This window comes from Pongo abelii, chromosome 22 (assembly GCF_028885655.2).
Source record: "Pongo abelii isolate AG06213 chromosome 22, NHGRI_mPonAbe1-v2.0_pri, whole genome shotgun sequence".
In the NCBI taxonomy this organism is placed as follows: domain Eukaryota; kingdom Metazoa; phylum Chordata; class Mammalia; order Primates; family Hominidae; genus Pongo; species Pongo abelii.
The window spans coordinates 53,805,120-53,866,067 of NC_072007.2; the positions used below are offsets into that span (position 1 = coordinate 53,805,120).

Genomic DNA, 60,948 nt, shown 5'->3' on the forward strand with positions numbered 1-60,948 from the left:
TCCACCCTCAGGGAATAGCCCAGTTGTCCACAGCTTAAGTCAAGAACCCCCGGTGAACAGGTCAAACCAGAGACTGCCCAGTCCCAGCGTCCGCCCCCAGGGCATTGCCTCCTTCGCCTCCTGCACTGAGGCTCCCTGTGGTTCCGTGGCTGCCACAGTTGCGTGGATCCTACCGGGCCCAGGGCCCCTCCCCATCTCAGACAGCACACGCTTCCAGGCTAGGCCTTCCACGGGCTGCTTAAATGGACCACGCAGGCCGGCAAAGCAGCAGAAACGTGCCTGTTCACGGGCCAGTGGGCCCTCCCCGCTCCAGCCCTCTAGGGTTTCTGGTTCCGGTTTCTGTCGCTGCCGTTAGTGAGGAATTATTCATGTGGCCGATGCGTTTTCTTGATATTTAAGCAGGGCTGTGGCCGAGATCAAGGCTGAGGACCCAAGAGGCCTTTGGGTGTCTGTGTCCCTGAGCCATATGCTGAGGTCGGAGGGCAGGGGAGGGGGGTGCAGAAAGGGGCCAGCCCCAGCGAGAGTCAGCCAGGCCCCAAACAGAGCCAGGGGTTCCCCCGGGGGGGAGTGCTCACTTAGGAAGAGCACCATGGACAGCCTGGCCGGGGGTCGCCCTGTGCTGAGCAAGCAGCTCTGGAGTAAACCACCTGCCTCTCTGTAGGAAGAAGGAAACCGCATCCGCAAACGGAGCAAAGGTCCCCAGAGGCAGAGCAGAAGCCTCTGGGATGCTGCAGCTTCGTGCAGACACGGGGGACCAGGACTGGGGCCCAGAGCAGGCTGCAGGTGCTGGCCGTGCCCTTTATCCTGGGCACTCTGCCAGGGCCACACAGAGTGTGGCTCCCGGGAGATGGAGACGTCCGAGTGGCAGCTCAGGTCACGGTGTTTCCAGGTGACATGCTGGCTGCTAGTGTAGAACACGGTAAACCATCTTTTTTTTTTTTTTTTTGGTTACTATTTACTCATGCAAAATAATGTGAGTTTCTGCCATTTGCAAGAAGTGTGCCAGCTGCAATGACTCAGCGGGTGGCCATGGGTGAGCATGGTCAGACTGTGCCAGGACATGGTGGCAGACAGACATGCTTCGAAGTTCACCGTGGGAAGGGACAGGTCCCCAGAGAGAGGTGAGACGGTGCAACGCGAGGGTGAGTTCGGAGTCGTCCTCCAGATGTCCACAAAGGCTCGAGAGGCCCTGCTCTGTGTCAGGCACTACGTGAAGGTTGTGGGCACAGTAGGAGGGACACAAGACACCTTCTCTCGAGGACCGTCGGTTCCAGTTATGGAGACAGTAACAGCATAAGATGATCAGTAAAAAAAGAATGCTGGCAGGAAAGTGGCCAGGGAGGGAACTGCTTCCGGGCCTCTCCGTGGGATTTGCCAGGCATGGACTGAGCGAGGACCTTCCCTGAGAGCACCAACTGCTCCAGGAGAGGGAAGAGGTGGAGGCCCGGCAGGGGGAATGGGGCAGGAGGCACCACCCACACCTTCCCTCTCTGAATGCTGAGCAGAGGCTCTCAGCAGAGGGGAAAGAAGAGCAGAGGCCAAGATTGGGAAGACAGACCCCGTGGGGGTCCTCGGCGCCGTCCACATCCATCTACAACCTGCTGCCCAGCGCCTGCCTGCCTGCCTGCCTGCCTGCCCGGGGTGTGTGCAGAGCAGTGTGGTCTGTCCCGGCTTCACAGCACTGGGCACGGCCAGGCAAGGATGACAGGGAAAGGGAGGCAGGGACTTGGGGCTGTTGGAGCCAAGCTGAGGAGGAAGGAGCTGGGATGGGAAGCGGGTGGCAGGAAGGAGCGTGAGGCCTGTGGGTGGAAGGTCCCTGGCCTTGGAGATTGAAGCATTTCACTTGTGCGTCTCACAGCCCAGAGAGGCCAAGCCCGGACCGTGGGGGAGAGAGGAGGACCCCCGTCGTGGGGCGGGCTGAGGATACGCTCTCTCCACGGCTTCCGGATGGGTCTCCCTCCATTTCAGCTGCATCTGTGGGAAAACGATGAAATGCTCCCTCCACTGCCGGGCCTTCTCTTATAAAGCAGGTTTTTTCTAAGTATAAAAATTAATAGAAAAGGTTCCATAGAAAATCAAGAAAGTAAGTATGTGAAGATGAAAACAAAAAGCACCGAAAATGCTCTTCATAGCTGACGTTTTCTTATTCACTTTTTATTAAAACAGGATGAGGCGTCCTGCCTTTTCCAGCCTTATCTAGGAAGTGTCTTGCCAGGTCACCAAATGGCAAGCTGAAGTTGTCTGCCTAGAATTCCGCTGTTCAGCATCCCGACTGAACAGCTGCGCGGCAGCATCGGGGGCGCGGCAGCATCGGGGGGCGCGGCAGCATCGGGGCGCGCGGCAGCATCGGGGGCGCGGCAGCATCGGGGGCCCGTTTCTCTTCATGCCATTCAAGGCCCCATGGAAACAGACACCACAGCTCAGCATGAGACTGTGGCCCCGCCTGACCCGGCTCATCCAGCCCCAGCCTCTCTCATGTTCCCCGGCCCCATGCCGACATTTGGCACTAGATGAGCCATTTCTCCACATTTCAGGAGTCTTGTTTTGAGACAGCCTGGCTGTCTGAGAGCCATCGGAGTCGAGACTGGATGCCCCTGGTGCCCGTGGGCCAGCACCGCCTGAGGCGGACGGGTCTCCAGAGGCCACAGGCAGAGCCACTGAGAGGGATCTTTAAGCAGAGGGCCCCAGACGCCTCCTAGGACCCACGGGTTTGGCTGCCATGCAGGGTCTGGGAGCTACAGAGAGTCGGCAGCCAAGGGCTGGGCACGGTGACTCACACCTGTAATCCCAGCACTTTGGGAGGCCAAGGCAGGCGGATCACGAGGTCAGGAGATCGAGACCATCCTGGCTCATACGGTGAAACCCCATCTCCACTAAAAATACAAAAAATTAGCTGGGCATGGTGGCAGGCGCCTGTGGTCCTAGCTACTCGGGAGGCTGAGGCAGGAGAATGGCGTGAACCTGGGAGGCGGAGGTTGCAGTGAGCCGAGATCGCACCACCGCACTCCAGCCTGGGCAACAGAGCGAGACTCCATCTCAAAAAAAAAAAAAAAGAAGAAGAAAGAAAGAAAAAAAAAAAGAGAGAGAGTAGGGAGCCGAGTCCCTGGGTTGCCAAGGCAATCCGTGGAAGCCCCTGACTTTGAGCAGGACACAGGGCCCTAAGGACAGCCCCAGCCCCTGCAGTGTGGCCTGCAAGAGTGTCATTCATTTTGACCTTGCTGTTGTGGTTTTGGGTGGTATTGTTATTTGTTTGAAAAGAAAACACATGGGCTGCATGTGGCATGAGCAAGTACAGACGTCATTGGGATCAGCTAATGAAAATGACAGAGCGCTCTAAAGTGACACCTTACAGGGACGCTGTGATGTGGGACCAGGCCCAGTGGCACCAGCACACCACCATCTCACTGGCATTTCCACCATGGTCCCTGTTAAACCAGAAAGAACGAAAGCGTGATGGGGAAAAACAAGTACGTGTTTCTTGTAAAACACAGCTCATTTCAAAACTACTGAGAACAAGGGGACAGTTTGAAATTGGGCAGAGCCCCTTGGGCCCAGCTGGACCAGGAAGAAGGTCCAATCAATCAGCTCTTCCTCAGGGCCAGGAATCTCTCAGTCACTCCGAGGCCTGGAAGAAAGTTTCCAGAACCTTTTTTTGCACAAATGAACTGCAGATCTGAAATCAGCAAGAAGGTCCAAGACCTGGGCCCCCAGGATTGGAACCACGGGAGTCTCAGATCCTCAAACTAGCTGGGTTTGCTTCAGTTTTCTCAGGTGCGACGGGCCACCCTGGGTTTCCCAGGGTGATGTCCCGACAGTGGAGGTCCCCACAGAATGGAGGATGTGATATGATCTGTAACATGGAATCCAGCAGAAGCTCCAGCACTTAAAAGACAGGAAGCAGTGGAGGACCTGGATGTCCCAGCCTTCATTATTCCCTCGCCTGGAGCAGTTGGTGTCCTCAGGGAAGGTTCTCATTCAGTGCATGCCTAGCAGATCCCATGGAGGTGCCCGGGTGATTGTGGCACAAGGGCTGGAAGATTCCTTCTTTGATCACTGCTGGTGGCCGGGGCTGGCTCACAGGCCTGGGGCTGCTCAGCAGCAGGACAGTGGGAGGGGGTGGGCTCTGGGTTCCTCGACCCGGCTCACAGCCCCGCTCCGACTGTCCCTGCTGGGCACCCCTGGCAGTGATGTTATCAGCCTGGGCCCCCGTTTCTTTTTTCTTTTTTTTTCCTGAGACAGAGTCTCACTTTGTCACCCAGGCTGGACTGCAGTGGCACAATCTTGGCTCACTGCAACCTCCACCTCCCAGGTTCAAGTGATTCTCCTGTCTCAGCCTCCCGAGTAGCTGGGACTACAGGCATGCACCACCACGCCCAGCTAATTTTTGTATTTTTAGTAGAGACGGAGTTTCGCCATGTCGGCCAGGCTGGTCTTGAACTCCTAACCTCAGGTGATCCACCCACCTTGGCCTCCCAAAGTGCTGGGATGACAGGCGTGAGCCACTGCGCCTGGCCTCCATTTCTTTATGGACAGTGTGTGGTCCCAGCATCCTGAAGTTGGTGTGAGGTGCAGGTGGGGTGGCTTTGGGGCAGGCCCCAGCGCAGATGGCCCTGCTGCTGCCCCTGCCCCTGCTGCTGCCCCTGCTGTTGCCCCTGCCCCTGCCGTTGCCCCTGCCCCTGCTGCTGCCCCTGCCCCTGCTGCTGCCCCTGCCCCTGCTGCTGCCCCGTCCCTGCTGCTGCCCCTACCCCTGCTGCTGCCTCTGCCCCTGCGTTCCTGAGCGGGCCACCATGCTACTCTTTGGGAGTTCTTTTTCTTCTTTTTAAACCAGGCTTGATTGGCTTAGGGAGAAACAGGAGACACCACGTACCGTGCAGTTAAAAATGAAACTCGGATTAAATCAATATTGAATTCAGTACTGTACGCGCTTCCTAGAGCTGCTGAAATGCAAACTGGGGGCTTAAAACCACGGAGACATATTCCCCCACAGTTCTGGAAAGTAGAAGCTCGAATGCCTGTTGGCAGGGCTGAGCTCCTCTGCAGGCTATGGGGAAGGACCTGTCCCATGCCTCTCCTGGCTCCTGGTGGCTGCTGGCAAGTCTTGGTGTCCTGTGGCTTGTAGACACGTCTCTCCAGGCGCTGTCTCTGCCTCCATCTCCCCGTCTTCCCGCGGCCTCCTTATAACGACAGCAGCCATTGGAATGAGGGTCCACCAAAATCCAGTCTGACTTCGTCTTCATTTAACTGATGATATCTTTAAAGATCCTGTTTCCAAATAAGCTCACATTCTGAGCATCCAGGGGATGTGAGTTTTGGGGAGACTCGATTCCACCAACACCAGCATCGAAGAGGGCAGGGCATAGAGATGAAGCTAAGGCCCAGGGGGCACACACTGATGGGCACCCTTGAAATAACGGCAAGGTTGGCACGGGCACATCTCGATCGCAGAGCCGAGGGGTGAGGGAGGGTGGGGAGGAGACTCCCAGAACAGGAGACACCAGCGAAGCAGTGGGGCTGGGAGAGGGCTCCAGGATAAGGAGCAGCTGGGCGGGGGACGACACGGGAGAGCACACAGTGTGGGGGCAGGGCAGGGGATGATATGGGAGCCACACAGCAGGGGGCGGGGTGGGGGACGACACAGGAGAGCACACAGCAGGGGGTGGGGCAGGGATGACATGGGAGAGCACGCGGCCAGCCCAGGATCCTCACCCTGCCTTCACCTCGCGCCCCAGACCAGACTCATCCTGACGACACCTGCTCCCCATCTGCTGCCTCCAGGGACCCCCTCTGGGTTCCCCCACTCATAAAGAATGCCAAGGAGTTAGGGATAGGACAAGCACGTGTCCCTCAAGGCTGCTGTTGGGATGCCCAGGACCTGTCTGAGCCCTTCTCTAGACCGGCTGCTCACCCACCCGCTGCCTCTAAAACCAGGTAAGAGAAGGGGAGAGAGAGAGTCAGGAGATGCCCTGGCCCAGGAGCAGAAGCTCCCCTGGAGGCCTTGGTCTGTGGGCCTCCTGCAGGCTGCACAGGAGGGGCCACAGCAGTCCTCACCCAGGGGCCACGCCCTCCCAAAAGGAGGCCACCAGAGGCCCCTTGTCCCGCATTTTTGGAGTGTGGACAGCCAAACTGGGTCATTCAGACCCAACCTGGTCACTGTGGAGGGAATGGGCTGTGCCCCACCCCCCACCCAATACCAGGCCGAGGCCAGCAGATCTGAGGGTCCCTGTGGAGCTCTGTCCTGCCCCAGCCCCGGCCAGCTGTCCCACTGGCTCCCCTAGTCCTCTTCTTAGGTAAGGCTGAGAAAGTGGGTCAAAGGCAACAACCCCAGAGCGTCTGGCCGCTCCTACCCGAAGTGCCGGGGCTCTGTGTAGGTGAAGACCGGCAGCTTCCTGGGGTAACCAGAGGGCTGAGCCTCCTCCTCGACTTTTCAGAGTGTTTCTTCGCTGACGGTTTACCTGGGTGTGCATACGGAGGGTGAGCCACTGGAACAGTCAAAGCATCCACCCTTCACTGAGTCAGTCCCTCTCCCGGAAGGGGCCAGGGACAGGGCAGGATGTCCGGGCAGTGCAGGAGATTCTTCCCCTCTGGCCACATTCTCCCCATGCTGGGGAGGTGGGAGTCAGAAGCCCACCAAAGAGACGGGGAAGTAGGGACAGGTGAGTCAGACCGGATGGTGGGGCACCACCCTGTCCCTGGGAACCCCATGACTGCCTCGTCTCCATCCCCTCTAAAATGCCAGGTCCACAAAACCACGGTGAGATGCCACTGCATGCCCACTGGGATGGCTACCATCAAAACACAACAGAAAATTACAAGTGTCTGCAAGGAAGTGGAGAAGGCGGAGCCCTTGTGCACTGCTGACGGGAATGTGAATGGTGCAGTCGCTGTCGGAAATGGTCGGTGATTCCTCAGATGGCATGGTGATCCCACAGGCAGTTCACAGGAGCAGGAGGTGGGACACTCAAGCATCCATCGACAGATGAATGGAGACACAGAATGTTCTGCACAATGGAATATTACTCAGCCTTAAAAAGGAAGGAAATTCTGAGACATGCTATAACACAAAGGAACCTGGAGAACATCATGCTGCGTGAACGAAGCCAGTCCCAAGAGGACAAATGCCATATGGTTCCACATGCACAAGGTCCCTGCAGTACTCAAATCCATAGAGGCAGAAAGTACAGTGAGAGGTGCTGGGGCTGGGGGAGTGAGTGTTTAATGGGTTCAGAGTTTCAGTTTGAGAAGAGGGAAAAGTTCAGAGGTGGATGGTGGTGACGGTTACACAGCAGTGTCAATGCACTTAACGTCACCAAACTGTGTGCTTTCAGATGGTTAAAATAGTAAATTTTATGTTATGGGTATTTTACTGCAATAAAAAAATGTTAAGCCAGGTCCAATAGTTCAGCAAGAACCAAAAGGACCACAGGACCTCCCAGTAGCTCCCTGCCCCGTCCTTAGAAACCCGAGCCCCCTCTGGCACGGAGGGAGGCCTAGCACAAGAGGCTGGCAGTGGAGTGGGCCTTGGCAGCCCACCTGCAGCCTGGCCTGGGCTCCACATCTGCGAGGGCTACACCAGATGCTCCCAGGAGCTCTGAGTTCTCAAGAGATACCTCAGGTTTCTCATCCCCACAACCTCCTTCTCTCCATTCGGAGCGTCTCCCCTGAACCTGACATGCTTCCCCACTGGGAACTATGCTCTCCCCCGCCCCACCCCGGCAGACGGGTCCTGCTGCTGCCCTGACACCCTGGCACTTCAGGCAGCTGCTGGAAGGGCCCAGAACCAGGAGCACAGGTACTCCTGAACCATGCCCAGCCACCCCTCCAGACCAGGCTTGGATCCAGCTCAGCAGCAGAAAGACCACCAGCTGTGGGAGGAGCAGGGCAGGGGTGGGGCTGTGACAGCTGCCCTTTACTTTCTCCTATTCTAATCATACCTGAACAGGAGAGCACATTCTCCCGCCAGATTCCAGCAGCCAGACACAGCCAGAGCCCCTCCAGCCCAGGAACACGCCTCCCTCAGATGCACGCCTGCACTGCCACACACATGGCAGTGGACAGACGTGTGTGCCGGGAGTGGTGTGTGTGTATGTGCACACTAAGAGTGATGTGTGTGTATGTTCAGGCTGGGGTGGTGTGTGTGGGTGTGTCTGTGTGCCACGGGTGGTGTCTGTGTGTGGGTCTGTGTGTGCCAGGGGTGGTGTGTGTGTGTCTGCCTGTGGGTCTGTGTGTGTCTGTGTATGTGCGCTAGGGGTGCTGTGTATGTGTTTGTGTGTCTGTGTGTGTGCTGGGGGTGCTGTGTCTCTGTGTCTGTGTCTGTGTGTGTGTGCACTGGGGGTGCTTGCCGTGTGTCTGTGTATCTGTGTGTGTCTGTGTGCGCTGAGGGTGCTGTGTGTCTGTGTTTCTGTGTGTGTGCACTGGGGTGGTGTATTTGTGTGTGTGTGTGCATGTGTGTATGTGTGCGCCAGATGCAGTGTGTGTGTGCGCACTGAGGGTGATGTGTGTGTGTGTATGCTGGGGTGCTGTGCGTGTATGTGTGTGTGTGTCTGTGCGCCGGGAGCAGTGTGTGTATGTGTGTCTCTGTGTGTGTCTGTATGTGTCTGTGCGTGTGCTGGGGGTGCTGTCTCTGTGTGTCTTATGTCTCTGTGTGTGGGTGTGTGCGCGCACACGGGGGGCAGTGTGTGTGTGGGGGGTGTGTCTGTGTGTGCTGGGAGTGCCGTGTCCGTGTGTGTGTGTGTCTGTGTATGAGGCCTGGGCTGTGGTCAGCTCTGCTCCTCTCCGGTGACTTGCTGAGGACGGAGCCCCAGGGCCTCAGCTGCGGCTGCCGAAGGGGAAACGTCGTTCTTGGGGTCACTGTCAGGGTTCCTGACTGCGCCGCAGGCGCTGATGGGGTCCTGGGGGGACACCGTCCCTCCCTGGAAGGGTGTGGGGTCAGTCAGCGATCACAAGGGGCTGCTGGAAAAGCAATGACCGGCCTTGGAGAGCCTGGGCGGGAGAAGCAGGCCACAGCCGCGCTGCCCGCGAAGGGCTTCCCGGGCCCTAGGTCCTGACCACTGGCAAGTCCATACGGGAGCAAGAGCCTGATTGGCCACAGCGAGTCATGTGACCAGCCTAGCCACACAGGGGGCGGGGTGAGTGGGAGTGAGCACGATCCTGACTGGTCACTGCTAGGCCATGTGACTGCCTGCTGCGAGCCTGATTGGACACGGTGAGGTCAGGGGGCCTGGCTGAGAGGTTGTGGGGCAGGCGGGCGAGCGCCAGGGCTCCTTGCACTGGCCGTGGTCCGTGGCAGTGGCCGTGGTCCGTGGCAGTGGCCGTGGTCCTGCAGGGGACCTCGTCCCAAAGGGCGCAGGCTCCACAGGCCGGCAGACTCCCAGGGGTTCCAGGCGGAGAGAGCCTGGGGGGTCCGAGCTTCTCGCAGCCCCCATGGGAGAAGGGCTGGGCTGCCAGGAACATCCCGGGGCTGCAGGGGAGCTGAGGCCCTGGGCAAAGCCCCGATGTCCTGCCCGGGGGCACCCGCCTTCTTTCCCGGGCTGAGCTCCCCGCCGGGCCCGCGCAGCCAGGCTTCAGGCCCGGGGAGGGCGTTGCGATGCACGCAGGCCTGGCCCGCCACGCCTCGCAGGACCACGGGGCAGGGAGGCCCTGGAGAGCGTGTCTCAAAGCTCGGGGACCTTGGAGGCCTGGCCTGGGCTTCTGCCCTTCCTCTCCTCCAGGAAGGGGCCGCTCCTTGACCCCTGGTCTGCCCCGTGAGCCCTGGGTCCAAGTGTCCCTGGGTTCCCCTGTGTCATCGTCCCTTCACACACACATTCGCACGTGGCAGGGACGGAGGAGAAATGCAGAATGGACGGAGGAGGAGGGGTCTGCAGACAGAAGCATCGCCACTTCCTACGTCCCGGTGAGGGCAAGCTCCGTGGCTGCGCCACGCCCTGGAGGGCTTTAGAAAGCGGCTGTGTTTGCTTTGCCCCTAGATGTCACTTAGAAACAGTGTGTCCCATAATTGTTTTCTGGGGATTTTTTTGGCTTTTTTTTTTTAAGATGGAGTTTCGCTCTTGTTGCCCAGGCTGGAATGCAGTGGCACGATCTCGGCTCACTGCAACCTCTGCCTCCCGAGTTCAAGCGATTCTCCTGCCTCGGCCTCCCAAAGTGCTGGGATTACAGGCGCGCCACCGTGCCCAACAAATTTTTGTATTTTTAGTAGAGACGGGGTTTCCCCATTGTGGCCAGGCTGGTCTCAAACTCCTGACCTCAGGTGATCCACTCGTCTCGGCCTCCTAAAGTACTGGGATACAGGCGTGAGCAACTGCTCCCTGCCATGTCCCATAATTGAATCTGTGCCACCAAATTTATTTTTTATAAATATATATTTTTAAAAATTCCAGTTTGTAGCAAAGATGGTACTATGGTTTGAAAGTGTCCCCCAAAGTTCATGTGTCGGAAGCTCGATCCCCAGCATGGCCGTGTTGGGAGATGCGGTCTCATGGGAGGTGTTTGGGCCGCAGGGGCACGACCCTCACAAGTGGATTAATATTTTATTACAGCAAATATGCACTAAGCTTGTTGGCCTTTGTTGGGCCTGTTTATTACATCTTGGATTTTCAGTGACTTTTTTTCTTCTACCTTAGTTTAAAACAGTGCACATGAAAGGATTTGGAATTTTAAAACATTTTTCTTGATGATAAAATGGAATATACGATTATTATAAAAAATATATATGAAAATAATAATACTAACACATAAATAATTTATAATTCTACTACTCAGATATCATCACTCAGTATTTTGGTGCATTTTTCTCTAGTTGAATAGATGTAAATTTTTAAAAAATAAATTTGGATTGTACCCCATATGAACACTCTTACATCCTCTTTTTCTTTTTGTAGAAAGAGAATTCCATGAATCATATATAATTTAAATACATTATTCTTAATATCTAATATCTTATGTTTAACATGTAACATTCCCATTTAACATTTCTATTTGTAGACGTTGTTTCTACACATTACTATAAACAGTGTTATTGTGAGCATCTTTCCCAAAACTCTTCATTCCTATGTGAAATTTTTCCCTAGGATAAAGCCTTAAAAATGGAATTACCAAGTGAAAGAGGATAAAGTATCTTAAAGCCTTTGATCTATGTTGCCAAACTGCTGGGGCACCCCTGACCTTAAACTGTGCCAACATTTAAGAATTTTCACTTTAAAAATATTTTGCTAAGTTCAGAAGTGGAAAATAATATCTGTATTAGTTTCCTAGGGCAGCCATAACAAAGTATAAAAAACAGGCAGTTCCAAACAACAGAAATGTATCCTCCCATAGTTCTGGAGCCAGATGTCTGAGATCTGTGTGGGCAAGGCCATGTTCCCTCTTCAGCCTCCTGGGGAGATTCCTTTCATGCCTCTTCCAGCTTCTGGAGGTTCTCAGGGACACCTGTCAGTCTTTGGCTTACAGATCCGTCATCCAGTTTCCGCCTCCATCTTCAGATGGGCCGAGTTTTCCTGGGGCCTCCCTCTCTTCTTATAAGGACACCAGGCATTCTGTATTTAGGACCCAGCCTACTCCAGTATGGTCTCACTCTAGTTAATCTGCAACGACCCTATTTCCAAATAAGGCCATGTTCTTAGGTACAGGGGGTGAAGACTAACATACCTTTCAGTAGGGGGACACAGTTCAATCCACAATAGCATGCATTTATTGTAATGGGCAATTCTTGGATTTCCTTATGGAAAGTGATTCTTCTCTTCATGTTCATTAGCCATTTGTGTTTCTTTTGAGTGTCAGTTCTTATTTTCTGCTCCATTTTCTATTAGTGGGTCTCAGTCAAGCTCCCTTTATTGTGAGAGGCAGAAATGCAACTGAAACTGGTTCAAGCTAAAAGGAGAGTTGGTGGTTAACATAACTAAAGGGCCCAGGATACTGCAGGCTTCAGGCTGAGCTCCACCCAGGCTCACACAATGTTTATCTGTTCTCTTCCCTTTTTTCAGCAGCATCCCCCAGTTCTACTTCCTTGCCTTGGCTTTGTACTCAGGCAGGCTCCTTCCAGTTTGTAGCAAAGATGGTGCTGTGGTTTGAAAGTGTCCCCCAAAGTTCATGTGTCAGAAGCTTGATCCCCAACATGGCAATGGTGGGAGGTGGGGCCTAATGGGAGGTGCTTGGGTCACAGGGGTACGACCCTCACAAGTGGATTAATGCCATTATCTCAAGAGTACGTTCCTTATAAAAGGACAAGTTTGGCCCCATCTTGCGCTCTTTCTCTCTCTCCCCCTCTGTGTGTGTGTGTGTGTGTGTGTGCTCTCACTTTCTCACTCTTGCCCTTCTGCCTTTCACCTTGGGATGCCACAGCAAGAATGCCCTAACTAGATGCCAGTGCCATGCTCTTGGACTTCCCAGCCTCCCCAGGACATCTCTGTTCATTATAGATTACCCAGACTGTGATATTTTGTTATAGCTGCACAAAGCAGACTAAGACAGGTAGCTAACATCCTACTAGTTCACCGTCTACAGAGAAAGCATATCTTTTCCCTGATAGTCCCAGCCATGGTCCCAGGCAAGCCCTTCATTGGCCAGGTTTATGTCATGTTTAATCTCTGGAGGTGAAGAATTTAGGTCAGCACACCCAAATAATCTGGACTAAGGGCAGGAAGGGGTGGTTCCTGGGAGCTATTACAAAGGAAGGAGCCACAGATTCCTTTGCATAGGCAAAATCAAAAGATGGGCCCCTAGTAGGGAAATGCTTATTTATTCTGAGAACTCTTTATATATTAAAGGCATGAATCCTTTACATCTTTCTTCCATGTTTTTTTCTTAGTTATTTGTCTCTGTGGGTTTTTTTTACAGGAGGCCAAATGCTGCCTTGTGAGTGTGTCATTCCTGGGGCACATTTGCCATATAGCATCACTGCATAATAACGTCCAACAGGAGCATATTGCCAGGACACATTCTCTGGGTGTGAACAAAAAAAACAAACCTGTGGCTAGTACTTCAGTCAGTGAATTGGCATTCAAAAGCGTGTCGTCATTAGTACAGACGTCAGCGGTGAATGAGAAAGCAAAGAACCCGTGGCTGCACCTAATAAAAGGCCGGCAGGGAGATAAAAGCTACTGTGGTTGTGCAATGATGGGACACAATGCCCAGGGTCACTGGTCCAGGTGCAGGTTTTGAGTCCTCACTCAAAAATGAGATAAGGAATGTGACTTTGAACTCATTAACCTTTTGATCAGGCTATGAACTAAAGGCAAATAGGACAGGTGGCCTGACCCCTGCCAGAGACTGGCACTGCCTGTGAGGGAGGAGCTCCCAGGTGGGCAGGGACCAGAGGTCAGTGGCTTGGTGCACCCTCCACTCATAGGGCCGGGCCAGCAGTTCTCCCTCCCTCCTCTTCTCCTCCCCCTCCACGGGGGAGATTCTGAAACTCCCAGGAGGATGTCCCTGGTAACACTGCTTTTCCCTTTTCACGATTAGGCCCCAAGCCATGTTTAGATCCCAGGGTTACAGCACTGAGCAGTGGAAGAGCCCTTGCTACGTGGCCATCCAGCCGCGGGCCCAGGGAGGACGTGTTCCTTTTTGCACAGCTGGCTGGAGAAGCTGCTGTGCGTCTGGGCCAGGCCTGTGTCTGGGAGAGCAACAAAGTGTAGGGAGGGTCACGGGGTAACTGTGGCCCACGTTACTGCACAGACGGTGCCCCCTGTCCTGGAAGGAGGCGTCCCCTCACAGCCCCTGCCCAGGAGGGAGGTGTCAGGGCTGACAGCCGCACCTGGGAGGTGACTTGGAGGGTCTGGGGTTGAGGGGCTGACAAGAGTGTGAACAGTTGAGAGATGGGCGAATTAGAAAGGGGCAACCAAACAAGTCAAGCATCTTCCCAAATGTTTCAAGGTTTAAGAAGGCGTTGTAACATAGGATGGTGTGTGAGTGTGTGTGTGCACATCCCTCTATGTGCATACATCTCTGTGCACATGTGTGCATCTGTGTGTGATGTACACGCTCACACATGTGCTAGCAGAGGAAGCACAGGGAGAGGCTCAAAGGCCTGAGTGACGTGAGAGACAGTTGTGGCCTGCAGGGTGGCCTGACAGGAGCTGGCCTGGTACCTGCCTGGCTCCCCGGCCTCACCCCCTAACCCAGGGTGCAGGCTCCAGCCGCCCTCTCTCCAGGGCAGGGCGGGACACCCTGAGTGCCCAGTGGGCTTCCAGGCCCTCAGTCCCCAGAAGGTGAGGGTCCCCATCCTCCTGGGTGCCCCCTACCCCAGCTCCTGAGCCACATGGTCATGGACTGGGGAAGCAGAGTCCAGACTCTAAGGAGGGGTTTCTTTGTCATCTTCCAACTCAGGACCCTTGGGCCAATCGGAGCAGCTCAGCCTCAGTTTCTCTCTTCTTCATCTCCTGTGTACTTGAGGGGCCTCCCGAGGGCTGCTCCCTTCCCAGATGAGGCTGAAGTAAACCCTGGCATACAGGTGGGTGGGTCCCTGGAGGGGACAGGCCATGCTAAAGCCACCAAGCCCCCAAAAGTGCGAAAGGATGAACAGGAGGGCGGCAGGGGCATAGGAGGGCGGCAGGGGCATAGCTGGGTGCCTTGGAGTGGGGTGGGGTCTGGATTCGGGGGTGGGAAGAGCAGAGCACCTTCCCTGCATGGGGAGAGCACCCCGTCCTCTGCACAGACCCGCCTGCCCCCTCCACTCCGCGTGGCCCAGGGGAGCCAGGCCTGGAAGGATGTCGTGGGCGACACTAGCTCAGAGTGACTCCTTTTATGGGGAAACTTTGGAACTTCATCTGAGAAAGCCTTGTGCTAACCCAGGGCCCCGCCTCTGGCCAGGGTAAGACAAGGAAGCCATCCATAGTCTTCAAGACTGTTGCTCCCGGGACGGTGCCGTTTCCTGTGGGAGCTTCAGCACTCAGAACTCACCCTGGCGTGCAGAGGCTCACATGACACCCTTGTCAAAGAAGCTGATGGGTGATTTAATTAGTGAACGAATGATTCACAAGCAAAGAACCAAAATCTCTCCGTGTGTGCCTGCATCTGTGCTTGCGTGTGTGTGCGTGTATCTGTGTATCTGTTTTCTTGTGCACGCCTGTGGATTTGGTTATGTGCAGATATTTGCTTTGTACACGTGGGCATGCGTAGGTGTGTGCATGTGGGTTTGCTGTATGCATGTGGGTTTGCTGTGTGCATGTGGGTTTGCTGTCTGCATGTGTGTTTGTATTAGGTGAATGCAGGCTTGTACTCGTGTGTATGAGTTACTGTCTGCACAAGTGTGAGTGCATGTGTGTGATTTTGTGAGTGCTTGTGTTTGTGTATACGAGTTTGTGTGTACATGTGTTTGTGTGTGTGGATCCATGCATATGCACGTGTCTGTGTGGGTGGGTCCGTGTGTGTGCACATGCGTGCTCTCCTTTAAGCTCACCCCTGGCCAAGCGTCTTGGAGCCCCAGGGCTGCGCAGGAACTTTGTGGAGCGTTTAGGGGTGTTTCAGTCAAGTTGGAAACAGGCTGGGGAGGGATGGATTTGTTGGGACCTGGAGGAGCGGGTAGATGACCTCACCCAGTTGCACACAGAGGGTGTGGGTTAGGCACCGTGTACTGAAGTAGAATGGACATTCTGGAAGGAGACCTGACAGGGATTTTCACCCCCACAAACACTCACAAGGGAACTGCCCCCAGGGAGCTGTCCAGATACCCGTCCAACCCTCCAGTCACCCCCACTCCCCCGGAAGCATTATCCACTCCGGGCACTTTGTGTGGCCAGAATGGAGAACCCTGCAGCTTCTTCATGTGGCATTTCCTCTGCCACCTTCCCAGCTCCAGCTGGCCCAGTGCTTCCAGGCACCAGCCCTCAGCAGCACCACGCACTCAAGGGTTCATGACAGGCAGGTCTGAGTAAGGCAAAGTGGCCCCAAGGACTCTGAGCAGGAAGGGATTGAACACAGGGAAGGGGTATCACAGGACCCAGGACGGGCTGCAGACTCCAGATGGGCCTCCTGGAAGACTCAGGCACAGAGTGCCACCCCACCAGGCACTGTCACCACGGCAGCCCCCCCCCGGAACCGTGCCGGGAGCATAAAGCCAACAAGGCCGCTGCATTGCCACTGCCTTGCACCCCCGGGAGCTGGGGAACAGACCCGCACAGCCGTGACCACCGGAAAGCCAGATGAGCCAGGAGAAGCAGCTGCGCCTGCAGCCACCCCCGCTCCAGCACATGGAGAACGCGGCAGGACAAGCAGCTGGTGTCTCCGTGGGGTGCCCCCGTTGTCCCCACGTCTCACACACACTCGCCAGATGGGTGGCCTTCCCCACATCCGGGACCCTGGCTAGAGTCTGGGAGGCGGCCGCCCACGTCCCGGCTGCCCCTGAGCAGGGAGGCCGGCAGGAGATGCACAGCGAGTTCTCTCAGTGGTCGGCTGGGCCCCAGCCCCCTGGGTGCAGCGAGGGGACCCTGCGAGCCTGCTGATGGCCGGTGAGCCGCGGTCCTCTCGTACTAGCCGGCCTCGGGTCTGTGGTCCTCCGGGCAGGAAGTGTCTGGCAGGCCAGAGGCGGCTCCTGTGTGTGCGGAACAGCCGTGTTTACAGGGGCGTCGGCTCATGGTGCTGGCAGGGCTTCTGTCGCACCAGCCCTCGGCCCGCAGCAAATGCCGAATGCCGGTGCTGGGAACGGAAGTGGGAAATGACAAGGGGGGCTGTGGGGGGAGCGGCCCTGACGAGGACTGTACCGGGATGCATGAGGGTGCGGGGACTTGAGGGAGGAAGCAGCAGAGGGAGGTGTGTGGATGTGTGTTTGTGCGTGACTGGGGTGTGAGCGTGCCCACTGCGTGTGTGGCTGTGTGTGTGGCTGAGTGCAGGCGTGAAGTGTGTGGGAGTGGGAGCAGGCACGAGTGTGTGCCATGGGCCTGCTGTTGGGTCCTTGGAGGCCAGGGTTGCCCCTGAAGGGCCTGCAAGCTCTTTTTTGATTTGTAGTTATTTGAGAAGTCTATGCAGGAAGAAAATTCAACCGCATTTACTAAATACAATAACATTACAGGAAGACAGCATTGTCCCCAAATTACAAACATGTGGCCCGAGTTGCTCTACGACAGCTCAGCCCCAGACCATGCAGCGGAGATGGCAGCCCCGAGCCCCGGGCCCATCTCCTGCTCCCCACTGAGGTGACACAGGACCCCCGTAAGGCAGGACCCCAGAGCCCCGCGCAGCAGGGGGGGCTGTGTGGGGGGAGGGACCCCTGCCTGCTGTCCCTGCCCAGCCTGCGGTCCTGCCCCCACCGGGCAGCGGACCCTGGACTGCTCGTGATCATGGCCTCACTTGGAAAGCTGCTATGGGCTGGTCTGAGCCTCTTCCCTCTTTCCGGGAAATCTGAGGCCCACCAGCAGCGGGCGGCAGGTCATGGGTATGGTCAGGTCATGGGTATGGGCAGGTCATGGGTCTCGGACTTGCAGGTCCAGGAAGGCCACCAAGGAGCAGGAAGGCCCGTGTCCTGGGATCAGAGCCCAGGCCAGAGACCCTCCCCAAGGCTGTCACCCAGGAGGGAGATGATGGGAGGTGACAGTGGGGCCCAGGCTGGAAGTGAGAGGGGCCGGGCCTGTGGCAGAGTAAGAGCTGGCACGGAGTGGGCAGAGGCCAAGGCGGCCAGGTGGGCACCAGGCTCGGGAGATGCTCGGCCTCGCACCGAGAAAGGGGGGCGCTGGGGCCAAGTGCCCACTGCCTGGAGAGCAGGGCTGGGTCCTCAAGGGCCCCCTGCCTTTGGATGTTGTGCAGCCACTGAAGCTGAAGCCCAGTCACCCCAGCTCCATGGTCCCTGTCCAGACTCCCAGCAGGTGGCCGCCCCGACCACCTACTGTGAAATCCAGGCACACCCTGGCACCACCCGGCCAAGAGCCCCCATGGCCCCGGGGCATTCATCTCACTGGGCAGGGGCAGCCTCTGACCTCATCCCAGCTCAGTAGGTGCTCGCGGCGCCCTCCTGAACGCCAGCCATGAGCCTGAGCGAATGCCAGTGTGTCGTGAGGCTGAGCACAGCCTGGCCCCTCCACTCCGGCTCCTGGTGGCTGTCTGCTGTGTCCCCTATGGGGGAAGAGGTTTCTCTTTGGCCCAAGCCCACCTGCCCCTGCCTGAGGGCGCCCTTGGCCACTATGCTCAGCCCGTTGGAAACCTGAGAGCTCATGTCCATGACAGGGCCAGCCAGTGGGGAGAGGACCCGGGGTTCCCTTGGAGGCAGGGCACTGCTCGTTCCCGCGGCCGCTCGACCCCGCGTGCTCCCTCCACCCCGCGTGCTCTCTCCACCCCGATTTTCCACTGGGTTTGCAGGCATCACCCGAAATAGACTCCGTCACCCAAGCCGTGCGCCTGGGCCTGCCTTTGGGTGTGGATGGGGGTGCCTGGCAGAGGAGCGCAGGAGCACAGGAGCGGACGCCCAGGCTGCCCGAGGAGGACAGGGCGTAAGGACTGGGACAGCCACGCCCCTGCTGCTTGGCACAACCCAGCGAAGAAATGACGCCCGGAAGGGCCACGTGAGCTGGAGGCGGGCAGTGCCAGTGGAGGGAGAGGCAGAGGCTGTCAGCCTCTCCCCACCCCTGCCTCACCTGGCCACGCCCGACGTCACCATGTCTTTCTTTGTGAGAGCTGAGTCCACCGACCCCACCTTGTTTAGATTAGGTCGGAAGTCACCTGGGCTGAGCTGATGGCTGAGTCCGTCAGCAAAAAGAACCGTGGAACATACTGGCACTTGGCCCGGTGTGAAGCCACCCCCCTGCCATGAAAAATGGATCTTCCCTGGCACAGCTGGCCCAGCGGGAGCTGGGTCAGGGCCTGGAGACCCAGCGCCCCCCACCGGAGCCACTGCCCGGCCCAGCAGCACCCGCGGAGAATCCCGCCAGCACCCACGCCTCCCCCCGCGCCACCGCCCCGGCTTTCTGCAAATCCACCTTACGGAAGCCTGATAAAGTGAAGTCCACACTGAACTAAAAGCGAGTTACTGAGGGTTACTTTCTTTGCAGAGTGGTTCCCCTAGAGGATTCCTTTAAACATGATCCGGTCAGCCAGTGCTCACTTACATTCACCAAGTCACGTCGGTTTGGGGCGGCAGGAGCCCAGCATGCCAGGTGCCTGTGGGAGGGGAAGATGCTGGGTGGGGCCCTGCTTTCGACACTTTGTATCTTAAGCAGGTGAGCAGACAGGCACACATTTGCTCACTCAGTTCCTTGGGGTAGCTCTGATGGGCAGAGAAAACACACCAAGCGCCAATCGTGTGGCACCGACTCGCTGTCTCTCTATTATATTTTATAGAAACGGTCTCACATTCGCCCAGGCTGGAGTGCAGTGGTGCAAGCATAGCTCATTGTAGCCTTGAATTCCTGGGTTCAAGCCATCCTCCCACCTTAGCCTCCCAAAGCGCTGGGATTACAGGCATGAGCCAACACACCTGGCCGGCACCAACTCTCAACCATGCTGTCGCAGAGAGTGGGGCCCCTGCTTGCTGCGGGATGTCACCTCCCAGCCCCGAGAGGCTGAGGATGGGAGCCGGCAGCACTCCTGTGCACAGAGCACCGCAGGAAGCACTGGAATCCGGAAAGAGCAAGGCTGCCGTGAGCAGACTTCCCGGCAGGCGTCAACCTCCTGTGTGGTCAGGAGTGCAGGCGCTGGGGCCGGAACCCTGGGCACTCGACCACAACCTGCCTGGGCAACGTGGCCAAGTGGGCGCGTGTCCTGGGGCTCCTGCAACAACCCAGGTGGCCTCAACAACAGATACTGATTCCCTTACAGCTCTGGGGACCAGAAGCCCCAAATTAAGCTGTGGGCAGGGCTGCGCACCCTCTGGAGGTACTAGAGGGGGATCTTCCTTGTCTCTGGCAGCTTCTGGTGGCCCAGGCGTTCCTTGGCTTGTGGCTGCCTCCCTCCAGTCCCTGCCTGGCCCTGCCATGGCCTCAGCCCCCTCTCCATGTGGCTCTCCCTGGGTTTTCTCTTCTCTTAATGAAGGCGCTTGTCCTTCACATCAGGCGCTGTGGTCCAGCCTGACAGCCCAGGACGATCACGCTGCCAGGTCTTGACCTGATTATATCTGCAAAGACCCTTTTTTCAAATAAGGTCATCTTTACAGGTTCTGGGACACAGACAGATCTTTCTGTGGGGACACCATTCAACAAAGAGGGGAAGCCACAGCCAGACCCCCCTCCGCTCAAAGGCTTGCTGCTTCCTAACTATATTGCCCGCCACACTCCATGTCTATAGAGCTGGGACAGTGGCAGTGCCCACCTCAGAGGTCACCGTGCAGATTAAATTCATCCCTAGACACGAAGTGCTGGGTGCAGGCACAGAGAGCTGGAAGGAATGTGACCTTGTGCTCCTTCTGCCCTCGGCTCGGGGTCTCTGCTGTGCTCGGCGTGGGCGGTGATGAGGATGTCACTGGGTGCACAGCTGGCCCCGCAAGCTGCCCGGACCCCAGGCCTCCCCTCTTTCCAGCCAGGACGTTGTGCACTCACAGCCTCTCAGGGCCACAGGTGCAGTGACTGCTGCTGCTGTGTGCTTATTTGCTGCAGAGACTCCACTGGGGCCAGGCTGAGCAGGACTTCCCAGACATATCCAGAGGTCCCTCGAGAGGGCTGCGTGGCAGGCACAGGGTTGAGGGGCCTGGGTGGCACAGCCATGGCTCACCTGGGAGTGCAGGTGGGAAGCCCCCGCACCTAGCAGAGTGCAGCTGTGTGGGAGCCCACCCCGTAGGGCTCTCAATAAGAAGCGGGGGCTTCCCCTCCTCCAGTCTCACCCTCAGTCTCCGCGTTGTCTCCACCCAGCACCTCCTCCTCTGATGCGTCAGAGTCACAGGTCCTGGTGAGGAGGGAGCCAAGCCAAGCACGGTGGCTGGAACGGGGCAAGTGGGTGTCCACCCCGAAGTGCAGGCAATGAACTTGTGCCGTAGCCCATGGTGAGCTGTGGGGCTATTTGTGACTGCAGTGTAGCCAAGCCCATCCCGCCTGATGCGGCCTCTTCATCCAGAGTGGGGGTGATGTGCCAGCCCCCACCTCACCGGAATGCTGGGAGGAGCGTGTCCAGGGAAGGAGCTCACTTTGTCAGCTGTAATGTGCTGTGACTATCATGTGAGTTCCTGGGTCGCTGTAACAAGTCCCACAGCCTGGGGGCTTCGACAGAGAGAGCCCGAATGGCTCTCTCACCATTCAGTAGGTGGAATCCAGGGTCAGGGTGCGGCACCGCTGGCTCCTGAGGCCTCTCTCCTTGGCTCTGTCTCCTGCTGCTGTCCTCACAAGGCCATCCCTCTGTGTGGGTCTGTGTCCTCATCTCCTCTCCGTATAAGGACACCAGGCAGATTGGGCCAGGGCCACCCCAGCAGCCTCATGTTACCTTAACCACCTTTGTGAGGACCCCATCTCCAAGTAAGGTCCCTTGAGGAGGCATTGGGGCTTAGGGCTGCAGCATACAGATCTGGGGGAGACATGCGGCCCCTAACAGTATCGAGGGTGGGTGGACCCCCATAGGATAGGACAGCCGCCCAGCGGGGAGACATGTGGCTCATAATAGTATGGAGGGTGGGTGGAGCCCGACAGGATAGGACAGCCGCCGGGGGGAGACACACAGTCCATGACAGTCTCGAGGGTGGGTGGACCCCCACAGGACAGCTGCCGGACATTTCCTCCTCTGCTGGTCTGAAAATCACACTGTCTTAGGCAGACAGGGAAGAATCAACATTTCCATGCCAGGCGGAGGCCCCCGGAGCGCACAGGACCAGAGGATCAAAGAGCAAACGTCACCCTCAGGGTCTAACATGCAGGTGGCAGGACCCCAGCCCTTCCTGTGTATCTGGTTGTGGGCTTTGTCTCCACCGCGTGCAGGGATGGGTGCAGACTCTGTCCAAGGCCTTGGCAGGAAGAGAAAACTGCCAATGCAGAGGGGCTGGCTGAGGGGCTGGGATGGGGTCCCCAGGGCGTGGAGCCGCACACCAGCCACTCCCACCTAGGCAGAAGGTCCATTGCCTTCTGCCCCACAGCCTGCCTGTTCCCAGGCCAGCGAGGGCGCTCCCAGGCCCGTCTGCAGCCAGAACACAGCCCGTTCCATGTGCTTGTCCCCAGGACACATTAGGAATGAATCCAGGTCTCAGTCCTGGCCTCCTCCCCGAGGCTTGGGGCTCAGGCGTCCCCTTCAGCCCCTTTCTCTAGACTTTCCGGCTGAACAAACGAAAACATCTCATAGCCCTGCAACAGCTAGGAGCGGCTCGTGGAGCTCCACGCCCGGCTGGAGAGAGAGGAGGCGCCCTGGGCAGCCCGCCAGCACCCGGGCTCTCACAACGGAAGCCCACATCTTCTTGGGCTCTATTTTGAAAGCTGTTCTTTCCACAATGGCTTTGACAAGAATCGATTTGAGTGAGCCAGCGTGTCAATACAGGCCAGCACAGGACTGGCCTCAGGGCCACACTGGGGAAGGTGCCGACAAGGCCCTGGCTGCAGCCCACGTGGGCAAAAGCATGGCCAGGCAGGAGGTGGGGCCTGTGAACTTGGCTACAGCGACCGTGGGTGCTGGGCTCGGGGCTCCTCAGCCTTGAGCGGGGGACCCAGGCCCAGGCAGGCTCCCAGCCTCCCGATCTTCTCCCTTTGAGACCTCGCCTTCTGCACAGTGACAGGAAAGAGCCCTGAGTCCCACTTTGCAGGGATGTATTGCATTTCCAGAAAGTTCCTTCCGGGTGCAGAGTGATACGTGAACCCTGGGGACTCGTTCCAACTTGGTATTGATTTTCTCCACGGAGGACCCAGCAGTCACGGCCCGTGTCTGCACAGCCCCTTGGATCCTGCGGAGGAATTCAGCCAGCCCCTCCCCGTGCCGAAAACCATGGAGCCAAAGTCAGGCCGGGTTCAGGTTCCAGGCAAAGTGCCCTTTGCAAGGCCCTCCTGTGGCCAAGCCCAGCCCCATGAGATCAGGAGGCCTGGGTGGGGAGGCCGCCTGTGTGGGGACTCCCGCCAGCGCGCCCCTCCCCGCTCATGGAGGCACAGGGACAGCTGTGTGTGCCCGCAGGACACCTGGCTCTGCCCACTCACCCCCACAGCGTGCTGAGGAGCTCAGGCTTTGCTTTCTAGGGTACAGTGAGAACACGGGAGAGGACTGAGAGACCGCCGAGGGAGGCAGAGCGGGATTCGCACCCCCGTCATCGCTGGGCCCACACGCCGCCGACAGCTTCCGCGTGTGGCCATCTGTCTTTCAGAAACCCTCTGGCAGAGGGACCCAGCAGATGACACGGGGGCCGTTCACACTCTGAAACCTGCTTGGAGTCAAAACACTGCTGGCGAGCCTCCGTGGCAAACCCAACCCAGACGGTCTTCCCTGGTGGCCCTTGGGGTGGTGGGCACCCTGCCCACTCCCTGCCAGCCCCTGCCTGCTGGACTCCAAGCCCGGCCAGGACCCTGACCGGTCTCCTGACCCAGCACGCTGCTCCCCCTTGGGCCCGGCTTCCTCGCTCGCTAGGACTCCCAGGCCCCTCCAGCCCAGCCCTGAGAGCAGGAGCCCCAAGGGAGGCTTGGCGGCTACGGAGGCGAGTGGGCCACGTGTAGCCGGGAGGCCAGCAGGACCAGGAACACTTCGCGGCGCAGCACCCACAGCATCACGAGCCACTTCCACTCCCTGGGTGGCCTGGGGGGCCCCACCCCGCTCTGAGCTGCCCCTTGTTGTGACCTGGGGCCCCCTGTGGTGGGCCCGCCCCTTGCCCCTGGGATCCAGCCTCAGCGAGGCTCCAGAAGTGTCGTCTCTGCCGGCCAGGCGTCAGCGCCTCCACCCAGGATCACACACTACTATCTCTGCACTTCTGCCCTCTGTCCTGCTCCACGCCGCCTCTGCTTGTTATTCTGGCACATTCCAGGGTGATGCCTGCTGGAGCCACGCAGCCAGTGCCTCCACCCTACTGCTGACATGACGTACCGGCCCCTTCCGCACGCTGGAAGCCTGCCCGGCCTGAAGTGTCCTCACCTGTCGCCCTATCCTCCCCTCCACCCCAGCCCACCAGTGACTCAGCCCCGAAACCCTCACAGCTCTCTCCTCCCCGAGGGAACCTGTGACTTGGCTCTGATGGTGCCGGGACCCAGCCCCGGCATGTTCAGAATCCTTGTCCTTTAACCTGCGTCCACCTGTGGTCGCCGCCACCTCCCTGCCTGAACCTCCAGGCCCTGCGGAGCAAACACTGCTGCCTTCAGGAGACCCCTGGGGCCTTCTCCGTCCCCTCATCCTCCTAAGGAGCCTCCCCCGCCACCGCACCAGAATGTGCCAGAGGAACAGAGGCCCGAGCCTCCCGTGGCCCCAGCGAGGCTTCCTCTGGGGAAGACAGTGAGCCCAACGCCCTGGCTCTCGAGGGGTGGACGGAGTCCAGCTGGCATCGACCGGGTGCCCCTCTCCACCGGTTTCCACAGTCCTTGAGAGCAAAGATGGTACTGGCAGTGGAGCAGAGGGCAAGGGTGTGGCATCTAGAGTCTCCAGGGAGCCACTGTTTGTTGGAGAGGGAGCCTGAAGTGAGCTCCGGACCCCAGCGGGGACAGCGTCCCCTTCCAGCGGGGGCGGCTGATTGATCTGCACACGAGCAGGAGGAGTGGCGCCACCCGGGGCTGACCTCGCGGCCCTGCTCACATCTCGGGGCATTTTGGCAGACCCACCTAGACCTGGGGGACAGCCTGATTTCCTGCAGCCATGATCCACAAGGGTGGCAGCTCTCTCAGGCTTGAGTTACCAGGACACAGACCTGGGCCATTTAATGTGCAGGCAGCCCCAAGTCCCAGCAGGGCCAGAAGCGGAGACGGCGGTTGGGGATGAAACTTCGTGCTGGTCCCAGATGGCGGCTGGGGGTGAAAGCTGCATGCTGGTCCCTGGGCCCCCTCACTCTGTGAGCTCCTGAGAGGAGGGAAGCCCCCACGCCCCACTGAGTGGAGTGCTCCTTGGCCTGGGACCCCATCCAGTGTCTGCTGCCATGGGGGCGGGCTCTGGGCGGAGAGAGGCCAGACAGGCACCCAGGAAAGCTGGAACACATCCCTCCTGCTTCCCCCAGGGTCCCCAAAGGCAACCTCCCTCCTGCACAGGCATTTGTCACCCTTACCCTCTAGGACATCTTTGCCATGTGCAGTGAACCCCTGGACAATGTTGCATGCCACTTCGCCGGATTTGGGCGGTATACAGACCGAAGCATGTGGTATGAAGCCTTCTGCTGTCAGCCAGTTCCTTGTCCCTCGACAGTATGTGTCCAGGCTGCCCTTCAAGGTGGCAGTGACGGCAGTTGTCTCTTGCACGTTGCGTACGGTTCTGTCACTGACTCTTACACACAGCCCTGGAGACGGGAGAGTGCCGGGAGCATTCTATGCAAGTGTCCTGGCCTGTGCGGGTGTCTCCATAGCATAAACACGAGCCGGGGACCACCCCCTCTTCTGCTTCCATGATTCCACCAACTGGGTGGGGCAGAGCGGTGCCAGGGCCAGAGGCATGCCCCGGGTGAGGGCAGGTGGCCATGCCAGTGAGTGCACTGCGTTCTCAGTTAATTTATCCTACATATTTCTAAGTTTCTTGATGATCGCAGTTGCAGCCCCAAGAGAATGCCCCCCTCACCAAGTAGAAGGCACATGTGCTCTGATGGTCCCTCCCACACTGGGGTCAGGGCACAGCACCGTAGCGAGGCGGCGTGGAGTCTCAGAGGACCTCGGACAACGCTCGGCACATGGGGCTTCTCCAGCCAGCCAGGGGAAAGCACCCTGCAGACTGCTAACTTTTGCAAAATAGAGTAAAAAAGATCAGCTAGAAAAATAAAACAAAAAAGGAAAGATATACAAAATACAAGGCCGTTTTTATTGTTACATTTAACAGTCATCAACTCACTCCGTCTGAGGGGCGTTGGCATCTGTGGACACACTCAGTGCCGAGGTTTGTCCCACTGCGGGCAGGAACAAGCGGCTCTCCTGGGGGCTGGCCCTCGCCCGCTCTGCGTGGCTGTGCCACATGGGACACTGACGCACCCGTCGGCTGCTCACTGCCTGGCTGCATCTATGAGGGAGGAAACAAGCTGGGCACCAGCTCAGCCTCTGAAGACCCCACGGGTGCCCTAAGCTGTGATGTCTGTCCCCAAAGTTCCTTTTGGGTGGGAGTGCTGGGGGTGCAGGGACAGAGGGTTCCAGCTTACCCAGGGCCAGCCCTGACCAGACGGCAGGAACCAGGGTCTGTAGCTGGATGCAGACGGCAGGCAGATCATTCTGGGGAAATCCCTTTCTTAAACCACATACTGTCCTGGGCTGAGCAGGCCCCCCTAAAAATTCATGTCAACTCAGAACCTCAGAATGTGACCTTATTTGGAAATAGGGTCTTTGCTGATGTAATCAAGTTAGGGTGAGCTCACACTGGGGTATGGTGGGCCCTCATCCAATGACGGCATCCTTGTAAGAAGAGGGAAGTCAGCCCCACAGACGCAGGGAGGACAGCCACGTTTCAATGGAGACAGAGACTGGAGCCACACAGCCGCACGCAGAGGGACGCCCGGGGCCACCAGGAGCTGGAAGAGGCAGGGAGGACCCTCTCCTCAGGCCTCCAGAGTGGGCAGGGGCCTGAGGATGCCCTGATCCCCAATTCCAGTCTCTAGAGCCGTGAGAGGCTCAGCATCTTAGCTCCCCAGCCTGTGGCCTCTGTCAGGGCAGCCTTGGGAGCTGAGCCTGGCCCCTAACTCTCAGGAGCTCTCCCACAGACGGGGTTCTGCATCTCCCGAGCACGTCCGAAGCCCCCTTTCCACAGGGGCCACTGCTCGCCAGGCTGACGGTGACCGCCACCTTCCCTAGGGACCCACCCTCTGTTCCCAAAATCCCTGCCAGACACCCAGCCACTCAGCCCCACCCTGCCTAGCCTGCACGCCCCTCATGTCCACGGGGTCTTCTCTGAACGGGCCTGGCCTTTCAGTGGGGAGGCGAGGCCTCCATTTGAGGGCTGGCCCCTGATTGCTCCGGCATTTCAGTGATGTTGTGCCCCAGGCCGAGGGAAAACTCTGGAAAAACTTCCCACCAAACTCCTCTTCTGCAGAGTTGAGCTGACGGGAAGTCTGTAACTTTCCTGCAAAACATTATTCTGCCCCCGCCAGGTGGGCTGAGATGGCAAAGGCTGACGACAAGGGTCCCGGGAGTCCCCACAGCTGCGGGGGACGGTAACTGGCACCCCCCACCCTGTGGGGAATAGCAGCAAAGCATCACACAACCCCCAGGGCCAGTGTCTGCTGCTGAGCGCAGGTCCCACCAGAGCCAGCGTGAAAGCCACAGAAAGACAACCTGAAGTCACCAGTGTCCCTCGGCAGAAGGGACAACCCGTGGTGTCTCCCCCTCCCTCCCTGCACAGCCGTGAAAAGAAAGGGCCTGTGTACTCCAACAGCAGGGAGAACACAGTCCCCAAGACCCCCACAGGCTGGGAAGTCAGGGATCACAGGAGAGGTCACCTCTGGGGGTCATGACTCGGGGGAGTCCCTGGGGGGGACCAGGGGTTCTCTGTGGTTCTGGCGTGCTCTTGGAGGGACTCACTGACACGCATGGTGGTTACACAGGTGCAGACACGCAAAGAAGACCTGAGCACGAGATAAGATTTGTGTCTTTCATGGTACGTCAGCTTTACCCCATTTTTAAAGACTTTCAAAAATGTTATTCTGGGCATATGCCTTGAACAGACTATCACCCCACCCCCGAAGGAGGACCTTGGATGTGGAGCTGGCAAGCTGGAGCTGCCCAGGGCTGTCCGTCTCCCTGTGGCTTCTCCAGGGGGCTCCCGGGAGCAAAGCCGAGTCAGCAAGGCCGTCCGCCCGCTGAGCAGGTGTTGGCTGCCTGGGTGGCACTTCCTGTGCTGAGGCTCAGGGCTCTGAGCCCTCATGGCACACAAGGTCTTGAGGACAGTGACCACACAGCCCAATCGGCCGGGCAGGTGGACTCAGGAGGGAGAGCCGGAGGCTGCAGAGTGTGCTCCGAGGTACCCTCCACCTGGGACTGTAAGAACAAAGAAGGCTCTGGGGCAAGGTGACAGGGACAATTCCAGCAGAGAAGCGGAGGGAGGGGTGGAGACAGCGCGAGATGACCGAAGACCACATGTTGGGTAGTGCCGGAGGGGGGACTATGGGAAAGGGATTGGGCCTGGCATGAAGACTCCCAGCCCAGCCCCGTGGGGGTCCTAGCAACCCCAGAAGTCCTGCTAAGACCCTGGCACAGGCCCACTTCCCTGAGACTCAGCTTCCCCATCTTCAAAGTGAAGCCTGGCGTCTGCCTGTGAGTGAAAATCAGATGATGGCAGCCACAGAGGCGCTCAGCACAGCGCCCAGTGCAGGGCCGGGACCCAGAGTGGACTCTACCTTGGGGCTGCCTCAAAGAAATCTCAGCAGACAGGAAGCCAGCCCACCCACGCAGCCATGGGGCCAGGAAGCCCGCCCTTTACCAAGTCATTTGGGCATTTTTTCTCTGTGCTAACAGCCCAGACGGAGCCATAGCCTCAACCTCTGTGTGCTGATAACACCAAGCTGGGACGCCGGAGCCATGCAGGGGACAGTGCCCGGCCTGAGGCTGCAGCCTGGGTCTGGATGCCTTTCTAATTCAGGGCCTCCTCACAGCCTGGCTCCATAAATGGTCAAATGCAGCCTGACAGCACAGCCTCCTATCAGCTCTGGGCTCCATACTGCCACACAGCCCACATACCCCGTTCCCCAGGAGACACCCGCAGGTGGGCAGCGTCACTCCCACCCGCCGAGCACATGCTGTCCCCGTCTCGTGTCCCGAGGAGCCGGAAGCAGCTGCTTCCTCCCAGCCTGAAAGCTGCACCTCGGGCTGCACTCGGCTCCCCGAACCCGCCCTCCGCTGCCCCGCAATTCTCCAAGGGAGCTACCCTTCCTATATAAAAATTTCACCTCCATTTCCTTGTAGAGAAGAAACATTTCTGACATCAAGGAAGATTCTAATTTGAAAAGCAAGTGATTCATCTCCCGGTGCCAAACAGCAGACGCAGGTGTTACCAGTCTGGGTGGGGCGCCCGAGCTGGGGGCCTGGGGTCCTCTGGGAGGGGCAAGAAGGCAGCAATGCTGGCCCCCGCCTCCATCTGCCCATCCCATCTGCTTCCACACACCGCCCTGCCATAGCTGCTTGCAGCCTCGTCAGTTTCCCCATCTTTTGGTTTGGTGATAAATCAGAGTTCCCATCGGGGGTGCCACCCTCTGTGTGACAGGGAGGAGAGAAGACCCTGCGTCCGAGTCCTCCTGGGGGAAAAGCGAAGATGCTGGGACCAGCCCCAGCTGTCAGGGGGTCTCCAATCTCAGCAGGGAGGCCCCACGCATGGCTAGGATGCCCCAGACCCCAGGGACTGAAGGAAGTGCAAAGGAGGGCCCCCAGTCCTAACTAAGGGTTCAGACCCCCCCAACGCACATCCAGGTACGCCCCCACCCCCCAGGCCTGGTTCTAGGTCTGCCAGCTCCAAGAAGGCCCCTAACAATGACGCAGTTGGAGGGGCTGTGTCCCAGGCTGGGCTCACGCTCAGTCCCGCTGCCCCGGGGGTAGATCCGGCCCCTGGCCCGCGCGCTGTGGAGCCTTGGAGTGTCTGTGCGCCCCTTCCTTGGAGGGCAGCTGCTGAGGGGCTGCTGCAGGACTGGGGAGCCTCCTGGCAGCAAGCGCTCCCAATGCGTAGCTGGGACACTGTGATGGGGACAAGATCCTGGCTTTGAAGAAAGCCCTTTCCACCCTGTCCATGTGGGGGTCTCCCGGTGCACCTGAGCCAGCGGCCCCCTCCTGCAGGCTCCGGAGGGCTCCCCTGCCTGCATCTGGTGTCGCATTTCCTCCGTGACCTTCAAGCTCCCACTGGGGGCACACGGCTGCCCCGCTGACCCCAACTCTGGCCCTGTGCTGGGTGGGCAGCATCTGGCACGGGGGAGGCGCCGTTTCTTCCACACTTGCACGTCCTTAGCCCGGATCTTCTGGTGAAATTTCCCCAGCAAGTGGCTCCCCCTGCCCCCTCCACCCTGCCAAGTGTGGTCCCTGGGCCCCCACCTTCCCTTCTCGGCCTCTGCCCCTGGGTCTGGGGCGTGCATCCAGCCATCCACGCTCAGGGAGGCCACCTCCTCCCTCGCTCGCGACCACCACAAAGCTGCCCAGGACCTTGTTCTACCCTTTCCAAAAGTCCTCAGGACCTGCCTGTCTATGGAGCTTCCAAAACGCCCTGTGAGCTCTCCCGGGCCCCTCCTCTCCTTGGTAATAATGTCCCACACGGTGCTGCCTGCCTGGCCCCAAAAGAAAAGGACCCTGGAGTGAGTTCTGAACACAAACTTGATGAAAGTGGTCCCCTGCTCCACCTGCCGAGTCTGCCCCTCCTCGGACTCTCCCCTTGGGCAGGGAAACCTGCCGGGGCCTGACTGTTTCTTCCTGAAACAGCCTCAGGCTGGGAGGAGAGGGATCCACCCTTGGCCACTGAAGCATTCAGCAGGAATCAGCCCTCGGGGGACTGAGACCCTGCGACCAGCCCTGCCTCACAGGCGCCGGTCCTGGGCAGGCTCCCTTGCTCAGGCCACGTTGCTCCCAAGAAGCCAGGATGAGCAGCTCGCAATGGGCCCCCCAACACGCAGAGTGCCACGCGGAGGACTGGGGCACCCCAGAAAACTGCAGACACTGCATGTCCTCTGGGAGCCCCGGCCCTGGGAGACGATGTGCAGTGGCTCCAGCTCTGACCTCACGAGCCCAAGCTCCGCTACACACTGGGTCCTGACCTGACCTGGGTCCCGGCGTCTCTCCAACCAGGCCTCTCCCAGTGCCTCCCACCCCTGAGACCGGCACCCAGCATCCAGGCCCCTGTATAGTCATCCCCTCTTCGGGAATCTGGGTCATGGCTGCAGGACAGGGGCTACCCAAAGCAGGATGTGGAGGGAGGGGCCACAAAAGCTGGAGAGAATCCACAAGACACTATTTAGCCACCTGCCCTTGATTCTAATTCTCAGTGACAAGAGTCTTTGCTTTTGGCCGAACTTTATCAGGCCCTTGAGGCTTCTGGGCCACCTGCACACTTCCTTGCAAAATTCGGTTTTAGCAAGAACACTAAGTGACTTCAGCCAGAACTGCCCCACCCCATATCTGATCATCCTCATCAGGGCAGCCAGCTCGTCCTCCGGCACCCAGGTGATGACTGATGACCCCGCCTCCCTTCAGCCAGAACCCCCCCACCCCTGCTGTTTGTTCTTAGTGATGTTCCATCCGAGGACCCCACTCTGCTCCTGGGCTATCAACTCCCACTCGCTGGAGCTATATTCAGAGTGGAGCCTAAATCTCTCTCCACCACTGCAAAATCCCACTGCCCTGGTCCCAGCACCCACCGCGCTGGTCCTGAGTAGTCCCCTTCCGGTCTTTAGCAAAGGTCATTGAATACATTTCCTTTCACGTCAGGCACACCCTTAAATGCAGACACGTGTGTACTGGGAGGATTATGAACACTCCCCCAGCCCTGCACATCAGCTGTGGGAGGTGAGATTGGGAAGTGCTGGCCTCCTCGCCAAGGCTTCAGCCTCCATTTCTGCTTTTCAGGTCATGTTCGAACACTGGGGGTCCCAGGAGACCCACCCAGACCAGGCCCCTCTCAGGGTGGGAAGAGCGTGGGGCAAGAGGAGGAGGCTCGGCCCAGGACACTGGCCACGGGCTGACCCGTGCAGGGGGCGATGGCTTAAGACGGCCCCATCTTCCACTCCAAGCGTGGTCTCAATCTTGTTGGCCAGTTTATGAAAGTCAAGCCTATCGACTCAGTCAGGGTCTTGGAAGGAAGGAGGCCAGGGCGCAGACAGAGATAGGGATCGCTCCAGGGGTGTGTGGCCCCGGGCTGTGGGGCAGTCCTGGAGCACCTCCACCCCAGCCTGCAGAACATCCAGGTGGAGCAGGAGCAGAGCTGGGCTGTGTAGGGGTTAGGGGACACGGCCAGCCCGCAACCCCAGCTCCCCTCCATCTGCCTCCAGTTGCCAGCCAGGGCCCCCTCTGCCAAACCTGGCCCGAGGCAGGGGCCGGGGCTCTGTCTACTGGGGCCACAGGGAGGCTGGGGAGGGGGCCGGAGCTCCCAGGGCAAGGGGAGGGGCCACCCCCACCCCGTCACGCGCATGGAGGAGGAGCCCATACTGCCCCAGCGTCCACCCCACACCTACACCAGCCCCACATGAGCTCGGGGGTCTCTGGGGGTCAGTGTCTGCAGCTACAGATGTGAGCATGCATGCACGTGTGCAGGACCTTGGACCGCAGCCTCCCATGCACCCCTGGAAAGGTGCCTTGCCTCTCTCCCTCACCCGCCATGTGCAGGGCAGTGGGCGAGTCCCAGCCAGCATGGGCACCCCGCATTTCTCTGCTTCTGCAGCCCCGACTGACCAAGGCCCCCCAGGCGGGCTCCAGCCCTCCAGGCACCTCCCCGGGCCGTGGTGCCTGCCACAGGGCCTGGTCTCAGGGCTCCTCCAGGGCTGGCCAAGTCCCCAGGCCAGCCGAGTACTTACAGGACGTCACCAAACACAAGGTCCCAGCCCACATTCCATGACCTCAGCACTGCTGACGACGTCCTCCTGAGTCCATGAACTTCTTGACGGTTCTCATGGCCTCCTCCTGTGGACAGGGCGGGGCCGGCAGGTGAGGCACCTGCACGCACACCTGGCTCGACTCCCCAAGCCCACCCTGCAGACTCTCGGCCCTCTCCCTCCTTCCCGCTCTGGAGACGGGCCCTCTGGTCCTGGCCGCCCCTGTGGAAGAATGAGGGTGAGCGAGGGGCTGGGTCAGCAACACGGCGGTGGGGGAGCCACCCAGCCTCCTGGAGGAAGCGGCCAGGCAGCGCCGGCACGTTCCGCATCCCTGCTAGGGCAACGGGGCCAGCGTGGCCACCCCACCCAGTGGTCCCCACCTGGCTGAGAGTCCCCAGGAGGCAGCACCCTCTTACTGGGAAGTCAGGCAGGGTTCTATGCAGGAGCTGACACTCACAGGGCTACCACAGGCCTGTGTGGACCCCAAGAGTCAGGAAGCCGCCTGCCGATGGTCCCTCTTAGGGACTGGATCGCGGGCAGCTCAGACGGCACAGAGTGCTTCCGGGTGGCGGTGTCCTCATGTTGCGGAGGCCTGAGCTCCCTGAAGGAAAAGCAACACCTTCCAAGCCATGCGGCCCAACGCTGGTGAGGCTCAAAGCCCTGGAGCTGACAGCCCCCGGGCAGAGGCGTGGACAGCATTTCCCTGTCGGCCCCTCCTCCAACCCCTCCACCAACCGCTCCACCAGCGGCAATTTTCCCACCCGTCTCCCAGCCCCCTGGAACTCTCCCCGGGCCTGCCTCTGGCTGTTTGCTGGGCACCCCCTGCGGGAGCAGCAGTGTGGCTGAGTGCCTGGGCGTGGCCCTATTGCCTGTGGGTTTCCAACAGGAATTTAGAGTCTGAAGGCTGGGGACCCTAGGGGACCACCCATTAGGGCTGAGGGCTCTGGAAAGTAGTTCAGGACAAAGGAGTTTGGGGAGAGCGTCGGACTCATCTTCCTGGGGCAGACAGAACCAAGTGCCCATCACTGCGCAGCTTGAACAGCAGGCGTTCGGCGCCTCTCAGTTCCGGAGGCCGGGGGTCCAAGGTCATGCTGCGGGCAGTGTGAGCCACCACACCCGGCCCAAGTCCTTTATACATCTTCTCAGGGGGTCTGTGTCTTAAACAGGAAATATTCAAATGCCCTTTCTCTAACTGAAGTAGGTTTTCAGATTACTTTTACGTTTATAAGATCTTGTGGCTACTGAAGGTTTATTTTTTGCAATTATAACCGGCCCGCTTTCCCAGGGTCTCCCTACAGGTGCGGGGCGGGGGAGAGACTCCAGAGGGGGCTGCGGGAAACACAGGGGAGGGAGGCCTGGGGCTGGAGACGGAGGCCGCTCCTCATGCGTCAGGGGCCTCCTTCGGGCCGCCATTGCCTTAGCAGCGCCGAGTTCTTTCTGGGGCAATCGCTGCTGTTGGTTTCATCTCCCAGCACTGCCCATTGGCCGCAGCACCACCTGCCCCCACGCTACACTCCTTTCTGCGGTCATTTCCTTCCCTGGGGTGGAGGCAAGTGTAGAGCCAGCTCTTAGGGAGAGGCAAGCCAGCCATCTGCAGAGTGGGAACCCTCCTAGGCCCCCTTGCCCTCCCCCCGTCCTAACCTGTCCCGTCCCCCATGGGCCCGCGCCCCCGCCAGCAACAGCATCCCATCCCACACTTTGTGCCTGGCCGTCTCACACACCCCACACTCTGGGCTGACCTTCAAAGGGAAGCTGCTGTTTAAATATTTAATCGTCCTTGGAGTGCCTGGACTTTCATTAAGACCCTGAATCAAAAGAGGAAAAAATGCATTTTAAAGATGACTGAAGGCCGGGTGCAGTGGCTCACGCCTGTAATCCCAGCACTTTGGGAGGCCAAGGTGGGCAGATCACAAGGTCAGGAGTTCGAGACCAGCCTGGCCAACATGGTGAAACCCCGTCTCTACTAAAAATATAAAAATTAGCCTGGCATGGTTGTGGATGCCTGTAATCCCAGCTACTTGGGAGGCTGAGGCAGGAGAATCACTTGAACCCCGCAGGTGGAGGTTACAGTGAGCCAAGATCGCACCACTGAACTCCAGCCAGGCCAACAGAGCGAGACTCCATCTCAAAACACAAACAAACAAACAAACAAAACTAAAAAAAAAAAGATGGCTAAAGCCTGTGAAAACACTGGGTTAGTGATGCTTGTGTTCTCAGCCCTGCAGGGCTGCAGCACCTCCACCTCCGGCTCGGCCTCACACTGCTCCCGGGGTGTTCCCTTTGCTCTGGAGGCAGAGCTGTGCGCAGCAGGGTGGGGCACCAGCCAGCCCTGAGACCCTGTCTGCCCTCCAGGACCTGCTGACCCTGCTAGATCTTCGGTCCTGCCTTGCCCAGCAGCCGACTGAACAGAGCCCCTGTGGGCCCTGCATGGCCGGCCACCAGGGGGCTACGCCATGGTGGGGTCAGGGGGCAAGCGTCATCCTCCCCGTCTCAGGGAGGGACGCAGCTCCTGGCCTGCATGTGCCTGCCATGGACAGGGAAGGAAGAGGGACCCCCTTCAGTGTGTGAACCCCCAGCACTCCCCTCTGTGGGCACCGCATGTTTTCTATACAGAAAGAACTTCGCTCACCAGGAACATTTTGCTGAAACAGCTTGTAAGGGATGGCGCCTGGCTGGTGCCTCTGCCCGCTATGGGGTGCGGGAGGCAATGTGGGAAGCTCCGTACTCTCTGATCGATGTATCGGTAAAATGTTAACTGCTCTAAAAAGTAGTCTTTTAACTTGAAAGAAAAAAGGAGAATAACTAGGCCAAAGGCTTGTTCATTTTCTGAACAAGTCTAGTTTTGTGGGCTCCCAGCTGCCTCTCTGAGTCTCCTTCTGGGCCCCTGCAGACACAGCCCCCTCCCAGGGTAGGGGCGACCTGCCCTGAGCAGTCTGCACCCCGGGCTCCCAGAGCCACCAATGTGTCCAGGCTCTCCCCAGCTATCCAACTCCTGGGGAGCCTGCCAGGCCGGCAGTGGGTGGGTATTTGCTTGCATTTGCTTTGACAAATCGCCACTCTGCGTGGAGGTGCCAGGAGCGTGATTTACTGGGCGTGTGATGACTACAGCTCCTGTAGCCAGGCCTGCCTGTCAAGCAGTGCTTTTGGCTTTCACTGAGGGGTGGACTTTGCCGCGGGGGATTGCCAGCTGATCAGGACCCCAAGTCCTAAGGCAGAGCCGCCGTGTCCACTCCACCTGCCCACGGGAGCTCCGTGCCCAGCGGTGAGCCCAGAGGGACGACGACCTCCTGTAGAGGGGGCCCCCACCAGTCCTAGCAGCCAAAGGTGCTCAAAGAGTGATAGGACATGCCACACTGTCCTCCCAACAGCAGTGACCAGGGCAGGAGGGCTGCTATTTCTGGCCTACGGCCCATTTTTCAGAGTCAATTCATTTTCTAGGCAGACACACACACTCTCTCACACACATTCCTACAACTCTTTTCTCCAGATCATTCCTTCAGCCAGCTTGTTCTCAACCGGGATTCCAGGAAAGAATGAGGTCTTGCAAAATGCTCTGAATGGCTGTACTCGGTTCACCAGGGGTGGTGGGAGCCAAGCCCTTTCTAGGTACGGGGGGGAAGAAGGTAGTTTCGTGGGGTCTTGGTGTCAGCTCCACTCCCTCCCAGATCACTAGTGCGAAGGCACATGCCAGGCCTCTCCTCTAGGACAAAAACTAGTGTTTCTCTTGGATTCATTGAAACAACCTGGGCTGCCCCTTCTTACAGATGGGGCTTGGGGCCCGTGGAGGGGAAGGGCCTGCGAGGTCCTGTTGGTGATGACCAGGCCAGCCGAGAGCCCGGGAAGGGCCCTGTCCTCAGTCTGTGCCTTGATGTCCTCCCACCCGGCCACAAAGGGACTCACTCAAGGTCACAGGGCTGCAGGGGGCTGTGTTCAACCCAGTGGCCCCACACACTCCTTCAAGGACCAGCATCCCATGCCCAGCTTCTGCCACTTCCTCTCTGGGCCTGTGCCCAGCAGCAGGACACCCACTGCCACAGGCAGCGCAGCCCCGCACTCTAGTCCACTGACAAGCCTGGTGAGATGCCAGTCTAGGCCATGAGCGTGGAGCCTGGCGGCGCGTGTCAGGAGGCGGCGGTGGCAACCTTGACGGTGGTAGTCCTGACTCAGGAGTCTGACTCGCAAGGACTCCAGAGGGAGCAACTGACACAATGTGTCTCCTGATGGGAGGGTAGCCCACCTGCGAGGGCGTCTCCACCACCTCATCATCATCGTCAGAGCTACAGGATTTGGGGGACAGAGGAACATGGTAGACGACACTACAGAGACAGCCAGCAGAATCCAGAGTGTCGGAAATTCTACAGGACAAAGGACCAGGTTTCTTCAACAGATAAATGTGATGGGGGAGGGGGACGGAAGCTCTCGGCATTCCAGAGGGACTTCAGAGTCACAGCGAGCCTTGGACTTTGTACTCAAACAAACCAACTCTGAAAAGACAGGAGACAACCAGGGAAATTTCAACACTGCTAGCAGATTATCACAAAGTTATCACAAAGAATTCATGGGTCATGTTTTAGGTGTGATAACGGTAGTACAGTTATTTTTTTGGAAGAGTCCCTATTCTGTACAGCTACCCACTGAGGTATTTTTCTGATGAAATAAGGTCAGGGGTTGCTTTAAAAGAATCCAGGGACAGCAGGCCGGGGGAGGGAAGAAGGGTTATAGGTCAGATGGGGCTACCATGATACTGCTCCCTCTCAAGTTCTTGATGTTTGGAAAAAATGTATGATGAAAAGTTAAAGGTATATGGCCAAAAATTAACAATAATCACAAAAACAAGCCTGTCCTTACAGTGAGGCTAAACTCTTTCCTGTCTTCTGACTCTAGCCCAGGGGTCAAAAACAAAGAGAGGACCACAGGCCCCAGGGAGGCGCAGGAGGAAAATATTAATACTTATCCTTCTTTCAAAATCTCATCTTTTAAAAGTATTTAAAATGCCTATATTCTATAATCTATGTAATATTTTACTATTAGCCAGTCCATTTGACAAGTGTTAAAAAATCAATGTGTCAGGCTGGGTGTGGTGGCTCACACCTATAATCCCAGCACTTTGGGAGGCTGAGGCGGGCGGATCACCTGAGGTCAGGAGTTTGAGACCAGCCTGGTCAACATGGTGAAACCCCCGTCTTTACCAAAAATAACACCAATTAGCTGGGCGAGGTGGTGTGTGCCTGTAACTCCAGCTACTCAGGAGGGAGGCAGGAGAATCATTTGAACCCAGGAGGCAGAGGTTGCAGTGAGCCGAGATCGTGCCACTGCATTCCAACCTGCGTGACAGAGTGAAACTCCATCTCAAAAAAAAAAAAAAAATCAATGTGTATACATGTATCGGGAGTGTGCACTCAAACTCTTTTGATTGTTAAAGGAGGGTTTTCACAAAAGCTGGGAGACCACCCTTCTAGAACCCTGCCCTTGTAGGCCCAAAGCTACCTGCCCTGGCAGACTTCCATGAGCTGTGACCACCAGCCACCACGACAGTGTGCCCAGCCCACCCTAGTCCCCAGCTAGCTCTGACCCCTGCCCTGCCAGCATCACCCTGAGATTCTTCTGCAAATTACAGTCTTCTCAGACTGTTGCCCCTGGGGTCTCAATGCTGGGTTCTCAACAGGCAGAACCACAGGGCTGCATTTCGGGTTGTCTTTGAAAACTGACCTGCCAATACAAAGTTGGGGACGAAAGCCCTCCAACAGTCTGTCCAAGCGACCCCTAAGAGAAACCACAGTGGGGTGTTGGAGGGTCCCCAGCGAGGCACCCCCGACCACCCTGCTGTTACTTCCACCCACATCGGAGTCCTGGGGCCTCTTCTGATTTCCTACTTGGACGTGCCTGAAATGCCACTTCCAAAACCCGCATTCCTATGGTTGCAGAGGCCACAAGGGAGGGCCCTCGTGGTATTTTTTCAGGACCCAAAACCACGAAGATGCCAAGAATCACAACTTTCACACAAAGGACACACTTTCTTTGATGGAATCTTCAGATCACACATCACAAAGGCAGCACGCCATCAGTCTTTGAAATGTCCCAAAACACGTAAAGAATGTTCTGCTGCAGATCCGGCTTGTTTCACGGGTGTGTGGCCTCCTCTTCCGAAGTCATTTCATTCTTCGGGGTCTTTGACACACTCTGGCAGCAAGCACGGAGAGGTGAAGAACGGGGCAGCGTTTGTACTGAGAGTGGGCTGAGAGCACCGTCCTGCCCACTCCGGCCTGGGGCACCCCATCTCCGCCAGGTTCTGGGCTTTGCATTTTCTTTTCATTTCATTCTTCCCAGGCAAGAGCATAAGGAAACAAGCAGAAGGAATTCAGAGAAACAGCTCCAGGCTCCAGCTCAAAGGCTGACACCAAAAGCGAACACCTCTGGGCGCTCTTGCCTTCAAGAAGGTAGGGAGGCTCAGAGACACAGCATCCACCCCTCGCAGGGAACCTCAGTTCCTGGACTGTGGTCCCGTGAAGGACATCAGGCTGGCAGATCGGAGCACACCCCTTCTTTCTAACCCGTCTTGAAAGCTTCCTTGAATCTGCCAATCCTGCCTCCTGGAGCAGGAAGGAAAACAGAAGGCCTAGGACGCTAGAGGGGTCCCGAGCTTTCCGGAGCTCCAGCCACCAGCAGGTCTGACTGCTCAGGGCCAGACACACCGACCACATCCTGACCTCAGGATGGCCTGCGGAAGTACTTGGCATTTCTTCTTAGCCAAATCCCTTCATTAAAAGACGGGTGAGGGTTCCAGCGCCGCCCTCTTCTCTCAAAACTCTTATTTCAGGGCTGAAGCCCAGACGTCCAGCCTGTCAGAAATCCCCTTAGCCTGAGCTTGGCACCCAGAAGCTAGAGAGTAAATGCACAGGGGCCGGGGTCTGAGCCCTTCCGCAAGGATGGGGATGGGGGCCACAATCCACACACACCACACCACAAACCACACACCACACACCACACCACAAACCACACCACACCACACACCACACACACCACACACACACACCACACCACAAACCACACCACACACAACACACACACCACACACACACACCACAAACCACACCACACCACACACCACACACACCACACACACCACACACACACCACACACACCACAAACCACACCACACAGCCACACACACCACAAACCACACCACACCACACACCACACACACCACACCACACACACACACACCACACCACAAACCACACCACACACACACCACACACACACACCACACACACCACAAACCACACACACCACACACCACACCACACACACCACACACACCAATCACACACCACACACCCACACACCACACCACACACACCACAAACCACACCACACACCACACACACACACACCACACACCACAGACACACACACCACACACACCACACCCACCACACCCACCACGCACCACACACACACACACACCACACACACACCACACACACCACACCCACCACACCCACCACGCACCACACACACACCACACACACACCACACACCACACCACACACACCACGCACACACCACGCACACACCACGCACACATCACACGCCACACATCACACCACACACATCACACATCACACACCACACACCACACACACAACACACACACCACACCACACAACACACCACATACACCACACCACAAACCACACACACCACACACACCACAAACCACACACACCGCACACCACACACCACACCACAAACCAAACACACCACACACACCACACACCACACACACACCACACACACCACACACCACACACACACACCACACACACACACCACAAACCACACACACACCCCTCACTCACCACATACACACCAACCACATACCACACACACCACACTACACACCACGCACCACCCCATGTCACACACACACATCACATATCACACACACACCACACGCCACACCACACACCCACATCACATATCACACACACCACACAAGACACCACATACCTGACAACACACTTCATACACCACACACACCATATATCACACACACCACACACACACCCCACATATCACACACCACACATATATCACACTACACACCTCATACCACACACCATATACCACACACACGGCACCAAATATCACACACACACACCACATACATACACCGCGTACCCCACACCACACACATCACACACCTCACACAGACATCACACACTACATACCTCATACACACCACACACCCCCATATACCTCCCCCACACACCACACACACACACTAGATCTCACGCAAACATAACATACACCACATACCTCACACCCCCCCACACACACATCAGACACTATATAGCTCACATATACACAACACACACCTACCTTACACACACACGCCACACACTCCACATCCCTTACACACACTCAGTATATATCACACATACACAATACATTCCTCACACACCCCACATACCTCACACAACCACATACACTACACACACATCGCACACTACCTCACACACATACTGCATACCTCACACATACATTTCACACACACACACACCTCACACAGTGCACACACACCACACACCTCACCCACCTCACACACAGTGCACACACACCACACACCTCACACACCTCACACACAGTGCACACACACCACACACCTCATGTTTCCTTGCATAGCCGTCTCCACGCATCCACACTGCTGTTCCCATGAGTCCCCACGAAGGCCCACACCTCCAAGGCTGTCCACCCTGTTCCCATGTGGCTCTGCGCTCCCCGAAATCCACCCCTTCTCCCTGCAGCCCGGCCCCCACCCTCCCTGCCCCTCTGAGACCAGGGCCATCAGCACAGCCTCTGCTGCCACTGGCCTTGCCCCCTGAACCCCCCGTGCATCCCCGCGGTGGCTGTGTCTCCCTCTCCCTCTGCAGGACAGGATGGGGCTCCCCCAGCTCCTCACAGCCACACTGGCCACCACCTTCCACGGGAGGCGTGTCCGCCCTCCCCCGCGTCCCCCAGATTGCCTGGCGCTCGCCCTGCCACTCACTCACTGCCTCCTAGCCCGGTTCTTGAAGTCGCTGCCCGCACAGCCCTGGAGCTGGTTGTCACCTGCTTGTCCCTCACGCTTGGTCCCACTAGAGCTCGACCCACCACCTACCTTCCCACCTCCCCCAGGACTTGTGGGGAGACTGCAAGGGTGGGACAGACCCCAGAAGGCGCGGCAGAGGGGACGCGGGAAAACGCTGGAGTGTGTGTGTGCGTGAGCCTGTGTGGTGTGTGTGCGTGAGCCTGTGTGGTGTGCGTGCGTGTGCCTGTGTGATGTGTGGAGTATGTGTGGTGTGTGTGTGCCTGTGTGGTATGTGTGTGTGGTGTGTGGTATGTGTGTGGTGTGTGCGCACCGGTGTACTGTGTGTGGTGTGTGTATCTGTGTGGCGTGTATGTGTGGTGTGTAGTGTATGTGTGGTGTGTGCCTATGTGGGGTGTGGCATGTGTGTGGCATGTGTGTGCCTGTGTGATGTGTATGTGGTGTGTGTGTTGTGTGTCTGTGTGATGTGTGTGTGGTATGTGTACCTGTGTGGTGTGTGTGTGCCTGTGTGGTGTATGTGTGGTGTGTAGTGTGTGGTGTGTGCCTGTGTGGGGAATGGCGTGTATGTGATGTGTGTGTCCCTGTGTGGTGTGTGTGCACCTGTGTAGTGTGTGTGTGCCTGTGTGTGTAATGTATGGTGTATGTGCCTGTGTGGTGTGTGGTGTGTGTCTGTGTGGAGTGTGGGGTGTGTGTGTGGTGTGTGGGGTGTGTGGTGTGTGTGTGTGGGTGGTGTGTGGTGTGTAGGATGTGGGGATGTATGTGGTGTGTGTGCCTGTGTGATGTGTGTGGTGTGTGGAGTGTGTGGTGGGTAGTGTGTGTGGGTAGTGTGGAGTGTGGTTTGTGTGTGGTATGTGGGGTGTGTGTGGCATGTGGTAGGTGGTATGTGTGTGTGTGGTAGGTGGTGTGTGTGTGTGGTGTGTGTGGTATGTGTACCCATGTGTGCTCACTAGGACCAGGTGGGGGACAGGACCCCGACACGGAGCAGCGCCTGCAGCAGGCAGAGGAGCCCTGGCCTCCAGAGTCACTGAAGTCAGGAGAACTTTTCAGGGGTCCTCAGAAGGGCCCTCCTCACCCCGGTAGGGCCACCCACCCAGCAGGGCCTCACCTGGTGCTGGTGGGCTTCTGGCTGGTGACAGGCTCCTGGGGCCAGGCATGGGATGTTCTGGGCGGCCTGTCCCTCAGAGGGTCTATACCTCCCACCCAGAGACATCTCTGTGAGCAGGGCCGCCAGGAGGGGGCAAGGAGAGTGCGGCCGAGCGCCCAGGCAGAGGCTTTGGGCCCGGCAGGCGGCCTGTGACGCTGGCATCTGTGGCTTGGGAGGGTGGCGGACACCTTGTGCCATCAGCCAAAGAGGAGGGGAAGGCAGGGGGGTCCCGGAGGTGGCGCTGCCTGGACCCCGTGGTCAGCCTGAGGACCTGTGCCTGGGTCCGAGCAGGACCCTCCTCTGCCCTGACCTGGGCGTGAACCTGTTCTGTTCTGCACACAGGGCACGTGTGTGACGCGCAGGAACAGGGCCCGACCTGGGCAATGCCCACTCCCTTTCCCCCTCTGACTGCCCCTCTCCACGTCTCACCCTGCCTCTCCCCGTCTCACCCTGCCTCTCCCCACACGGCCCTCCCCACGGGGAATCGTCTGTCCCATCTATCTTCCCAGGGCCCCTAGGCCCCGCAGCCATCCTGCCCACGCTGGCCTTCTAAGTGGGCTAACTGTCCACACTCTGCCTTCCCCTCGCCGCGCCTGACGGCAGCAACCCCTCCACGTGGACCTGAGTCCCACTGGCTGGGATCCATCTATTGCATAGTTGTTACCACAGCCAAGAAATGTTCTGAAGATAATCACCCAGGGAAGGACTGTGTCACCTCTAAAGACATGTGGCTGGCTGGTGTGGGGAAGAGGAGGGGCAGACAGACACAGCGGCAGCTGTCCCCAGCATGATGAGTTGGATCGGACCCCAAAAGTGGTAGGGACCCATGGAGGGTTCAGGCAGGTTGGAGGGGCTGGTCACCCTGCATGGAGTCTCTAAGCCCAGTGTCCTGTTTGCCTTCCTCTCTTGCCTTCCAGCTCTGTCCATGGAGCCCCCTGCAGCGGGGCCAGGGATCCTCCTGGCGGATCTGAGGGTCCAGAAAGCGGCAGCCGCAAAGCACTGTGGGGCCAGAGACACTGCACCTGGGGTGGTGAAGCCCCCTCTCCCTGTTAGATCCTGGGGCCCCTGTGGGTCTCAGGCCATGGCCAGGACAGTTTGCAGTCAGCTGGGAAGCATGGGGCCAGCTGCCCAGCACCTCCTGCCACTTGCGTCCCTGACCCTTCCCATCCCACCCCCGTTCCAACTCCATCTTTGATGTCTGGCTGCTGCTGCCGCTTCCCCTCTGCCTACACCCAGGCAGGAGAGCTTCCTCCCTTAGCCCTGGCACTGGCAGGAGGCTCAAACCATGGAAGGCCCTGTCCCACCTCAATCTCAGTTTATTTCTATTTTTTGAGACAGGGTCTTGCTCTGTTGCCCCAGGCTGGAGTGCAGTGGCGCAATCTCAGCTCACTGAAGCCTTCACCTTCTGGGCTCAAGCGATCCTCCCACCTGAGCCTCCCAAAGTGCTGGGATTACAGGTGTGGGCCACTGCCCAGGGTCCTCACCCCAATTTCAATGAAAGCCCAGCCAGTGTCCTCTCCCAGCTCTCCAGACATTCCTGCAGCCCGGAAGCTGGCCCTGCTTTCCTCAGAAAGCCTCATCACGTGAGCAAGGAATCTTTCACAGCTTCTTTTTGTGTGTGGTGTGTGTGTGCATGTGTGTGTATGTATGTGTGTGGCATGTATGTGTGTGGTGTTTGTGTGTACATGTTTGTGGTGTGCATGTGTGGTGTATGTGTGTTGTTTGTGTGTACATGTGTGTTGTGTGTGGTGTATATATGGGTGTGGTGTGTGTTCGTGTGTGTACTTGTGTGTATATGGGGTGTGTGGTATGTATATGGGGTGTGTGCTGTGTATATGTGTGTGGGGTATGTGTGTGTTGTATGTGTGATGTGTATGTACGTGGTGTGTGTGTTTGTGTGTGGCATGTATGTGTGTGGTGTATGTGTATATGGTATGTGTGTGTACATGTTTGTGGTGTGTATATGTCATGTATGTGTATTGTGTGTGTGTTTGTGTGGTGTGTTCATGTGTGTACTTGTGTGTATATGGGGTGTGTGGTATGTTCATGTGTGTACTTGTGTGTATATGGGGTGTGTGGTGTGTATATGGGGTATGCGGTGTGTATATGTGTGTGGGGTATGTGTGTGTGTGTGTGTGTGTGTGTGTGTGTGTGTATGTGGTGTGTGCATGTCCTGTTCATGCAGAATGTCCGCAACCACTTCCCGCCTCCTCTGTCCCACCCGGCCAGCCCCCTGGCACTCCTGTGGACCGTGACCCCCTGAAGCTACAAACCCTGAGCTGAGCTAAACGTCCACCTGCACTGCTCGAGGTGCGGGGCGCCCAGGACTCCACAGCCCGTTGCATTTCCACGTCGCAAATCCTCGGGGAGCATTTCCTTGGAGATACAAGAAGTGCATCTACATGTCCCCAAGTCCTTTCGCTCAGGGAGGGCCGACTGGTGTTGGCCTTCCGGAAATGACTTTCTAAGCACTTCCATCCCACACAGACCTGCTTCCTGAAGCCCAGCCTGGTCTCTCTGAGCCCGTGTGTCATCCTTGCCCACTCTTACACGCCGCGAGGCCGGCTGTGTCTGCAGCCGCAGCCATCAGAGGCCTGGAGGTAGTGGAAGCAGCTCTGGTGCGCACTCAAAAGCTCCTCCAGCCACTCACTCATCACCATGTGGAGCAGAGGGTGTGTGTCTGAGTGCAGCGTGTGTGAAGCCACACCAAACTCATTCCCAGCCTAGGGAGTGAGCCTCCTCTGGCCCGGGCTTAACAAACTCTGGTCAATGTGACCCACGCAGACAGCAAGAGGAGGGACGTCCACTCGCACAGACCCACTGGACCTGGGTGCAGGTGACTTCCTAGTCTTCCCTTCTATGAAACAGTGATTTCTGTGGCACACAGCCCTGCCCTGGCCCGTGGGGACAGGCAAGCTTGGGACCCAGGAGCGCAATGACACCGGAAGGGCCAGGCCCTTTGCTGTCTTGGGGGTGCGAGGCCAGAACTCCAAGTCACCAAGCAAAGAGGGTCCCAGAATCCCTTGTGGTCCCCAAACCTGGCCAAAGTTAGAGTCACCGAGGGGCCTGGACAGATGCCAGGGCCAGCCCAGGCCTGCCATGGTGGGGGAGACTGCCGGGAGGCGAGGCTGGGAGTCTCATCATCAAGCTTCCGGGGCTCTTGCTGGCATCCTGCCCGGGGTTTTAAGGGACATTTGGCAGCAGCTGGACTCCGAGGGAGGGGGTTGGGGGACGACCATGCATTTGTTCTGGGAACGCTCTTGCATGTGCCCGCATTGCTTGCCCCTTGTGTCCCCATGCCCATGCCAGGTGGACAGCATGTCCACCAAGGCCCTGACCACACGGCCAGCTGTGCTCTCGGGAGCATGCCACTCGGCTGGCTCTCCAGCCCTGAGTCAGCTCAGGCAGGGGCTCAGCGCCCAGTCTGTGCTTGCAGGTCATCGCTCAGGCCGGAGCCGAGGAGCTTTGCCAGGCCTGAGACACCTAGACAAGAAGTGCCAGCTCCAGTGCCCGGGGAGGCCAGGCAGGGACGTATGCCACAAGGGATGAAGCAAGGTGGAGACAGTGGTGAACGCACAGAGTCACAACTCAGTGGCTGCCCACCTTCGCCATGTGGGAATGTGGCCCCAGGGAACTAGACTCGTCTGTGGCACTTCCTCTTTGAAAGGTAGGCCATTCCTCTAAAAGAGCTGGAGACGTGGCAGGCCAGCAGCACAAGAACTAACAAGGCAACCAGCCACTGTCAGATCACACCACACCTCTGTTCTCACCAACCTTTCAACTTACAGAAGAGGAGGCGGCCTTGAGACCCAGTGTGCATGACCAGTTCCACGTGCCACTAGCGCCAGCCGCCTAGAACTCCAAGAGAGGAAAGCAAGAGCTCCCTTGCCATGCGTTTGCTCAGAACTTTAATTTTTTCTCCTCAAGGAAAGTAAAAGAAACAGGTCTTCCTTCCACTGTGCAGGCAGTCAGCGAGCTCCTGCAGGTCCTGCTCTGTAAGCAGAAAGCTGGAGGCTGCACCCCAGATCAAGGCCCTCACACCTCAAAGTTTCTCACGGAGGCCTCGTCTCTGCCCCGCATCTCCAGAATGTGCCTGCTGGTCAGCGAAGAGTCCAGTGTGGCTGAGACAAACACAATCACCTTTCCCAGCAGCCAGGTCCATTCTCTGACAACACCCCACTGGGCACAGCCACACTGACTCCTGCTGCCACTGCAGCCACACCTGGGCCTCTCCTCCCCTGCACCAAGCATGGCGACCCTCTAGGCCATGGCCTCACCTGCCATTACTCCCTGCCTCCATTACCCCTGTCCGCAGCTCCGCATGTCAGGTTTGTTGCCCTGTCCTGCCTGGAACGCTCCACAGGCTGCTGTCTCTGTTCCCCCTCCTGCTGAATAACGACTGTTGGCGGCTCTGTGGGTTCGTGTGCTTCGGAATTAAACCACAGGGCCTGCTTCTCATTGCCACTGATGCTCAGCTTCCGAGCCCCCATCGCCACCCACCAACGGCTGTTCAGTGTCCGCAATGACAAGAACACCCTGGATACTCCCAGATCAGCTGGCTGTGACGGTGCTCACAGGCCCAGGCAAGAGCCAGCCCCAGATGGGCCCATAGTGCTGCTCTGCTCAGAGCCAATGCCTGCACCAGGCAGCCACCCTGGAGGTGCCCCTGTGAGTGGGCATAAGCAGGTACACCCCCAGCAGTGGCAGGTGCAGCATCTCGGGCAGTCAGGGGGCATCCGCACAGGCCTGGGTGCAAACTGCAGCAAGTCCCACAACTCTGCATACAAGAGGGGTGGGGACATGTGTTTTCTGGGGGGAATGGTCCCTGTCGTGCATCAGATTCTCAAAGGGGTCCAGCACCCAAACAAGGGCAGGGGCCACTGGGGGTCACTGGTGCCACGGAAGCGGCCCTGGACCGGGAGTCGGGGCCCCACTGCCAACCAGCTCCACCCTAAAACTTCATCACTCACCCTCGTGTTTCCTAGCAGATAGTGGGAAGAGATGCAGGCCCATCGTGAGCATGGAGGTTCAGAGTGAGCGCACTGTAAGTGGAAACTGTCACGCAAGCCTCCGGCATGACATCCTTCCCAGACATTCTTTCACATCGGGCTTCTCGATCCAGGGTGCTGGTGCCTCCCAGGGGTCTGCGGCACCTGTGAGGCAGCAGCAGAGCCACTTCGCCATGGTCCACTGTGATGGTTAGCTCTGTCTCCTCCTGGCTGGGGCTGGGATGCATGACAGCTGGGGAGATACTACTTCTGGGGGATCTGTGAGGGTGCTTCCGGGTGAGATCAACGTTTGAACTGGCCTCAGGAAGCCAGACGCCCCTCCCGGTGTGGGTGGAATCATTTAACCCACTGAGGGCCTGACTAGAACAAAAAAGGCAGAGGAAGGGAGAGCTGGCTCTCAGAGCTGAGATACCATCTCCTGCTGAGCTCAGGTACTGGCCTCAGCTCTCAGGCCCGCGCCATGGATGGAATTACACCCCAGGCTTTCTTGGTTCTCCCACTTGCAGATGGCAGATCATGGAATTTCTCAGCCTCTGTAACTGCATGAGCTGATTCCTGTAATAATGCCTCTTCTCTTAGGTATCTATATCCATCTGTGTGTCTGCATCTCCTATCGGCTCTGCTTCGCTGGAGAACCCTGACTAGTACAGGCCATCTTCCTGTGTGGGAAGTCAAGGCAGGAGCAGAAGGTGGCTAAATGAATATTTAACCACTATGCAACTATATTGAAACATATACAAATCAAGGGTGGCAAGGGCAGGAAGGCCACAAGGATGGCTGCCAGAGGCCACCATGGCACTTCCCCCCAATACCAGGAGCAAATGATGGACTTGGCCATACCCTACAACTATCCTGGGGTGTGGGCTGGAACCTCCAGGGAGAGGCGGGCAGCAGAAAGCCTGTAGGCCTCCAGTTTTGTACCATGAGAGGTGTGTGGGGCCCAGGCCCAGGTCCAGGTGAGCATCGTGGCTGTCCTCCAGGAGCGGCACCTGGCCTGCTCGCTGCTCTCTCACTTCATGGTACTTGGGGAGGGGCAGAGAGCACCCTACAGAGACAACACTGGCTTCAGGACGCACCCACAGCCACCCAGGAAAAGCCTCGAGAGCACAATGAGATGGAGACCACAGCCTCCAGGAGAGAAGACAAAACTTGAGATCTGGCTCTGACTGAATTGATTGCTGCCAAAACAATGAACAGAAATCAACATTTTCCAGCAGATTTTAACAAGAATCTACACTACATAGTATTCAAGATGTCCACAATACAATTCAAAATTACTTGACGGGCCGAGCGTGGTGGCTCACGCCTATAATCCCAGCACTTTGGGAGGCCGAGGCGGGCAGATGATGAGGTCAGGAGTTCAAGACCAGCCTGGCCAACATGGTGAAACCCTGTCTCTACTAAAAATACAAAAATTAGCCAGGTGTGGTGGTGAGTGCCTGTAATCCCAGCTACTCGGGAGGTTGAGGCAGGAGAATCGCTTGAACCTGGGAGGCGGAGGTTGCAGTGAGCCGAGATCCTGCTACTGCCCTCAAGCCTGGGCAACAAAGCAAGACTCCGTCTCGGAAAAAAAAAAAATTACTTGACATATAAAGAGCCACAAAATTCTCGAGAGAGAGAGTCAACAGATGCTCTAGGTGCTGGAATTAGGTCAAGACTGGATAGCACCTGTCACAACTGTGCTCCACATAGTAAAAGAAACCACGAGTGAAACAGATGGAAGGATAGAAATTCTCAGTAGGTAAATGGAAACTACAAAAAAGAACTAAATAGAAATTTCAGAACTCAAAGATATGATACCTGAGAAATTGTTTTTTTAACGGACAGACCTAATAGCAGAATGGCAATGACAGAGGAAAGAATTTGTGAACTTACTCATGGATCAGTAGAAAATTTCCAATCTAGACAACAGAAAGAAAAGTAAGACTGAAGGCCGGGCATGGTGGCTCATGCCTGTAATCCCAGCACTTTGGGAGGCCGAGGTGGGTGGATCACTTGAGGTCAGGAGTTCGAGACCAGCCTGGCCAACATGGTGAAACCCTGTCTCTACTAAAAATACAAAAATTAGCTGGGCATGATGGCGGGTGCCTTAATCCCAGCTACTCGGGAGGCTGAGGTGGGAGAATCACTTGAACCTGGGAGGCGAAGGTTGCAGTGAGCCGAGATCACGCCATTGCACTCCAGCCTAGGTGGCAATGCAAGACTCCATCTCAAAAAAAAAAAAAAGAAAAAGAAAAAGAAGACTGAAAAAAAATGAGCAGAGTCCAAGGACCTGTGGAATGATATCAAAAGGTCTAACATTCACGTCCTTAGAGGCCCAGAGGAGAGAAGAAAATGGTGCAGAAAAATATTTGAAGAAATAAAAGCAGAAAACTTCCCAAATTTGGGGGAACATATCAATTTACAGTTTTAATGAGCTCAGCAAATCCCAAACAGACTAGACTCAAATAAAACCATGCCTACACACATTAAAAACTGCTAAAACACAAAAACAAAGAGAAAAATCTTGAATGCAGCTAGAGAAAAACGATACATTACACACACAGAGGGAGCAGGAATTCAAATGACCCAGGATTTCTCATAGAAAACCACGGAGGCCATGAAAAGACACAGCGGAGACTTGAACGCGTGCAGCTAAGTGAAAACAGCCAGCCTGGGAAAGGCTATACAGCTATACAACTCCAGCTATAGAACATGCAGCTATAGAACATGCAGCTATAGAACATGCAGCTATAGAACACTGGGGAACAGGCAAAACCATGGAGACATGGAAAAGGTCAGTGGCTGCCAGGGGTTGGGAGGAGGGAGGGATGAATTGGCAGAGCGTGGAGGATTTTTAGGGCAGTGAAACTACTCCATATGATGTTATAATGATGTCATTATATATGTCATTATACATTTGCCCCAAGCCCAGAATGTACAACACACAGAGTGATCCCTGTTGTAAAAGATGGACGTAGGTAGCAACAATGTATGGATACTGGCTCATCAGCTGTGACCCATGTACCATGGCATCACTGTGCTCATAACAGAGAAGGAAGCTGTGGACAGTGTGGGGAGGCGGGTGCGGGAATTCTCTGTACTTTCTGCTCAGTTTTTCTGTAAACCTAAATCTACTCTTTAAAACTATACTAACTAAACAGAAATTAGGTGCAAAATAAGCAGAGAACTTTTGTTTTGTTTTTTGAGATAGGGTCTTGCTCTGTTGCCTAGGCTGGAGTGCGGTGGTGTCATCTCAGCTCACCGCAACCTCTGCATCCTAGGTTCAAGCGATTCTCCTGGCTCAGCCTGCAGGCCACGCTGCCCGGACACCCCATCCGGCACCTCTAGGTGGGTTACCTCTCACTTCCCTGTCAGGGAGCAGCATCTGACAAAACACCCTGCTGCAGGCCTCGGTCTCCCCTTCTGCTGAACGTCAGGCAGGTGCTGTCTGGGGCCTCCAGATGCTCCAAGGGGAAGACATGGCGCTGGAAGGCTCTGGGCGGTGGAGGGCTGTACAGGAGGGGCCATGGGCCTCCTGGAACTCACCTGGGAATGCTAGAAGCAGGCAGAGACAGCTCAGATGAAGCCCTGAGGGATTCCAATGGCATCCCAGACCCCTCTCCCATCTCTCTCCCTCCCCCATCATCACTGCCTCTGACACCAGGGTACCCCAGGCTCTCCAACCCCATGTATGGAGGCGGGCAGGCTCAGCTTCTGTCCAGCACCAGGGCAGTTGGAGAATGAAGTGGAACCCACACGTGGCTCCGTCCACCAGGGAGAGAAACCTGCAGACACCCTCCTGAGACTGGGACAGGGGGATGGGGAAGCCTGGCCCAGACAGAAGCACGAATTGGTGGCATGTGCCTGGTGTTGAGAACAGGGTCCAACAACACAACCCCGCTCGGGAGGCCAGCGTCTGGGGCCTCTGCCAGCTCTGTCCCAAACGGAATTTGTTCTCATTCTGGACACCCCCAAGTGCCCCTGTGCTCACAGGCAGATCCAGGGGACAGGAGGGGGGCCTTCCCATGCCAAGTGCAGTTGGATGATGAACGACGCCCCCAAAAGATTTGTCCAGGTCCTAACCCGAGGAACCGGAGAATGGGACCTGATTTAGAAAAGGGGTCTTTGCAGATAGATGGGATTAAGTTAAGGATTTTGAGATGAAAGCCTCCTGGATGAGGGTGGACTTGAGATCCAAGGACACGTTCTTAGAAGAGAAGGGAGAAAGGTGCAGACACAGCCACGTGAGACGCAGGCAGAGAACCGGAGCGATGTGGACACAAACCAAGGACTGCCTGGGCCACCGGAAGCTAGGAGCAGCAGGAAGGGTTTTCTCCTGGAGCCTTCAGCAGGAGGTGGCCCTGCCAACACCTTGATTTTGAAGTCTGGCCCCAGGACTCTGAGAGAGTCCATTTCTGCTGCATGAGGCCCCCCGCATGCAGTATTCTGTCATGGCAGCCCGTGCCTCATGCGGCCTGGCTCTCATGAGGGGTCCACTCCCCTCGTCTCCCGGGTGGGGTGCGGCACCTTCATGCTGCTCTCTAAGGACAAGCGCATGAGAGGCCAGCCTCCCCCACCAGCAGGACAGAACGCATGAGGCCTTTACCAGGCCACACTGGCGCCTGGCATGGCTAGGGGCTGAAAGAAGCCAGGGATGAGGGTGCGGGCCCATCTGTGGGTCCCGGAGGCTCCAGACCCCCAGGCCAACTGCACAGCCTGCAGGCAGCGCTGCCTGGCCAGCCCTGTCATCTGTCTGTCCGTACATCTAACCACTTTCTCTCTGGGGCCGCCCCACCCAGAGTCCCTTTCCTGCCGGAGGCTGGGGCTTTCCTGGCAGCTACTCACCACTCTCCCGGTGTTTGTTCATCGAGGTTTCCCGCCGCTGACGGTTGTTTTGACTTGCGCAGGGTTGTCATGCACCTTTGCCCTGGCTATGTAAGGAGAAGGAGCCTTTATGCAATCCGGGAAGCCCACGTCAGGCCCAGGAGGTACGCCAGCTCTCTAGGACGCTGGCCAAGGTTCCCCGCACTTGGCCGGATCCAGGCAGGGAGTGACAGACCTGCTGGCATCCTCCTGACCCCGGTTTCCAGCTCTCCCCTCCCCCTGTCCACAGCCCAGGGTCAGAGGACAGGCAGCCACCTGGCCAAGGGGCAGGCCCCCTTGTGCCCTGGATAGTGATGGCCTCTGGGGCCAGAAAGAATGAGGTGGTGAGGGGAGCATGGAAGATGGCCTGGACCTTAGTGAGGGTGGATGGCTTGCTGGGCGGGTTCCCCAGGGGCAGAGGCTGGGACAGGATCCAGGGTTACATGGCAGGTGACCGCTGGCCACCCCAGGAGAAGAGAGGGAAGGAGCAGGGGTCAGGACAAAGGGGCAGGTGCCCCATGGGGGACTCGGGGGGCAAGCACCCATGGGGGACTGGGGAGGCTGCAGAGCCACCTGCAGAGTTGCCCCCACTGGCAGGAGACACTTGGCTACTTATCCCCCACCTGCCATCAGTTGCTGTCAAGGGGCTCCCAGGGACCCTGACTGCCCAGCATGTCTGGCCTGGCTGGAGGGAGTCCCCAGGTAGCGCTGAGCCATTGTACAGGCTAGAGGGACAGAGGCTGTTACTGGCGCCCAGGCTTGGGGCCATGCTGCAGCAGCCTGGGAGATGCAGCTGGAGGCAGAGAGAGAGAGAGAGAGACCGGGCTTCTCCCTGGCAGAGCCGGCCACCAGCTGAGCCTGGCTGAGAGCCGGTGAGGGGGCCAGGCCTGGCCCTGGAGCGAGCTCTACGAGGGGGTCTGGGGCTCACAGACGGGCCAGCACCATGCCTCCAAGAGTCAGAGAAGTGAGGCATCAGACAGGCTGTGGCCCAGTCCCACAGAAGAGGTGCCATCTTGAGCCTCCAGTGTGCTCTGCAGGGCCTAGAGGCCCAGACACGTTTTGGGTGTAGGGTGGGGGTCTCAGCCTGGGCCAGGCTCTCCATCTCACCCCTAAGAGTGGCATCGGCCCAGGGTCCGGCCAGGCCCTACTGATGTGTTCTCAGGGGCCAGGACATCAGTGCAACAGGGCAGCCACTTGGGACAGGCCCCGGCCGACTGTCCCCGTCCCCAGAGCACTTTCAGCTGCATCTGGGAGCCGCATCCCCTGTTTATTCTCTGGAACCAGGAAGCTAGGGCTTTCCACTTCCTGGCCGCTGCGGAGGCCATGCTCTTTTTACTCTCCAAATAGGAAGGCTCCTGCAAGCCTCCTGCCAAGTGAGCGTGGAGAGCTGATCTCAGTGCGGCTGAGGTTAATGGACAGGAAGTGCCGTTACCTAAGTGGGCCGATAAGCTGATGAAAAGCCCGAGAAGAAAGCCTTTCCAGGCCTTGACCCAGAGAGCCGGCAGGAAAGCAGCAGGCGTCGCGGCCCCAGCAGGGAAGACCAGCTCCTGAGCTCCAGCCCCAGCTCCGTCTGCAGCCTGGCCTCACCGCAGCGCCCTCGGCCCCCTGCTCACCCTTCTCTGGCCTCCTCAGGGCTCCTGCACACACACCTGTGGGTCTACAAGGGGCAAAAAAGATCCGGGAACATCGGAGCAAGAGCCCCCCCGACCCTGTGTGCAAGCCCCCATTTATGTGTTGCACTCCCAGGGGCCCCTGAAGCCCTCCCTCTCAGCCTCTAAATTCCCACTGCAGACATGGTCCAGCAAGGCCGGCTGCCTGGCTTTCTGGCCGACGATCAAAACAGCAAGTCGGAATGATGATGGGCTGACGGACGCGGGCCACCGACAACCAGGTGACCACTGAGAGCAAGGAAGAAGCCACACAGATGCAAGGACCCCAAAGTGGGAAACCCCATGGCAGGTGCCGGGGGCGCCTCAATAACAGACGTCCCATGGTGTCACCTGGGCCCGGTACAGGATGGCAGCTAGCAAGGCCGTGTCACCAGGAGGCTGAGTCACAGGGAGGCTGCGTCACCGGGAGGCTGCGCAGACTGTTGAAGGAGGCACAGGAAATTGAAACTGGTGTTGGACCAGATGAAACTGCCAACACCTGCCCTCAAAACTGGGGAGTTCCCAATGGCCGAACCGAGGATTTCCACAATGGGGGGCATTGTTCTAAAAAGAGGTTGAGCGCCTAGACCGTTGAGTTGTAATCATTCATCAAAACCTTTCCATGGAATTCTGCAGCTGGCCTGGGAAGGCTGTGCACAGTGGCCACACAGTGCTGCGGTGAAGTCTAAGGGACTGTTCAACGTGGCACCTACATTTGGGGAATTACAGATGTCAGAGCCTGCAGGGAGGCACCCACAACTGTCTCCTCCAAGGTAAAGACGACTGTCCTTTACTTATGACACACCGGGTTCCTGCAGAGCGATGGCCTGGAGCATCCAGAGAAGGGTCCCTGCTCTCAGAGCTGGCCAGGAGGGCTGTGTACAGGGCCACGGAAAGCACCCTTGGGGGAGGGTGTTGCTGTGATTTCCGCACCCCCACTTCCTCACGTCCTGCAACCTAGCTAGAATCTGCAACCAAAAGCTACCCATCTTTGGAAGGCTGAGTGGGATGACTTAAGGCCAGAAGTTTGAGTCCAGCCTGGGCAACATAGCAAGTTCCCGTCTCTAAAAAAAAAAAAAAAATTAGGCAGGCATGGTGGTGTGTCCCTGTGGTCCCAGCTCCTCAGGAGGCTGAGGTGGGAGGATCACTTGAGCCCTGGAGTTCAAGGTTGCAGTGAGCCATGATCGCACCACTGAAGGTCAGCCTGGGCAACAGAGTAAGACTCTGTCCCAAACGGAATTTATTCTCACTCTGGACACCCCCAGGGGCACCCTGTGCTCACAGGCAGATCCAGGGGGCGGGAGGGGGGCCTTGCCATGCCTGTCTCAAAAAAAAAAAAAAGCCACCAAGGATGCTTTGGGTGTCGGCCGCTGCAGGCCCCCATGTCTCTGCATCTAGCCACATCACTTGGCCCTCAGAATGGAGCAGGAATGTGAGTTCCAGGTCCAAGAGCCACAGGATGGCAGGAGCTCTCACAAAATGAGCGTGGTCTTGGTAGGGGGGCACAGGCTGTCTCCAGTGGACGGGCCACTCCCACACAGGCATGGAAGTGCAGGATGCGCTCTTCCCGTGGCCCAAGGCCCCTTGTTTCTGGAAGGATGGGTGAAAGCAGACACTACCTGTGCCAACTGGAAACCTCTCACAACGAGATGAAACAGCCTCAGGGCCGTGCCCTGCGTGCAGCGGCTCCGGCCTCACTGTGTGTTTTCAGGGGATCTTGTGCTGCGGGTGCAACTGTTAGGGTGACCGAGGGAGGGAGGGACAGGGGCAGACGGGCAGCCAGAGCACCCTCGGGAGAGGCGTGTGGCTCTGAGCTGCCGACGCACCAGCAGGAACAGGCTCCAAAGGACCCTCAGGAGCGATGACATAAAGACCCTATCCCGCTGCAGGCACTGCCAAACATTCTAGGTGAGCTCCAGTCACCCCAGCCCAACCCTCCCACTGTTTGGATGGGGACCCCTGAGGCCCAGGAGTCCACCCGGGTCCCCGTGGTCTCCACTGGGACCAAGGGAGCCAGGCTTGGTGCCTGGCCACAGCCCTTGCGAGGTAGGGGAGGTGGGTCTGACTTCCAGGGGAGCATGGTGGGGGCAGCAGGGCCTGATCGTGGGTCCCTGCCGGGGCCAGAGCGGGGTCACTGGGTGGTGGCGTGGTTCCTAGCTCAGGCGTGGCAGCCGAGGCCTCAGCACAGCACAGAATCTCCCGCAGGCCTAATTTCTGGAGTCTGGCCAGGCACAGTGGCTCACATCTGTAATCCCAGCACTTTGGGAGGCCAAGGCAGGCATATCACAAGGTCAGGGGTTCAAGACCAGCCTGACCAACATGATGAAACCCCATCTCTACTAAAAATATAAAAATTAGCCGGGCATGGTGGTGCGCGCCTGTAATCCCAGCTACTTAGGAGGCTGAGGCAGGAGAATCGCTTGAACCCGGGAGGTGGAGGCTGTAGTGAGCCAAGATTGCACCATTGCACTCCAGCCTGGGTGACAGAGCGAGACTCCGTCTCGAAATAAATAAATAAATAAATTTATTTATTTCTGGAGTCTTTGTCTTACAAAGATGCAGGGGCCGGAGCCGCCCCTCACAAAAGGCAAGAATGGGCTACATGTCAGAGTCAGGCCCAGACCAGGGACAGCAAAGCCACTGGCAGACAGGCGAGGATGAGGACAAGGCCCTGCTGCTGGACATAGTGTGTTGTCTGCACTGAAGGGGGGCCAGCGAGTGCGTAGATGGCAGCCCAGACAGGGAGGAGCCCCTAGCACAGGCCTCTCCTGGGCTCCAGGCACTTCCAGAAGAGGAACAGTTAGGAGAAGGCAGATAAGGGGGTGGGGCCGGGGCCAGGAGGGGCACGGTGCCTGCTATGGCTCTGAAGTTACTCCAGATGCCCTCGGGGGCACAGCGGGGTGACTCCACCTTCCACAGTGACTCTGCAAGATGGACGCCCCTGCCCTATTTCTCAGGTGGGAAATGGGTTCCAGCAGTATCCAGACCACATCCTTGGAAGGGCAGAACCAGGAACCCCCTTGCCAGGGGGCTTCATAGCCACGGCCTCTCACTGCCCCACCAGCAGGGTCACTGCCCCATCAACAGGAGCCTCTCAAGGGGTGTCCCCACGCACACAGCAGAAAATCCCAAGGACTGGCAACTGCTTGAGCCTCCCAAAGTGCTGGGATTACAGGCGTGAGCCACCACGCCCGGCCCTGCCAAGGCTTTCAGTTGCCGTGTGTGCACATGTCTCCGTGTGTGCACATGCATGCACACGTGTTAAATCTTCTCAGGCCGGGCATGGTGGCTCACATCTGTAATCCCAGCACTTTGGGAGGCCAAGGTTGGAGGACCACTTGAGGCCAAGAGTTCGAGACCATCTTGACCAACATGGCGAAACCCCATCTCTACTGAAAATATGAAAATCAGCTGGGCATGGTGGCACGCACCTGTAGTAGTCCCAGATACTCAGGAGACTGAGGCACAAGAATTGCTTAAACCTGGGAGGTGGAGGTTGCAGTGAGCAGAAATGGTGCCACTGCACTCCAGCCTGGGCAACAGGGCGAGACTTTGTTTAAAAAAAAAAAAAAAAGAAATTGTCATCTCTGTCTCTCTGTTTTGCATTCTGGTCAAATTCCTTATTTCTCTCTTCTATTTGACTAAGTCTCTTTTCAACTGTGTACTTGATCCTATCCCATCTTCTGAGCCTTTTGTCTCGGTGACTGTATTTTTCATTTTCAGGATGTGCCATTTTCATAACTATCTGTTCTTGTCTTGAATCTGCCGTTCGGTTTTTGTAATGTATTTACTTTAATGGCTGTGGTCCTTTTTCTTATCTCTTTGGTAGATTAAGTCTTTATTAGATTCCTCCATAAACTTTACTCCATCTGGAATGACTTCATGTTCTGGGTATGAATTTTGTTAGTTGTTTCTTTTTTAATTTCAATGAAATTAGGATAATGCAAAATTAGCCATTTAGAAGTGTGCAATTTAGTGGCATTTAATACACTCAGGATATTGTGTACCCATAACTCTTTCTTAACATGCAAAATCCCGTGCTTCTGAATTGGGGCTTGCAGACTCATTTTTAAAAGTTTAGTTATTGGATCAGGATATGGGAAATCAATTCTCTGAAAGTCGGTTCACAAAATGACCTTGATTGGTCAGTTTGCTGAAAATCAATTCTCTAAACGATCCATTTTCCCAAGACTTCAGACAGAAACTTTAAACCTTGTCTGGGCAGTTGGCCGCAGCCATTTGGCAACACAGGCAGGAGCAGGGGCTGAAAATTCCAGCAAAATACGTGAGCCAGGGTTAAGGGCACATTCAGAAGAAAAGACATTCCGTCAAGCTGGACCAACGCATATCAGGAAAAGTGGCTGCCATAAAACAGCGAGCAGCCTTTGGGGGCCATTTGGTTACTCACTCTGTGAGTCAGCTCGGGTCCACCCAGGTCTAGGCAAACAGAGTTGTAGCAAATTGATCTAATTCTGAAGACAAAGTGGTGAGTAGACGTCGAGGGTGCGGTGGAGTCCCGGCTTTCCACAAAATTCTACTAGCTGTGTGACCTCAGGCAAGTCGCTGAGCCTCTCTGTGCCTCAGTTTGCCCCTCAGGGTTCCTGTAAGGATTAAATGAGGTCGCCTAGGTGTTGGCGAAGGTTAGTAACACTCCCAGTGGGAGGGCGCTCCAGGCTGTCCAGGGCCTGCACCATCAGCCCTCAGGGCCCTTTCTGCTCCTCTCACAAGCTGATGCCACTCTGGACCCTGGGTTTCAGGAGAAAATGACCTCTGTAGAAGCTCCCCCTGCCCAGCCCTGGGGAGGAGGCAAGCCAGGGGAGCTCTCGCAAAAGCCCCCAGGAGCACAGCTCTCCTCCCTTCCTTCTCCCTGATCGGTGGACCTATGCAGGGACATGACAGCAGCGTGTCACCCATCCTGGCCACCACTCCCTCCTGGCAGCCCCAGACTGACAGTCTCTGCCTTTCCTTCTTTCTAGTGGCAGCGTCTCTAAAGCAGCTTCTCTTTCTCCCGTTTCCGACCTGACCCCATCACTGGCTGCCAGAGGCCACACTACAATCAGCCATATAGGCATTCCCAAAGCCCAGTGAACCCCTGATAGTACGGTGTCCGCCAGGAATGAGGTGGGCACTGGAAATCCATGCATGATAGGAACCAGAAGAGGGTGGGCCCTTCACCCTCCCCACCTTCTGGCCCCCAGACTGGTGGCTTGCCCCTGGGGCCTCCTCTGGGCTAGGGTCTGCCCACCAATGCTTGTTCCTGTGACAGGCAATGGCAACTCCAGATGTCCCATCACAGCTGCCCACCGAACACAGATATGGGGACACCAAGGGCGCAGGGGGCAAAGTCAGCTGCGTTGTGCACAGCAGCTGCTGCCACACAACAGCACCAGAAGAGCTCCTGCCGGGTGTGCTCACACCACATGCTCTCACTGCACACACGCTGGGTTGGTGCCCCGTCCGCTGAAGGGACATGCCACTGAGCATGCTGGGTGCCACCGAACTGCTGGCATGTTCGGTGCCTGCTGGCTGAACCTCGGAGTTGCGTGGCAGTGGCTTTGCTTCATCACTGTCTGGTTCACCATGCTCTAAGTTCGGGAGCCCTGAGAGCAGTGATGCATGGCCACGTCTACAGCCTCGCTGGCCTGTCACGTTCCCATGTCAGGCTCTCAGCTCCAGCGGGAATCTCCCATTCCCCTACTCTTAGTCCATTCTGGCTACTATAGCAAAATCCCACAGACTGGCGGCTTCTCAGCAGCAGAAACCTATTTCTCACAGTCCTGCAGGCTGGAAGTCCCAGACCAGGTGCCCGCATGGCCGGGCTCTCGCGAGGGTCCACCTGTGGCTTGCAGATGGGCGTCTTCTCACTGTGTCCTCAAACGTGGAAGGGGCAAGGGATCTCTCCTTCCTAAGAGCACTAATCCCAGCATGAGGGCTCTGTCCTTCAGGCCTAATCACCTCCCAAAGGCCCCACCTCCTAATGCCACTGCCTTGGGGGTGAGGATTTCCACCTGAGTTTTGGGGGACATGAGCGTCCAGCCCTCAGCAGCTGTTACTGTGGCCCGCAAGCCTGCCGCCCTCCTGCTCTTGCCCAGCAATCCACATGCACCCCAGCCCTTCCCATAGCAGGGACAGGAAAGGATTCAGATCCCACGAGGAAAGCCCAGTTCACACATCCAGCTCTGCCCTGCATGTCCCACATCCCGCTGGGAGCTAGTGGTGTTCATCATAACTCAGCCCCAAGGCAGCCAGCAGCACAGGTGCCACCAACATACGGGGAAATCTGCATCACTCGGTGCCTGTCTGGTGTTCAGTTTCTAGGTGGCTGGTTCTACCCCTGCCATGCATGGGTTCCTACCCCTGCAGCTGCCTCTTCTATCCCCATCATTAGGGGTGGCCAGGCCCCCCCTCCCCTTCTTGGTGGAGCCAGCACTTCCTGTAGGTTCTGGACAACTGGCTGAGACTGGCCTGGGTGCTCAGGGTGCCAGGCCTGCTCAGGCCATGCCACACCCAGGCTGGGAGCTGCAGCCACCACAACAGCACCTCCCAGCTGCCCTCTGCTGTTGCAGCCAACATCACAATGTCATGTCACAATGTCATGTCACAGCAGGTGACACAAACCCCACACAGGCACAGTCCACCCAGCCCCAGTCCCATCTCACCTCTCCTTCTCTGTCCCTGCTCCCAGCCTATTCAGCCTGAAAACCCACCTCCCTCCCCGGCAGAGTCAGCTGGTCCCGGGCCCACTAGG

General features: G+C 57.4%; 1 protein-coding gene and 2 long non-coding RNA genes across 3 annotated transcripts; 1 reads left to right on the forward strand and 2 right to left on the reverse strand.

The window, feature by feature from the left end:
* Positions 1-21,914: 21,914 nt before the first annotated feature.
* On the forward strand, positions 21,915-22,538 carry LOC100938917 (uncharacterized). The gene has a single exon (XR_008517398.2). It is a non-coding gene; the product is annotated as an uncharacterized LOC100938917 (long non-coding RNA).
* Positions 22,539-25,048: 2,510 nt separating this feature from the next.
* On the reverse strand, positions 25,049-29,282 carry LOC129052393 (uncharacterized). The gene is made up of 3 exons (XR_008517400.2): positions 26,114-29,282; positions 25,813-25,977; positions 25,049-25,270 (listed from the first exon to the last, which is right to left on the reverse strand). It is a non-coding gene; the product is annotated as an uncharacterized LOC129052393 (long non-coding RNA).
* Positions 29,283-38,279: 8,997 nt separating this feature from the next.
* On the reverse strand, positions 38,280-60,734 carry LOC103888909 (putative uncharacterized protein encoded by LINC00313). The gene is made up of 5 exons (XM_054542795.2): positions 57,632-60,734; positions 52,534-52,619; positions 51,086-51,198; positions 47,668-47,850; positions 38,280-38,780 (listed from the first exon to the last, which is right to left on the reverse strand). Exons 2-4 carry the CDS (start codon positions 52,602-52,604, stop codon positions 47,756-47,758), a joined length of 279 nt encoding a protein of 92 aa, XP_054398770.1. The 5' UTR covers positions 52,605-52,619; positions 57,632-60,734; the 3' UTR covers positions 38,280-38,780; positions 47,668-47,755.
* Between the last annotated feature and the right edge of the window lie 214 nt (positions 60,735-60,948).

Coding starts and splice junctions, on each gene's coding strand:
- LOC103888909 (XM_054542795.2), bottom strand. CDS start 52,604: ATGACAACCCTGCGCAAGTCAAAACAACCGTCAGCGGCGGGAAACCTC. Junction 51,199..52,533: donor GAACAAACACCGGGAGAGTG/GTGAGTAGCTGC, acceptor CCTCCTGTACAG/CCCTCCACCGCCCAGAGCCT. Junction 47,851..51,085: donor AGACCGAGGCCTGCAGCAGG/GTGTTTTGTCAG, acceptor GCTGCCTCACAG/GTGCCGCAGACCCCTGGGAG.